We start from the raw sequence: 56,696 nt of genomic DNA, 5'->3' as shown, positions 1-56,696 counted from the left end.
TGGTTCTCATAGAAATTTGGAAAGTTCTTAAAGGCCCATTTTGAGATGCGGTTTCATGGCTGGCATTTTATGGCTGCATGTTTATGGCAGAGACGCACATAAAAATATTGCATGCTGAAAATGTATGTACATGGCATCCAGAGGGGTTTTACTGCTTCAAGGGAACAGCTGTTAATTTATCTTAACCATTAAATCTATAATGAAAATAAAACAGAGTTGGGATGAAGAGAAAAAGACTGGAAGAGGGGTTTCAAGAAGAAAGGAAGGGGTGGTTAAAATAAGAGAGAGGGAACATATTATATTACTAAAATGAATTCTAAGACAGATAATAGCAGAGTGATGGATATGAGTTAAAAGGAATCACCAGCACTTCAAGAGACATTGTGAACTGTAACGGTGGTTACAGAGATCCAAATGAGGCTTCATCTGCTGTGCCTGAGGCCTCGTGATGACAATTGTCCACTAAGTATCCCCCAATTACCAGGTTTTACCCCATTAACACCTCTGCTGTTCCCCCTCTCCCTCTGTCTTTGGAGCTCTCCTTGTTCCCCCTCTCTCTTTATGCAGATGAGCAGTAGTCCAGGTGCAGCACAGAGGAAGTTAGCACCTCCTCAGCACAGCGACACACTCTATTTACATGCAAAACGGTGGGCTTAGTCAGTAAATGTGTGAACACAGGTGTGTGTGAGTGGGATGTGGTGAGGATGTTATCACCGGAGCCACTAATCTACGCAATGTGTTTGTCCTGATATGTGCCGTGTTTGTCCTGATACTGTTGAATTGTGGTGTCGCGTAATTAGATGCTTTATTGAAATGCATTGCAATTTTCTATTGTAGAAGAATTCTAGTGAAAGGCTAAGGATATAAGCAGCTCCCAGCTGAAAATATGCCTTGCACAAACACAAGCCTGTATTTACTTGTGCTGAATTGAGCTTTTTGTGCTCTTTCATTTGTGTGTGTGTATGTGTGTGTAGGTTGAGAGGAAGTTGGTGGTGGCACCCAATGTCATTTGAAGCGGAGCGCCTGGCGCCACAGCATCAGGAACATCACTCCCTGGTGCCAGGCTCATTTTTATAAGAGCTCACTAAATGACACACAGCTGGCTGCATGGAGACAGCTGTCACTGCCGTCACTACGCCCTGATCTCTCTGTCCCTCCCTCTATCCCACTGTGTCTTTCCCTCTCTTTTCCTTCTCTCTCACACTCTGGTGTTCAGCTGGGCTGCCTCCCTTCCTCCTCCCTCCTCCCTCCCTTTAGGGCCCAGACTTCGTGGAGCCGAAGCTGCAAAAAGTCACTTCCTGGAGCTGGCGCTCACTTCCTGTCTTTTTGTGGGACTTCCTGCCCTGCCTCTGTGATCAGGCCGGTCAGAGCCGCCTCTCTGGGAGAGACTTCCTGATGCACAGACAGCTGGGGAGATAATTCTCTCTTTCTGCCTTTGTCAGGGATTTTTTTTTTTTTCTTTCTCTCTTTCTCTGTCTCCCGAGTGTCTTCTTTTCCCTCTGTACTGTTTTTCCATTTACTCTGCTGGGCTGCAGGTTTATTTTGATACAGAGCAAAGCGAATCTGATCCCCCAGAGATGGATCATCTTCTGAGAGAGCAGACCTATGAAGTACAGCATCACAGGAAAATGAGACCAGCAGAAATCATCCTGTCTCATGATATAAAACAGAGGCACAAAGTACAGTTCATATCTGGTGATCTGAGAGGAGAACTCGCAATACTGCGCCGGGCTGTCCCATCCATTAGGACTGATGTTCATCACATCCAGCACCTCACCCTCCCCTCCGGGTGTGAGCGGAGGAATGTAGTGGGTGTGGGTGTGTGGGCCCTGGTAGCGAGCAGAGACTGGCTCTGGTCGGTACGCCAAGCCCAAAGAGCAGGCTCCTGTGATGGGGCAAGCAGGACCAAGCGCAGACAGCCTGCAAGGAGGAGGCCCTCACCCAGTGAGCAAATACAGGCCCAGAGAGAGAGAGAGAGAGAGAGAGAGAGAGAGAGAGAGAGAGAGAGAGAGAGAGAAAGTAGGAGCAAAGGACAGAATGTAGGAGGTATGAGAGAGGAGAAAGTACAGTTCTATTTTAGGCGCCTTTCTGTCTGAGTTCTCCCATCCCATGGATCCCATCCTGCAACACATCACCCATCATCCATAAACGCTATCTTATCCCTGCACATACTGCAGCATTTTCATGTTTACAAGTCCCACATGGTATATTTCGCTGCGGTACGAAATATTCCCCGTTTCCTGGCTTGCCTTTTGCGAAAACATCCACCTCTCTCACACCAGATCCGACCCCGCTGGATTCCCCTCTCCCTACACATGGGTACTAAGCTAAACCTCCAACCAGTGACAGCAGGGTGGCAGGTCCAGGGTCAGGCCAGAGGAGAGAGGGGAGCAGGGGGCAGGAGCCTGGGGTGCTGGCCGGCCCAGCCTGAGGAGAGTTGACGGGCCAAACTGTGAGGCTCTCCTTTGAACCGAAAGGGACATGGCCGGCACATGGGCGTCTTACACATCATGTGTCGGCAGGCTCTACGGCGTCTGCAGTGGGCAAATGGGTTTAGTGTGTTAGCCCTCTGTTTGCATGACTGCTCTTATATGTTTGAGGTTCTTTGAGGGGAACGACCTGGCTGGGGCAATAAATAGTTGGACTGGGTAACTAGTGTTGTTTCACCTGAACACTCAGTCTGTAGTCAAATAAGCCCAAGGGATGTCTATTGAAGTCTACGGCTGCTTAAGGTTTATATTGCCTCAGTTAACATCTACACAGATAGTATCAAGGCGTCTAGAATCTAAACTATGTGAGCGGACAACAGATAGAGAACAGCAAAGGTGCTTTGGAAAGATAGCGCTGTTTGGGAGCAACAGAAACAGCCTGTGGCGGTTTCACTTTCCTTACACAACAAAAGCAACAACAGTGATGATACAATCTCGTTCTCAATCCATCATAATTAGCGGGCTATGTGGTTTTTTGGGACCCATCCCTAAGCTCAAGGTCTGAGGGCGGGAGGGAGGGCCGAGCTGTGGCTCATGCCCGGGACGAGGCCTGTGTTCTGGGCATGTTGTGACGGGATCCCCCAGCTCTGCCCCGGTGCTGGCCCCGGTCCGCCTGGCTGTGGCTGGCTGGCTGTTCCCTAGAGTGCTGAGTGACAGGAGAGCACGGGGGCCTCTCCACACGTCCTCCACTTCCTGAGCTACTGCTGGGCTCGGCAGCCCTCAGGAGCTACACATGGCAGCAGGCTAAGTACACACACAGGAAGAGGTGACATCTGAAACAGCAAATGCCGCAACAGTGTGTTTACCACCTCTTTAAACGGGTGAGTGTAGGCATGCTATCCCAGTGCCATCTCATCACACTGGAATCTGCTGTATCAGCCTTGAGAAACAAAATGTTCTATGACAACAGATGAAACATTTTATCATTTCAAGCACTTGGGTGAAAACCACATTATGTATGTAAATCCAGTAAGGCACCACATAAGAAAATAAATTGCTGTCCGTGACACAGCATGGCAAATTTTGTGAGAGAAAAGAAATGATTACCAGTTGGCCTAACTGTCCAAAAAAAGAAAAGACGAAAGAACCCTAGACATCAATCACATTTTCTACTGGAAAAACATTAGGAGCACAGTCAGCAAAAGTGCACCAACATTTATCATAATTCTCTGCTCTGCAAAACTTTTTTCGCTTTAAATCAAAAAACATTGCTTGAAAATATCACCAAAAAAATAATATAATAATGAATTCCAACACATCCAAGGTATTACCAGCTTAACCCAAAACCTATTTGAGGGTTTTTTTTCGTATAAAAAGAAAATGCTTTAGGAGAGCTGGGGGGATGAATGTGTAATGAGCTCGAAATAACCCTAAGCCTTTTTTCTCTCTCTTTTTCTCTTTTCTGTGTCCTCCCTCCCTCCCTCTCCCCTCCCTGTCTTTTTTTCCTCCTCTTTTGGGAAACATGCCTTTCCCAGCTGCACAGCCCCCACAGCGCGAGGCCAGGCCAGGAGCACAGCTGGCCAGACATGGTGGAGCCAGTCGACAGGCGCATGGAGCGCCGCCCGCCCAGGGCCCGCTTCCTCCGCAAACATGCCCAGGTGTGGGGCCTCCGAGCCGGGCTTCTGATCTCCACCAAACAGCACTGTGTGTGTGTGTGTGTGTGTGTGTGTAGGGAGGGTGGGATGGGGGTGGGGGGTGGGGGAGGAGGGTTGGACATGGAGGGGATGGGGGGGGGGTGTCACTGCTGAAGCTGTGTCAACATTGTGTGTGTATGTGTGTGTGTGTGTGTGTGTGTGTGTGTGAGTATGTGCATGTGTGTGCATGTGTGTGTGTTTGTGTGTCGGGAAGTGAGGGTCACCCCTGGGGGAGACAGTGGGCAACAACAATTACTGCAGCATTGTAGCTAAATTGTGTCTAAATTGTTCATCCCTGCCCACAGCCAGCCAGTGTCAGGGGAGAAAAGCATAGAGTGCGTAATTACTTTGCAATGGCTTTCATTTGAAATATGGAACACTGGTTATTAGCATATAATAGAAAACAAATGGCCACCTGCGATTTGAACACACTCACTCATGCAGAGTTCAGAAGGCTATTTGAATAATGTAATCCATTATAGTTTACTGATTACTTGCAATATATTGTAATCCATTGGACTACATGACTGAGTAATATAATCTGATTACTTTGTTATTTTTGGATTACTTTGCCACCAAAAATTGAGAGAATGTGAAATTAAACTATACAATTTATTCCAATTTACATGCTATAATTTGAATGTTGTTCTGAATCTAAAACCATAATTAGCTGTTGTGCAAGTTGTGCTGGGGTCTACAATCCAATCACAATGACAATACCCGTTTACCTTTATTAATGGTTGAGTTTATTACTTATTGGAGTAATCTATTTCACCTGTAATCTGAGTACTGTGGTTCTTCTAATAACTGTGAGGGATCACAGTCTTTTAACCATTTCACAGCTCAGCTGTAATCTTGTTACATGAAATCTATTACTCCTCAACCCTGCATACACACACACACATACCCACACACACACACTTAAACAAAAACACACTCAGGAACGTATCCAGCTCAGGCCACATAGCTTGCATGAATGACTTTCCCATAAATCACATCATAAATCACTGCAGAAATGTACACTTAAACGATTTCAGATCGCTTCGTAATAATGACATTACCTGTGGTTGATTTGATATGCAAAGCCTTTTTTTTATTGTGCTACAACTGGTGGTGACCTCACATCGGCTGGCTCTCTTCCAATCCAAGCATTTAAGATTGTGTCCAGATTCCACCACGCACACACACACACACACACTCACAGACACATAAGCACACAGGCACTCACAGGCACACGCATATGCATGCACACACACACAATCCACTTACACTCCCCACCACACACACACAGTCACACGGCACCACATGAAACGTAGTGTAACAGGAGGCGTATGAGTTGGGGTCAGATCAGATAAGGCGAGGCCAGACAGCCACAGATAAGCTCTTTGAACGGCTCTATCTGCAGTGTCAGGGAGACGTTCTCCCCTCCAGCCGTTTCACATGATGACTGTCGGCCAGGCGGCTGCTGCTGCTGCTGGCCTGTTTGTGGCCAATCCCTGCTACTAATTAACTGGGAGAGCCCAGGGCCCTCACCCACCGCCTTGTCTCCCGCGTCCCCCCTCTCAGGATTGCTCATGCATGCATACTAACACACACACACAGAGAGAGAGAGAGAGACTCCTATCTGTTGTGGACCCCAGGAGGATCTCAGATGGTGTAGGTGGCCCCCTTGTGGTACAAGAGAGGGGCTGCGAGAGTAATTATGGCATTCTTCTTCTCTGTTGTTGTGCCTCTCTCTCTCTCTCGCTCTGTCCAGGGGCATCAGTTGCTTTAACCCGTAAGTATGGCAACATTCCTGCATCTTGTATTATTTGCCAACAAAACTTCCAAACCCATTTATATAACTTGACTAAAAGTCTGGGGACAAGTTAGAGCAGTGGCTGACACAATATTTTTGGGTCAGTGTGGTAAAGTATTAGATGTAGCGGAGCAAACACACACAGTTTAGTGGGAACTCTAGTGCTGATTGCTCCTTCGATGCGACTGTTTCAGATATGGCATCCAAAGAGAGTTCTGGTGATTTTTGCTTGATCTTTGCTCTGCATTATAATTCTCAAAACTACAAGTTTAGACTCAGGCTCGGATATGATATGCGCCACACCTTGCCATATCCAATTTATGTCTCTCTCCTCCTCCTCTCTCTCTCTGTTTTGCCATGTCATGGGGCAGGTTTGAACTTAACAACCCAAATCCTCAGCAGAGGCCTGACTACCACGCTCAGTTCTCCTATTGTTGTGTCTTGTGCAAGTCATAGGCTAATGTAAGCCTCTGGTGACAGTGCAGTCGGAGGTCTGTATTGTGCTTCAGCAGAGCTCCCCTCCCACAGTGCAGAGGTTAAAGCCCAGTTAACCTCACATGGCCAGGAAGATTCCAGAGGCCGTCAGCTGGTTTTTCTTGGTGCTACCCATGGAGGGACAGGGCCTGGATGCTGGGAAGACTCCTTCTGAGTCCCTGTGGCAAGGAACACAATCAATGTGTTTAAACAACCACAAAGCACACACACACACACATATACACACAGGAGGAGGCTGTGAGCACTGCTACTGAAATCTCAGCATGAGCAAGTCTAGGTATGTTTGGGAGGATCAGCTGGGATCTGTGTGTGTGTATGTATGTATGTATGTATGTGTGTGTGTGTGTGTGTGTTTTTGCATTCAGCTGTGTGTTTCAGTAGCTGTGTTTGTGTGTGTGTGTGTGTGTGTGTGTGTCAACTGGTCGGACTAACATCGGTGGCTTACTCACCTGTTCACACACAGTGGACAAAGGAGGAAGCAGACACTTCTCACAGGGCCACAGTCATGGCTGGATGTACACACAGACAAATACACACATACAGTACACACACCGCAATGGCCTGACCTTCCAGGTTGGTTTTTCCGCTGCACTCACCTGTTTGTCCAGAAGACGTCTGCACCCTGATCAGCTTAAACACTGCTCCAATGTTTCCACGCTACCTGTTTGAACAGCTGAGCGAAGCGTTGACTTTAGCGCCTCGCACAATAGCACAGGATCGGCTTGGTAACACACAGGCCTCCTCGTCCTCCCCTTCTGCTCGTGTGGAGCTGGATGTTCAGGGCTGCCCAGTGACCCACTGAAAGAAGGGCCTTTTTTTCTTTAAAATAGCTCATTCTGGTCTGACTACAATAAGAAAAGCTGGTTTTAAGTGCATGTTTGTGGTCTGCATTGCTTACTATATATGGACCGGGCCTCCCAGTCCAACATCTAATTATGTGTTGAGAGCTGATGGGAAAGGATTACACGCACACACACACACACACACACACATCCACCAGGAATCTGTAATTGTGTGAATCTACTCTGTGGATGCGGAGCAGGCAGCAGTATGGGAAGCGGTGTGCTATTGAAGGAATGCCATGGTGCCAGTGAGACTAGGCAGCAGAGCGGCAGACGAGCTGTGGTGGAGCTAAATGAGGAGAGAGACAGCAGCAATTATCACACTGAGCAGCATTCCACTCTGATCTATAGGCAGCTCTGCCCTGACAACCATCTGCACGCGTACACCAACCTTTTGACACACATGTGCAAGAGCTCACGCTGTCACACACGGAAGGGGCTCACGCGTACATGTACACACAGAAAAAAACACACGCATACACACCTACACACACGCGCACACACACACACGCGCACACGCATACACTAACACACTAGCAGGCAGAAAAGGCATACATGGAAAAGGGTGGTAACTCTTAAAACTTGGAACCCTGTGCATCTCATATAAGCAGGGAGGGAGGCCATATTATTGGCGTAGCGCGGCGCGGCGGGCTCGTCGGCGTCCGTCTGTCGCTGGCCGGCCCGTTTAGGGGGTCCGGGCGGAGGGGGTTTTGTGGCTGCGGTGCTGCCTGAGGCCTGGCCGGGGTGATTTACAGGCGGCGTGGGGACATGTGCTGGGGATACTCCCAGAGCAGCCTGGTGGGGGCTAGAACAGCCACACTGCTGCTGCCTGCACATCTGGAGTCTAGACTGACTGGCTCTGCCGAGCGCCTCCCTCACTCCCTCCCTCCCTCCCTCCCTCCCCGCATCCCATCCATCCCTCCATCCATCCATCCCTCAGCCACTCGCTGCCTCAGCCACTGTCCCCACCCCCGCCCCCCCCCACTGCCCCCCTCCGTCCACTGTTTGTATAGCTGCTGGGGCTCAATTGAAATTTAAGATCAACTCCTCTGCTTCTCTCACTTTTTCCTCTCTCTCTCTCTCTCTCTCTCTCTTCTCCCACTCACTTTCCTTCACCCTTGTCTCTCTCTCTCTCTCTCTCTGTCTCTCTCTCCTGTCTCTTGCTCAACCTCCAACGCATCTGATGAAGGACAAAATAACCAGAAAAAAAAAAATGAGTGCGAGTCATGGAGAGCATGTGGAAGACATCATGGAGGGGATTGTTATTCCTCTCCCTCTGAAAGCCGGAGCCTAAGTGTTCACGGGGGACTCTCCGGTGATCTTTCAAGGAATTGTGGATCAGGCTCTTGAGCCAAAGAGCGGTCATATAAACATATTGGCTCTGACATACATAATAAACAGCAGTGCGATAAACATGATACCTTGTATACTCTGTCCCTCTCTCTCACACACACACACACACTGACCCCCACTGTTTCGGTGGTGGGCTCTAAAAGTGTAGGGTCTTGTTCCTTGCTGTCATGACAAATGCTGCTTGTCCCACTGAAGGCCCTCTAAAGATGAAGAGCGCTGTCCGGTCGGGTTGTTAATCCTGACACTCCTGCTCTTTCCCTCTCTTCATCTTCTCTTCCCTTTTCCTCCTCACTTACCCCCCACCCCCCTTCTCCCTCTCCCCCTCCTCTCTATCTGACACACACACACACACACACACACACACACACACACACACACACACACACAGATAGAGCTTTTAATGCTGACGTTGGTTTATTTTCCAAGGGTTCTCAGATATACATCACATATACGATGGCCTGCCCAGAGAACACATTAGCATTGTATGGGGCCCCATAAGGGCCACTCTGTCTAATTTGTAAACACAGACACATGTGCTCATGGGGGCATCTCTCATTACCCTGATATGATTGATGGGCTCTGTTCTGTAATCACTTGCATGGAAGATATATGGGCTTTTGTATCTCCAATGGTCCTGGGAAGGGATTAGGGTATCCAGTTTCTAGTTGAGACATGAGTTGGTATGCAAATGATGTGTGTGAGTCTATGTGTGTATTGTGCCTGACCGTGCCTGTTTCAAATTTTATAACTGCATCTCCAATATACAGCATGCATCAGGGTTTCCCCTTGGCACACGAGCACAATCACAATAGTGTCTCCCGGCAAATGGCGGAAAATTGTAGAAGAAACAACCTCTGTCAGTGGATCCAGAGAGGCAGGCGTCATGAGCGTCAATGTGATTTACTGCAGACAAACAGGGACCTTTCTTTTTTTCCATGTACCCTGATTTCCTCTCCCAGTAATGAACATGGGTTTTTTACTGCCGCGTTCACCCTATCGCATTCGCACCGTGTCATACACTCCGGGATAAATGGCTGCGTTCAAGTTTCTGGTGTTAAACAGGTCGTAAAAGGCAGCTACGCGATACTCTCCAACAAGGCCTAAACCTGAACGGCTGCTCGCCTGACTGTCGCCTGCCTGCCTCCCCCTCCAGCCCCTCGAATGGAACAAATTATCCAGCTACTTGGGTACCACAAGGTAATATTCGCTTTTGAAAAAGAAAGCGAGAAAGAAGTGAAAAGAAAGAGGGAGAGTCTTTCTGTCACATCTGGATAGCACTGGTTGGTGTTTGCCTTCTCTGGAAGCCATTATAACAAACAGACAAAGTGTTCCTAGCCTGGCTGAATGGCCCTCTCTCACTATGAAATCAATCTCTCGCATTTCACCCTGGTTGAAGCTCTCACATCCTTTCACCACCTGTATCCGCTCCGGTTCCCACCCTTGTTTTCTGTCGCAGAGAAGGAGGGTGAGATATGGAGAGAGAGAGAGAAGGGAGAGGGATACCAGATACAACGGAGGGAGGGAGCTGGTGTGAAAGAGAAAGAGAGAGAGTAAGTACTCCCAAGTGCTAGAGGTGACCTCAGCTCTTCAGATTACAGGTGCGAACCGTCGGCGTGGCTCTCACCTGCGCAGGGGCCGCGGGGCTTGAGTATCACGCATGACAAAGGTCAGGGTGATCGGTTTTCCCCGCTGTGCTCCTCCGCGAGAGCCACGCCGCTCAACAGTTCTCCACGAGCACCTGTTAAAGTGCCAAGCTGACCCGAGCTGACACCGAGAACAAAAGGTGCTCTCCACTGACGTACCAAAATACCTCCTGCTGGTCACTGACTAAAACACTTTATTCAGTGGAGAATCATAAAGGCATTTTGTGACCTTTTCGAACAATGCAACAGTAGTCTTAATGCTGCTGTGTTACCTATTTTTTCCCCTACTGACAGCAACATCAGACCAAATGCCAAGTGATTTACTGTAAACCAGACTGAGAAGCAGCTGAATGGGATTTTGTTTTTTCCACTGTAGGGCAGGAATAAGCGCTGAATCATATTGACCAACTGAGACCCATAAGTTGCACAATGTAATATTGGTGTGTGTGTTTTTGTGCGCACGAGAGAAAGAGAGAGAGAGGGAGAGAGAGAGAGAGAGAGAGAGACAGAGAGAGAGACAGACAGACAGACAGACAGACAGAGCACTACAGATCTTGTTTTCTACACATGTTGCCACAGAGCCAAAGAAAGTCCTTGGTGTTACAAACAGTGTCCTGCCGTTGCACAATAAACTGCTGGATGGCTGGCTGGGTGTGTGCGCTGTTGGTGTGTGTTGGGACCCGCACATTGGCAGAACAGTGTGTGTGACTCATCAGGCCCACTGGGGCAGCACTACTGTCAACACAGGCCTGTCCAACGCCCCACTGGGAGAGGCTCAACAGCAGCGGTGTGCCTAGGCTGGCATTAGCCGTGTTTGTGCTCAGAGAGAGTTAGGCAAACACAGGCTTAACACATTATCCAGCGGTATGAGAACAATTTCTGCTTGGTGATCAACTGAGGTACGAAGAAAAGCAGTCAGACAGACATGATAGGTGAGTATATGAATTAGTGAGTATATGATCTGCCTGGTTTGATAAAGGTAAAACGCTTCATGGGAATGCTGCTTTACACTCTCTCCAAATATCAATCACTCACTCAATAAATAAATCTCTCAAGTGTGATCATGTTAAAAGCACAACCACTCCAGAAAATGGTGCATTTGATCAAAGGTCATCTTAGCATTCACGGTGTGTAACATGAAAATGAGATAGTGCCGTCACCGGTCGGGGCCTGTATTTGTGAGCAGTTCAGTCAAGCAGAACCAGTCCAGAACAGTCCCAATGACAGGTAACAGAAGACATGTTATTGTAGCAGCCACTCAACTGCATCATGTAAAAATAAAGCGTGTGTGCGCATCTGCCAAACCAGTCTGTCACAGTGACTGTGTAAAGTGCTTTACTGTGCGTCAGCTCCAGCTGTAAACTACTCTAGTGTGTTAACCTGGTTTGTAACAAACTCTAGAATGCCTTAAGTGGGGGTTTATACGGCCATGTTATGGCATCCTGAACGTCCTGCTGTCTGCAGGTGGTACTTAACCTTTCATTCATCCTCTCCTTTCTCTCCCTTTTATTCAGGACTTGTAGCATTTGACTTTCAATTCCCTCAATTCAAAATGTTAATTGAAACTGATTTCACATAAAGCATGCATTCTTTGTAATTCCTCAATAGGGTGGATGTGAGAACTGTTAAAGGCAAAGGATGTCCAACTTTCGAAATTTGAATAAAATCCAAACTTCAGAATTGAAACTTCTCTCTCTCTCTCTCTCTCTCTCTCTCTCTCTCTCTCTCTCTCTCTCTCTCTCTCTCTCTCTCTCAATGTATCTATTCACCTACCCACTCACCAAACCATCCATCCATCCATCTATTGTTGGCATCTGTGATCTTACTTTGTCTATGACATTGAATCAAGCCATTGCCAGGAGGTACTTGTCAAGCTTACGATAATACCTGTAATAACAGCTCTATTGGTAATCATAACAACAATTCTCAGGTACATATTTAAACAGATTATGGGTTTCTCTGCTTGGGTGGAGGCTGTTGTTATATCCATGAAGGCTCTATTACTTTAGAAAAACATGACAAAGACTGAATCTGTCACTTGGTTTCCACAGTTACAGCAGTTCTCGGGGGTAAAATCAGCACAGTTTCGGTGGAGTTTGCAGTTTGGATGAGACACTGTTCATGTGTGTAAGGTCATGGGAACCCTCGCTGCCAGGAGCTCTGGGCCATTGGGAAATAATGAAAAACAAACAAAGAGCCTTGATGTTGACTCAGAGTGAAGTGATCCACAGGTTATTACTGCACTGCTCTCTCACTCTTGTTCTCTCATGGCTCCTGGATGAGTTTATGTAATCTGAGGAGATTGTCTCCCCCCAAAACACACTCTCTGGCCTCTGGGGCAATGGATGTCAGATGCTCTTGTCATGTCTCATTTACACCTATGGCTTTGCAGCTACAATGGACAGGAGGAGGCTGTTTCTGCTGTGGGCGCAGATACTAATCTTCTTGAGCTGAGGTTACCTACCAGGGTTGGGGTCAATTCACTTTCAGTCCAATCAAATCAAAATATAAACAGAAGCAACAATTCACTCACTAATGATGCAGCATCCATTCTCAATTATTTATTTATAGGCTGGGTATATCTTACAGCAAAAAAAAAATAATTTGTCTAATTTTTCTAATTTCCACCACCTGATGGACTGAACTGAAAGAGAATTGAAGCCCATTCCTGATTTGCCTCAGCTCTCAAAAGTGGAAACCTGCAGTCCTGTCCTACATCCAGAAAGATTTGGGACCTAAACCCAAGGAAAGTTTTGAATAAAGACTTGCTCTTTCCAGTCCAAAAAGAGAATCCTACATGAGATATTGATATCCGTATCTTCAAATATGACATTTGTAATTAGGACATTCTTAAGCTTTATAGGAGGAGGAGGAAGAGGAGGAAGAGGAGGAGGATGAAAAAGAAGAATTAGAAGAAGACTTCCTGATTTGCTGCAAAGGGATTCAGTTAAAGTGATATAGAGTTTATTTGCATAGGGATTAAGTTACAGTATTTATTTACACATTTCAAATTAGCCCAATTGCTGCCAATTAGACTACTGTAACATTCAAATTGGAGCTGGGAGCTGGTTAGTTAAATTGTGTTCACCCACTCAGTTAAGTACAGTGACTATCCTGAGTCCACAAACAAACTGACATTGATTTTTCACGAGACAGATATTAATAAAGGTATAGGCCTACCTTTACCTTTTACTCCATTCTGCCAGCTGAAGAAGGAAGACCAGAGTCGACTTGTGTGGACTTGTGAAAATCACCCAAACTGGTGGCGCCCTCTTCTGTGCAAAATGGGTTAATGTAAAAAGACAGACTCACTCCATTACAATTTCCGCCAGATCGTTTACGAGCTGAAACAAATATTCCCGTTTGACTTGTTTAATACTGTATGGACAAAGAAGTAGCTATTGTTTCATACAACTTATAGCCATGTTTCGGTCCTCATTTCTGACTGTCTGAAGCTGTAATTTTTTTTGTTGTTGTTGCTAAAAGCACACCTGTGGCCGTGTAACAATGAATTCAAAATATCAATGCGCTGACCGAAAATCACCGGTTATGTGTCCACGTTGTCCAGTGTTCAAGAACTATAAACTTGGTGGGAAACTAACATTTCCTTAACCTCAACAACAGATTAATTCAACGCTTTTCTTTCTTTTTTTTAATACAATGGTTTGTTACCGCTTAATAAAAGTAATACGCCAGGAAGTAAGTAAACATGATTGATAATCGGTAGAGGGCGCCGCGAAACAACGCCATGCTGAAGAGGGGTTCGATGCAAGAGCCTGTAGGTAGGATGGCACTGCTATCTGAATTAGCCTTTTTTTTAAATCCTTATCTCAATTCCCTTGGCGACGAGCAATATCTGATGAGCTTGGTAAATTGCAGAGCACCAGGCGCTTACAGGTTTGTGGGAAAATGTTTCAAAATGTCTTCGAGCATAATTGAAGTAAGCTAGTGTTAAATAGTGGGTAACCCATTAACTCCAGTTGGTGACCATGAGAAGGCAAAACAACCACCATAAACAAAAGGCAGTTCACGCATTGTGTCCTTAAATGACCCTATCCTCATATAACGTTAGTCTAAATTACATTAGTTTGATAGTACTTATTATGGCATGTCTTTAAGATAGCTGTCAGCTACACTGAGTTTAAGTGGTTTTGCTGTTCATTTCATCCTTGAGCATAATAACCTAGCAAACACACTATAATCCAAGTAGCTGTGTTCAGGGTTGAGCCAGAGGAATGTTGTCGTCAGGCAGTAAGCCTATGAATTTGATATTAATAGATTCTGTGAGTGATGTTTGGTGATTCAGTCTATTAAATGAATTATAAATGATACGTCCTGGAAAATACTACTCTAATCTCTGTACAAAACATTAGAAACCTCAAGAGCTGTTTTAACCCGGGCTTCTTCCAGTCTGCCGCGAGACATTCAGCCAAGAAGTGAGAGACAGACTGGAGACTGTCATGAAAGACAGTTTCTGCCTCTCTGTGTGTCTGTGTGTCTGTCTGTCTGTCTGTCTGTGTGTCTGTCTGTCTCTCTCTCTCTCTCTCTCTCTCTCTCTCTCTCTCTGTCAGTGTCTCTCTTGCACATACAGGTCAGCAGTAGGGCTCAGCCAGTTGTTTGGTGTATTTGGGACATCTGTGTCTCAGTGCGGCTGCCATAGTAAGGTCATTCACTAGCTGAATTACAAATACTCCACTATTCTTTTTATAGAAGTCCTGTGACAAACGCTGTAGTGTAGCACCTCTCTGCTTGAGGGAGGTCGCAGCTAGAGAGTAGGCTAACTGAAGTTGAGTTCCTGAAGTTCTCCATGTGCAGGGTAGGAGATGCTACTTTCAAAATGTAATCGACCACAGATGATTACCTGCTTAAAATGATATTCTGTGGCGTTATACACTGAGAAACTAATTTGGTTACTTTCAGGTTATTTCACCTCAAAGATCCCTTGACTATCCAGTTAAATGAATGATTTATTCTACTTTACAGACTCCAATTCGAGAAGTGTTATAATCTGAAACAAGTATTATCATTTGAAGATGTGTGAAACTGTGTAAATAATCTTGCAGTCAAAATTCCTTTTTCTCTTCAAAAATCCTTTCAAAAAGTATCTGTAATCTGATTAGCGCTTTACAAAACTGATGATAGGCAGATATTGTGGCAGATAGTACAATGGTAATATAGGCCTGTTATAATCCCATTGCATGTAATCCATCACTTTCCAGCTCCTTCCTTGTGCAATGGTAGCGTAAATTCACCTCATCTCAGCAGTAGATTTCTCTTGTGCAACACTGAGTGCTGTGTGTTCAACACAAGGTTGTTTCTCCATAGTTGGTGTTCCAAAGTTTCCCTCTCAGTCCCTCCTATCTACCCATCTGTGCTCTTCACTCTGTGACTTTGTCTCTCCTCTGAGTGTGTTTCAGCCATATTGTCGTTGGAGGGTTTCTGCTCCTAATGAGCCAATTGTTCCTGTGTTTGTTTCCCTCGGGGAGTGTTCTGTAGCTAACAACATTCTGCTCACAACCATTTAAAAACATATTCACTTCACCGGGGAGGGATTGAGGCCAGCAAAACAATAATGCCTTGGAGCTTGTACAAAATGAAAAATGTGTTAATGACAGGCATGCTAGCACAGTGACAGCACATTCTTCTCCTGTCAATTAGACCTCGGTTACTCAAAAGCAATTTGCAACTCCCCGCAGAGTAAAATGTGTGCCATCTCCCAGGCCTTAGTGATTGTGTTCGTGATGTATTCATTCCATTTCTGCGTGTGTGTGTCCTAGTTTGAGACAAGCCACAGTATGTTATCCACACAGTGTACTGTCCATGCACACACAAAAGGTAGAACATGTTAGAGGTATGTGGTGTGTGTGCGTATGTGTGTGTGTCTGTGTCTTTGCATGCACAAGGGTGCCCATGAGTGTGTACAAGAGGTATTGATACGGCTGGCATTCTGGGCCCTGATTAATTGCCATGGCATTTGGCTGCTCTCGGTAAATGCCATATCCCATGCTGAGTGCTTGGTTAATGGATGTCTGTCCACGGCAGGCCCAGGCATCAGTCTCTTCCTTCCTTTCGTCTCCCTCCATCCTTCTATTCCTCCCTCCTCCCTTTCCTCTTGTCTCGCTCCATCCTTCCCTCCTCTCTTCTGCCCTCTTCCCCTCCTCTGCCACAGAAAAGGTTAGCTGTGTTTTATCAGCAGGAATAGACAGATGAGTGGACTGATACCGCGCGGCCCGGGGGTCCAGACTGTTGACAGTTTTGGTCAATGTGGGCTGCCGTGACGGGGGGCAAGAGGCTCACCTCGTCAATATTTTTGACAGCACCAGTTCAAAGGTAGCTTAAGGTGACGTTCTCTCCCTCCCCTATAATCTACTGTAAACGAGTTATGATAAGAGCCAGCCAGGAAAGCGCTCTACCTTCAAGTGCACGTATCCCTTAAGACCCAATTTAGCTTGTCTCTATATCTACTAGGGGAAGAAAGATATGAAGAATTAGCTTTCTTCCTCAAGTGAATTAGTTTGCTCTATCTTAATGAGGTTTGCCATGTCGGAAGGAACTGTTCCCAGCCTGCATGCTAAACAGACAGACTGAAATTGGAATGGCGTGTTAGCTCCTTAACTGCAAAATACCTTCTCTCTCTTCAGCTCTAATTCCAACCATGCCACGCAATTACCCTCTCACACAATTTCATCTTGTCTCTTCCAAATGAGAATAGAAGACCAAGCAGAGGAGAAGTCTTCTTGTTTTTTAGGAAAACTAATTCCGAAATCTAATTAACTGTAGAAAAACATGTCACCAGTTTGGCTGGAAACATCTAGCATAGTTATGCAAATGAGCCCAAGGATTGTAGAATATGATTTGACAGAATCTCATTCTGGCTGGTGTGGGACCAGATAGAAAGATTACTCAGCCATATCTGAGTGGAGGCAAGCAGGAGGCGATGAGCCTGGTAATTTATTGTGTTGGTATTTCTCCTGTTTGACTTGAGACAGCTCATTAAGGAGAGAGGTGTCGCCCAGCCGGACAGAAAGACAGACAGGACCATTTCTCTAATGGGCCCTCCTCCGCTCTGTCTGCATCAGCTCTTTTCTGCCTTTTGCGTGGCTGGCTTAATCTCTGACTTTTTTAATATGAGGTGCCAAAGATGATTTTACACAATTCATCATTTTGCTCCTCACGGGAGAGCGGGAGATGCTATTTCATCCTCCCACCTGTCTTTTCTCTGCTTACAGGGCTGTTTCAGGGCACCGACGGAGAGATGGCCAGAAGCTGAGATAAGGAGAGAGGGTCTGGTTTGGATTTTCCAGGATACTATAGAGCTTAGAGTGATTTGACGCTGTTGTCTTGTGACAGTCTGCTTTACAGCTGTTATTCCACTGTAGCCAGTGTACTGTTGGCATACAGTGGTCCACATGCAGGGAGTACTGAGACTCAAGGAGCATTTGTTCTTTTGCGGGTGCATGCATGCTCAAATACTCACACACACACACACACACACACACACATTCACTGCCAGAATCCCCCCCTGTAGTGGTGACCTTTCGCTGCGATGTCAGTTCCTATACCAGGCTCTTCAGGAGCCCTCCTCACACCCTGACAGCTCCTGATTGCATGCCAACGAGTGTTTGTTTGCAGACACAGACAGCCGTACAAAAAAGAAGCGAGGTCCACTTCTGGTACAAACAAGTAATTAATTATTGAGGACACCAAACACGACTGCCTGCTAATCTACATAGCCGTTAAAAGGCCCCGTGATTTATAATTCAGGCCCCTCTCCCTCACTCTGGTGAGAGCGGAGGGCGGCAGTGGAGGGCACTTGGAACTTTACTGGGGCAAGATCTTTGTTAAAGTGAGGTTCCTGTGTGACTCTGTGTGCATGCGTGTGTGCATGTGTGCAGGCATGCATGTGCTGCTGAAAATTAAAACCAAGAATACATTGACAAGTTCAAACCTTCACAAACTAACACCTATACGGCAGTACAAAGTTCACCGGTAATTCAGCGCCTCTGTAATTCTTCCCCCTCCTCCCCCTGATGTTTTAAAGTGATTACAAATGTATTTGTGCTAAAAACACTGGGGTGCCTTGTTAGACAAACCCACAAGCGCTTCTCGCTTAATATGTGTGGCAGATATTACAGTGCGTGCTGTACATTAGGAATGCAAATAAGACAGCGTCAAAGGGGGTTTTAGTTAATTAGCTGGAGATGTGGTGCTGGCTCTGTCCCATAGAGGCTTCTGTTCCTCGGGACCGCAGACCTCAACGGGGGGCCACTCTTTGATCTGTGGATCCCACGGTCTGCTAACGGTTCTCCAACCACTGCAATGCCTACCACACACAGACAGATGGGAGCAAAGATGATGTGTGTTTGTGTGTGTGTGTGTGTTTGTACTGCATGTGTCTGATCCAATCTGTTCTGACCTGTTCTGCTATCTTCCTTTACTGTGACTCTGTGAACAAGAAACCTTTGAAGTGTTGAGCAATTACCAATGGTAATACAAGATCATGCTGCTCATCGATGGAAGATACCAACATTTTTCTTACTTTTTCACAGCATAGAGACAAACATGTCCATCAGTTTGGGATGCAGAGCAGAAGATTTCAATAGGGTCCTCTCCACACATGACTACTCCGCCCCCTGCTGGCTGGTGATAAAACAACATGCACTCGCTAGGTAAGACTTGACCTTTCTCACCTTTTCCTTAGCCTCATCTCTGTCTTTTCTCTCAGTCTTTGTTTCTATCTGTCCTATTCTCATCTCTGTGAGATTCAAGATCATTTGCAGACTTGCAGGATACTCATGAATGAATTATAACATCACCTCAGGGCATGGAACCAATTGCCGGAAAAAGATGGTTGTTCATAACTGACTTATTAACTATTTATATTTACAATGGGAGCTCCTGATGTGCGGGTGACAGGAGGGACCAAATAAATAAGGAAAGAACACATTAGACACGACAGGATGATGTGTGGTGTGCATCATTGCTGGGATGTAATGATGTCTAGGTATTTGGTTAAATCCCTGCCTGGCATTCTGAGGACGACTACGTCACAGGGACTCGAGCAACGGAAATATGGTTCATGAGGGTTGAGCACAACTGCAAAATGTGACTGAATCAGCTATATGCATTTCTAATGAGCCAGGAAAACTGTCCCCTGGACCTACAGTATGTTTAATCCTTTAATGTTAGCGTGTGTGGGTGTGCATGCATGCGTGCGTGCGTGCGCGTGTGTGTCTGTGTGTGTGCACATGAGCAGCATGTTGGGAGTGTATGTTTTCATAGTATATCCGATAGTTGTGCTGATGACTGCTGCTGTGCGTTTGTGTGTGTGTGTGTGTGTGTGTGTGTGTGTGTGTGTGTGTGTCTACACAAGCTGACCAGGAGGGTATGGGAGGTTTAATGTGGCTGTCTGCCTCTGATCTAAAGTCACATACCCAGAGGTTAGATAGCCCTATTACCATTCTACCTGCAATGGCCTGTGTGCTATTTTCAGGAGACTTGTTCCACAGTGCCAGGACTCCTCATCTCAGTGTCTGTCAGTCCTCCGTCATTGAGTCCCCACATTCTCAGCTCCTGCATTCTCTTGCTTTCTTAGACCCCTCTCTCTCTCTCTCTCTCTCTCTCATTCTCTCTCTCTCTCTCTCTCTCTCTCTCTCTCTCTCTCTCTCTCTTTCTCTCTGTGTTTCTCTTCATAACGTAGCCATGGTGATGGAGAGCTGTCTCAATGCAAAGGGCCCACTGATGGATCCACACACCCACATTCAGCCAGGGAATCAGAGGATGGATGGAGGGCAGGGCGGGGAGGGATGGGGGTGGGGGGGGTGGGGGGGGGGGGGGGGGGGGGAGACTCAGCCTTGAACTGACTAGCCTTAACCAAGAGAATAGAAAGAAGAGTGCTTTCAGAGATAGAGAGCTGGTGAGGAGCAGAAGACAGTGAGGGGGTCTGCCTCATTTGCACCGAGTCCTCCCCTCTTCACGCACCCAGCTGACAGGGGATATTTTTATCAGCCCGGCGCACACTGCGCAGAAAAGGAACAAATTCATTTGTAACAGCAGACTCTCAGCCAAGGACAAGGTCTCAGCAGGATAGAACATAGCTGTCTTTCTGCGCTATCAGAGGAGAAATCATTCATTCTTATTTATGCACCGGCCTCGGCAGCATCACGCAAAGGGGGCTCACAAGGCCTCCCCCACTCGGTGTCCACTGAAGCACAAAATAGCAAGGCAAAACAAGTTGCCCAAGGTTAGCCCAGCCTCGACCCTCTCTGGGGTCTCCAGCACAATTGACTCTCATTTATTTGTTGTGTGCACTGTGCAGACATTTGTATTCATTCTCTCTCTAGATCTCCCTGTCTTTCTCTCTGGTTCTTTCTCTCTCTCGCTCTTGCTGTCTCTCCCCTGATCCTCTGTGTACACTTTCCTCAGTTTGGTACATTCAGTGAAGCCAGTGGGGATCGAAGGTATCAACCTGTAATAGTAGTTTCCAGAGGGAGAGCTTACCGCGCTAATATGGTTAGTAAATTGTTAAGTGGCAGTTTGATGGAGGATATACGTATCTGTTTATCTATGCTAAACTCAGTCAGAAGTCAGTGGGATGACACAGCTGAAGGGTGCGTGAGAGAGAGAGAGAGAGAGAAAGAGAGAGAGAGAGTGAGCATGAATAAACCATGTGCTAAAGTGGTGTCACTGGGTTGCTGTGTTGGCATGTCAGCACCGCTCAGGAAAAACATGGCCGTCTCTGGGGCTTTGTTTGTAATCCAGCATGTTAGAGCGGCTAGATGGCTGCTTTATGTAAGCAGTCCCAGAGTCTCAGACATCATCTGATATGCATACGGTGGAGGAAAGGATAATTTTCTAGCTGTATGTTTTGTTATAAGACGATTATGAATAGTATTAGACTTGGCTAATCCAGTTTTACAAAGGACTTATGGTTACACTTGGGTTGAATGACAATGCTTTCTTAGCAGGATTAGTGGTGAATGCACCTGACGTTAGACCAGGAAATACAATGTTCTGTATCCACAAATGTTATGCAATGTCCTCTATCCTGCAGACTTTGTTTTGCATCTGCAAAGGACAGCGGTGGCCAGAGAAATGCAGTTTTCATTCTCTCAAGACAGCGTGATTTCATCTCCTTGCAGCGACACAAATACCGCTGCGTGCCAAGCTGACAGATAGATGATCCATCGCAGGCGTTGTAATTGAAAACACTGAGAGGGGGTGGACAATTAATCTCTCTCCCTCTCTCTGTCTCAGATTTCCATGGAGAAATACCTAGAAATGCAGATAGTAGATAAGAGCGTTATTGATTAGATGGGGTGGGAGGAGAGGCGAGGAGGTGGAGAGGTTCTCCATCAGTAATCTCTCGTGCTGTGACTGCATCTAAATAACCTGCAGAGAGGGATAAACAGGCGCATCCATCATGGGACGGCTGCTACAGACAGTGATGGATGCCTCCGCCCTCCTCCACCACACCTCTCCCTCCTGGGATAGGAAGTGACACCGGCACTCAGGAGAAATACCTGGCTTCAACCAGGCAGGAAAATGCCTACTTTGGTTCCGCTGTGATGGAAGGATTCAGGGCGGATATGTGTGTGTGTGTTTGTGCGTGTGTGTGTGTGTGTGTGTGTGTGTGTGTGTGTATGAGTCTGTGGAATTGTCCTCTGTGCTCTGTCCCCTTGTCTCTTTGAGTTTGCAGGATTATCCTTCTTGATAGATCCTGTTTGTTTTGTCAAGGAGGAAATGGGTTTTGTGGATTTGTGTGTGCGCGCGTGTGTTGTGAGTGTGTGTATGTATGTGTGCATGAGCGTTCCTATTCCAGTGTGTGTACCCACGCATCCATGCATGCCTTTTGCACGTGTGTGCGTACGCATATGCACGCAAATTGATTTGGGTGCACGAGTGTGTTCTTTTTGTGTGCATTTGTTTTCTATCTGCAACATGAGCCAAATCCCCCTTGAAGCTTGGTCCCAATAAGCAGGCTTGCCCACGCCAGCGCGCCTCGGAGGTGCCAGCCTGATAGATATGGTGTGTGTGCCAGGCTGTGCCTTTCCTCCCCGCCCCTCCAGCATTAAGATTGATCCCTTGTTCCCTCCCATTCCTTTCTCTCTCTCTCCTCTCTGCGCCTCTGCCTTTATGAGACTGTGAATAGGTGAAGCTCACAGGCTCCAACAGATGGCCGGAGCTGCCCTGTTTCACTGTCTCGCACGCAGGCATGCACACACAAACACACACACACACACACTCACATACACACACGCGCACACACAAGTGCCCCATGAATGAGAGCCCAGAGAGAGGGGCAGAGAAAGAGAGGAAAAGGCAGAGAGGAAAATGGGAAAATGTGACAAGGAGAGAGAGAGAAGAAACAGGAAACAACATAGTAGAAGAAAAGCAGAAATGAATGGAAACAGAGAGCCGAGGAGGGATAAACAGGGAGGAGGGAGGAAAAAGGAAAAGGAGAGGGAGTGACAGAGTAAAAGCGAGAATACGCTAAAAACAGGGAGAGAGGGCGAGAAAGACAGCGACGCGGCGAAAGGGGGAGTGAGGGCAAAATTGAATTGTAGATTGAGGGAGCCTCTCTCCTCCCCCGTTCCCTCCCTCTTTTATTTATCTCATGTGAAACCACGCCTCCCTCCTTTCACTTGTCAGTGCATCTATAACAGTGAGCTGTCTGCACCGGGCTGCGTGGGGGGTGAGACTAGCTCCTCACTCTGCCAGCACAGGGGACTGGATCGGAAGAGACCGGACAGGACTGGACGGGACTGGACTGACCAAAACAGGTGTGTGTATGTGGGTGTCAGTTAGTGTGTGTGTGTTTGTGTAATAGATGACTGAGGACAGCGTGTGTTTCCCTCGGTGTGTGCGTGATCGGTTGTTCTACCCAGGGACTTGTCTCCAGAGTAGCATATCCAGAAGGTGCAGTGCTGGAGCTTTGCCCTAGTTTACACTTGAATGCTCTGATCCATTCTGTTCGCCTCTGAGATTTATTCATACAGTCGCTAACGGCGCTGCTTATCGGGGTAAGGGAGATGAGACCTCTCATTTATCATATGCACTGGGCTCTTTCTCAGAGTATCTGGCTTTGCATTGGACCGGTGTGGAGTGGAGCTGCTGTTTATCTGTTGAAATAAGTTGGTAGTTTTTGGACTGAACTGTGTGAACATCATGTGTTGTGTCTCCGTTAAGTATTAGTTCAAGTGTCTGTATTTTAAGTGTTGTTCAGGTGTCTGTGTGTCTATTATGCTTTTGTTACACCAGGGGAACTGTGAGATAGGGTTTGTGCACGACGTGCAGAGAATCTGTGAGAATCCACTTTGTTCAGCGTAACGGGTCGGTTGGTCGGCTTCCACAGTTTGTCTGTCTGCCTTGGTGTTGGATCTGATTTGTGTTTGATCTGTCTCTCTGTTTCATGGTCTTTTTTATTTGGAAATCTGGAACATTCATTGTCTCAGCATTGCTTTATCTTTGCTTAGCTCGGATATAATCCCGACCGCTGCTCAATAGTCTGTGGGTTTTAAAATTTGAGATAAAAACAACAACAGTGTAAATACAACTATTTCCAAAGGCAGGACAAGTCCATTTTTGGATTGTTTACCTCGTGGACCTTTTCAGAAAATTAGGAGATATCCACCAGTCAACATTCATCCAGCAGGCGCCATTTCAACAGTTCCAGCCATGCCCCTCCTATAGAAGCCTTTGCCTGTAGTCTGTGTGGTTAGTCCCGGTGAATATACTCACTAGCAGAGTTTTGTCAGTGTCTTTATGGGTCATAAGGCTGTGGCATCACCGTGTAGTGGGGGCTAAGTGCAGCGGGGTGGAGGTGGTCTCAGGCAGTGACCTAGAGGCTGAAATATTTATGGCGGAGACAGCTGAATGCCTCTGCCCCGTGCTGTTTGCAGCTCTACGGGTGGAGGGATGGACGGATGCAGGGATGGAGAGAAGTAGCAGAGCTTCACAGATCTGTTCTTTAAGCATTCATTATTTAGTACGGCGCACTCTGCCATGGAAGCTCTAACCCCCAGATCAACTGGCCTCTTTTCTCACTGAGACGCCAGTGGACTGGAGGAGGACACTCCTGCTTAGTCTACCTGTCAGCTGATCCCCAGGCATGTCACCACTGCTGCCGCATGCTGCACTGTGCACACACACACACACACACACACACACACACACACACACACACACACACACACACACACACACACACACACACACACACACACACACATGCACACACAGATGTTCACAACTTTCTGTTTAGGTGTTTGTTTTTCACAAGTGAACACACACAAACACACTAACTGCTGCTATTAGTATTACTAAATTGTAATTGTTTGGTTACACTCACTGATGTAATGGGAACGTGCGCACAGGAGAATGCATTCACTTGTGCACATGCACTCCAGCGCAAACACACACTATGGTTACACTCACTGATACAATGCCATTTGCTCACACAAGCATCCGCACACAATTGTGCTTTTGCACCCATGCGCATGCGCATGCACAATCTCTTACGGTTATGCCTACTGATATAATGGCACATGCGCATGCAGGCGCATGCATGCACATTCACTTGTGCAAAGGCACGCACGCATGCACACACACACACACACACATATGCACCACACCCTTATTTACATTTATTTTGCTCATATCCTACTACTAGTCCATACCTGGGGATGCGCGCGCCACAACTATGTGCAGACTTCCGGGGATGCGCACGCCACAATGCCCATGTACAGGTTCAGATTGACTGACCAACCTATTGAGGAGCAAAATGGATGCAGACAGAGTTTTCCTCATTTTATAGTAGGATAAAATGAGGAAAACTCTGTCCGTCTGTCTGTCTGTCTGTTTGCATCCATTTTGCTCCTCAATGGGTTGGCCAGTCAATCTGAACCTGCACATGGGCATTGAGCATTGGCATAGGCAGGGACTGACGAAGCTGATTCTTCCATTTTCCCAAATTTACACTGTTTATGCGCATTTTTGGCAAATCTGCACGTAGTTGTGGCGCGCGCATCCCCGGGTATGGACTAGTCTTTCTTATTCTTCTTTTTCTTCTTCAACTCTTCACATGTATTCTTTCTCAAACACATCAACACCACATATACACAAGCACTCATGCACACACACACACGCACGCGCACACACATACAGACAAAATCAGTAGGAGTGACGACCTTGAGACCTGTTGACGCTGTTTGCTGTGGCTGTGGTGTGAATACATAAGAGGACATGTGGGACTCCCGGTGAAAATGGGGCACTTGACATGCTGTTTGTAAAAATGGCTGGAAAATGTGCAGGAGTGCCGGCGATGCAGTTGAAGGGAGACACCGGCATGAATATGTATTGTATGCTAATGCTGCACGCTTAGGCTGTTGACTCAAGCTGTTGATGAAAGCAGAGGACATGTTCCCCATCGCCACACTCAGGAAGAAGTGATATTGACAGACCCATTGTAGACGTGGCCACATCGCCGGCCACAGGGGCCGCCTGGTGACAGGTGGCAGATATCAGTGACAACAGCCAAGGTGACACCGCTCGATAGTCTCTGTGGGCCCGCAGGCGGCCGGGGCGGCTCCGGTGGCTGCTCGTTTTACCGATGCTCTGGACCTTTCTGGTTACACACACAGAGGTTAGATTAAAAGGGTCTTAAACCTCATACTGCTCAGCTCTCCCTCCCGCCTCCTTTAGCCCTCTCCATAACTCACTCTCTCACTCACTCGCACGTACACACACACACGCGCGCGCGCACACACACACACACACACACACGCACACAGGGTTACTTTAAAATACATTAAAAGTAGCCTGACAGTAAGTATTGCTCACGTGGGCTCCCTCTGAGTCTCCCTGTTCATCTGTATGTATGAGCTGCTGTTAACGGGTCCTGTGATGAGGCGGCATCAGGAGATCAGTGTGTAAATCTCAGTGCTGCTGCTCCACTCAGCTCTAATGATAGAGAGGCAGAGGGGCTCTTTGACAAAGCCTCTCAAGCACTCCTGTCTCAACAGTGGGTAGCGAGGGAAGAGCGAGTCTACAGGAGGAAGGAGCAAATGAGGAGAACGAGGAGTGTGTGTGTGTGTGTGTCCTGTCTGTCTGTCTGTCTGTCTGTCTTTGGGAGTGTGTGCATGTCTGCCTTTGCCATATCTGTACACCTTGGTTCTTATGAGTGTCTGTGCAAGGTGTACACGTGCAATTCCAAATGTTCATGTGTGCACACCCACTCTCCCATTGTGTGAGTGCAATCAGATTTCAATCTTTTCCCTCTATATGGCTGAGCTGCTGCAGCGGAGGTGCCCCACGGGGAAATGTAATTATACCCTGCTGGCCACAGAGTACGAGCTTCACTGCCCTATCTATCTCAGGGGAGAGAGCGGCTAGAGGGCCCCTCTCACTGGCAATATCAAACACCGGAGATGCCACTAAGGTCCAGCTAGTTCTCTGAATTTGGATTAAATCCTTGCTCCGCTCTCTTCCTCTGATCAGTTTTTAGATCCCGGGGTTATCGTTGGCCTTTTGCGTCACAGTTGTGAATTATTTATGACGGAATTAGCTGCGGTTGCTAAGAGCAGCGATCAGGAGATTTTGGAACACGGCCCAAATCTGACTCAATCCTCTTGAAAGTCCAAAGGCACTTTTCTTAAATGTTTCCTCCTTTTGATGAACAAATTATCTGCACCCTATCATCGTCATTGTTGTCATAATTATTGCCGTAATCATTTTCATCTGCATTATTTTTGTAATCATTTCCACCGTCTGAATCCCTCACATCTTTATTCCAAGAGTTTTCATTGATTAATCTATATTCCTCTCTGCCAGCCGTTCCTTCATGGCCGTGTCTCCTCCACTGCCTGTTATTGGCTCGGCGCTCAGTGAGGTGTGTGCTGGTATGGTGTCCATTAGTAAGGCAAAACAAATAAACAGACACACCCCACTCTCCTGGATTTAGACACACAATCAATGAGAGCACTCAGATAACAGCAGTGCTAAGTGGCCCATTGATGCTACGATTAAATGAGTACAGGATGCAGTGGTGGTAGAATGGGTCCTGGTTCGGTACACCGAGGACAACAACAGGCTGGAGTTGTAGTTACAAGCACACCAGTCAAGACCAAGACCAAAAGCACTCACAACTATTTTCTATTCAGAAATTCTATTCAAGTATACACAACATAACCCAAATCTCCCACCAACTCCGGCCTATTCAGGCTTTTGAAAGAAGTAAAGATACAAGCAGTAATTGGCAGGAGAGAGACTATGTGTAAAAAAGAATAGAAAAGAAAAGTGGTGTAACAAATTCACAGAATTTGAGATGCTCGCCTGAAACCAAGACAAGATTAACAAATTATGTCTGAGACTGAGGTGAGACAGATGAGATCTGTAGCAGCAGGGAGGATGATGGCAGGAGGAGGACGCTGACTGTAAATACTGACTGGCACGTTGAAAATTAACTCTATGAATCTTACAGCATTGCCCATTTCATTATCTTGTACCTAGTCATGCTGACTTACTTAAAGTGTAGCTGTGTATGGTGTGGCAGAAGACTTCTGTTTTCTTCAATGTCTTCATTTGTCTGATTTGCTACACTCTGACTCTACCTTAATCTCCAGTTCTGCGTGTTCATCATCATCCTCTCCTCTCTCTCTTTCCCTGTGTTAAGTGTGGTCATGCCTTTAACTACCCTCCACCCCTCCCTCACCCTGCTCCCTCGGGGTGTAGCGGCTATTGTGGTGCCTAATAAGGTTTATGGAATTACAGATCTCTGAAATTGGATTTTCTCACTCCACCAAAGCAGCGGGATTACAGGTTTAAGGCTGGGTGCATTAGGGCCCCAGTGACCTGTGACTGAACCGCTTTTTGCGAAGTGCCCCCTCAAGGTGGACAAATCAACAGATTGACAGATCAAGAGTTGTGGGGAAAGACTGGCAAATTCCTAGTACCTGTAAATGTACCAATTAAATTGATTCCGAGTCAGACAGCTTTTGGCTCCGACTCTCAATACGTCTGGATTTCTGTCTTCTCTCATGTCGACCACTCTCACACACGTACACACAAACACACTCTCCCACTCTCTCCTCACAACTTTCAGTGTGTTTGATCTAATTCTAATCTAATGAATCCTTTGATCCTTCTTGCCTGACACCCAGACATATCCCTGACTGTCTGATTTTATACATCCAAAGTAGCTCAATTCGTTCTAATCCTTAGATTCTGGCACCCGGTGAAGCAGTTGATTCCCAGTGATGCACAGAGACTTGGACTTTTCTACCCATGCTTATGTTTAATGAACTGTGGGATCCTTTCGTTAACCTTGATTCCTTACTCCACCCCCACCCCCCTGAAGCCCCATGCTGCTTCATCGCAAATGCAGACAATTCTACTGTTATTGTTCGGCCATAATTGAACAATAACTAAGGCTAAGGTGGAGGAGTAGCGTGGAAAGGGGTAACAAAAGTGAGAAAGACAGCGAGAAAGCGCCAGAGAGTGGGGAGCACAGTGAATAGAACATCGCGATGTTGGCAGGAATGTGGTATTCATTAGGAGCGGTCCATAGTGGCGGCTTAGTGAACTCTTAATTGGAGGAGAGACAGGGCTGGGGATGAAGGATCAATAGGGGCAGAGCTGGGGTTCCAGCCCACTGAAATCAATCAGCCTCCTGCCCGAGAGGGAGAACGCAGCCAATCAAAGAAAACATGGCCTCGGGCTCCCGCTCATTTACCCTCTCGGTCAAACTTCATCAGGATCAGCCTGGAGAGACGGACAGCTCATTCCAGCTCATCACGCTCAGAGGAAGATGGAGTCGCCTGATCGCTTTTATTTGTTAACGCGGGCATTTGATGTAATTGCTGGAACATTTGAAAATGCCGTTACAGTTTTGATTTACGTCTGCCAAGAACAGGAGATTATTGTCTTTAATAAAACATGATTTGATGAACAGAGTAGCGCTTTATGGCAAGGAATATTAATTGAATGCCAGGCGTATTTTTACTCTACCTCTAAAAATAGTCACTTTCTCCTCTTCTTCTTCCTCTCCCTCTTCGTCTGGGTAATAACTGTCTTTTTGCCCTGTCACTTTTTGATGTATCATCCTCTTATCCATATCAAGGACAAGGCCAGGTGTCGCATTTTCTCTCAGTTGCCACGCTTGTCACATTGCCTTGTCACCCGCAGCCTATTCCAATCCCCTCCCTTCCTCCTCCCCCTCTCCGCCTATTTATATTAAATCTGTCACTCCTTTATTTTAGCGAAAGAAAAGGAAAATAAATCATTTTTCCCGTTTGCAGCCTGCGGTGTCTGCTGAATACTGCAAGTTTATGCGGATGTCGTCGTGGGCCAAATAAAATCCTGTGTAAATGGATGATATGTCTCTTGTCTTTGTAGTGTTGTTGCACAAATGAAGGTCCTCCTCCTTGTGCCCTTGGCTTCAAATGTGTATGTGTGTTAAGCTGTCGAGGAAAATGCTCCACAGTGCAAAGCAAGCCTCGACAGAGCTCTTTTTTTTTGTTTGCTCCAGATGGACGGACAGACAGATAGACAGGCACAGGTGCCTGGCCTCGCCTCTCTTTGATGCCCATGAGTGGCTGGCAGAGCTGGCATGGGTGGAGAGCAGCTGGGGTCAGAGACGTGCCTTGGCAGGGAGCTTCATGTGGGCTTATAAGGTTTCCCAGCGTATTCTTAGAATATCAAAGACCTCGCTGCACATACCGAATGAGTGTATGCGTGTGCGTTGTACATACAGTATATGTGTCTGTGTGTGTATGCACTGGTGCATGCATCACCACAATGCAACCTTGCCGAGAGACTTTGTAGTGTACATACTCCCAGATAGTATTTCACCAAAGACTTAAGTATGAAATGTTAGAGGCTCCATCAATAGTGAGATATTGAGGCCAACATTTTACAGACTGGTTATGGAGATGTCGAAGTTGGTTTGGCTTGGCTCAGATGGTTACACGTTGGCCGCTGACACCCGTCCAATCACAACACGGATCAGACAGCTCCAGTCCTGTCAACACGTCTTCACAGGCAGACACAGAACAAGGCCTTGTAGCTTACAAGATCACAACGAGAGGCAGTTTCAGACATGGAGACAGTGTTAGACAGCAGCTTGATGGGAAGAGCTGGGTGAGAACGGCTATTTTCCTGTAGCTCAGATTGTTCTGACACCTAGTTTAAAGCTCTGTGGGGATTTACTTGTCTGCCTGACTGAAAATGAATGGCGCTTACATAGCATAACAAAGAAAAACTGATTATTAATCTTTATGGCTTACAATGTCTCGGGAGGTGAGAGGTAATTACGCTAAAGATAAGACGCTTTTTTGCACTCTATTTCTGACACAGTTCAAATTGAACCACCCTCTGAACTATGCCTTCCTAAAGCATCACAGCACATCAGCCAAATGTTGTGTAACTGCTTCCAGATGGGTGTGATGATAAACCCTGTGGATTGACATGCTGTATGTGGTAGTTTACTCTCCATATCATAATGTTCTTCACAGTGTTTTCGTGGAAAACAGATGTGTCATCATCCTCCGGGCATCTGTGAGGGAGGAATAGTGGCTGGGAGTGGCATCTGCTAAGTAGGACTCAGAATGGCTTATGGCATCTGTCAGGGAGGACAGAGACAATAGAGGCCGGCATCTGGCAGGGATGAGCCAGAATAGACTTAATAAAAAAAAAAGCCAAAACAGAGTAGCTATGGCCAAAGCATGCTTTACCATATCTGTTTTCTGAGCCATTTCCTGGATAGGCTGGCTCAGTTTGATCTCCTATGTGGAGGACGCATATGCTCAGAGTGCTCATCTCCTCTGGACACTGTGTTTGCTTACAGAACTTGGCAGTTAGAGGCTGACTTCTGAGGGAGAGGAGAACATCAGAGAACGCTTCTTTAGAAAGGAAGGTAAGGCTGCTCATCTCTTACACACTATGAAAGGGAGTTCTCTTTCTGCCCTCTTTCCCTCTCTTCCCTCTTCTCTCTCTCTCTCTCTTACACACACACAGTTGGCTTGCACACGTGCATGTTCATGCAGCTGTCGCTATGGCTATAGGTTTGTGTATTTATTTTGGATGTGCGTGTGTGTGGATGTGTGTCAGTATGAGGGTGTGTTTGCGTGTTTCATCTTTAATATGAACACAGCGCCGATCTGTGGGCAGTTCACTCCGTCCAGTGTGATGTTCCACTGGCCTCTCTCTCATCTATCTGTCCATCAGGCAGTCTCTACCTCTCGCAGAGCAGGAGTAAGATAGGCTCTTATTAGTGCTCCTATCACTATGGATTCTGCAACCCCCCGGGGGAGACAAACAACACAGCAGGCTGCTGTCAACGCCAACACTGTATTTACCGCGGGGGATAGATTCATCACCGCCAGAGGCAACTCTCACATCACGCTGCTTCAGTCGGCCTCACAATCACGTCGTCTTATTTCATCTCCCTGCCAGTGATTTGCATCTCTTTTTGGTCAAACAAGAGACTGGTTATTGTCGGGCCAACTGAGATGGAGCGCATGATCAAAGAGAGCTGTGGTGGTTGTTGCGGTCGTGTTTTGGCCGCAGCAGATGCCCCCTTGGTGGTCATCAGTCCATATGGTAATCATGGAGAAAAGAAAAAGAGAGTTGAAAAAAGTATGGAGAGAGAGGGGGAGCCGGTGTGTCAGAGGGGAATAGCCATGAGAATAAATGACCAAGCCGAGCTCAGAATTAATAAATCAATAGCTGAAACATCACGTCGCTCACTGTGGCGTTGGGCTTCACTGCCGTGGATTCATGCTGTAACCTTGCTTTATGCCTTTACTATACAGCCACTGATAACACAGGCCTTGATGTGTGCTATAAATCACTAGTTACTGGCACTGATTTCCAGAAAAATGGAAAAGTCTTTGCAGGAGTTTTGTTTGTTCCAAAGAGGAAATGAAGTCTGCATGAGTTGTACACATGGCTTGAGTAGCCAGCACTGTAGCGCTACTACTGTACTGTTGGCTGCTGACCAGTAAGTAGCCAGCAGGCTTGTGGTGCTGATGTGATCAGATTCATCCTGTGTGAACAGTTGGATGGCAGCAGAAGGAGCAGCATTCAGCAGATGTGGCCATATTAGGTGCACAGCTGCCTGGCTCATAATCACTTGCAAAAAGATCAGCATGTGTATCTGTAATCAGCTCTCCTTTTTGATTAACGAATGGCTCGCTACGAATGCCGTTGAACAAAGCTGTGATAGTTAACTGTTTTGTTTGTGAAAAATGTGGCTGGCTACATAAAAAGTTTCCCTGAGCATCGGAGGAAGTTTAACTTTGATTTGCCTTCTTGTCTGTCTGACACTAGCAAGAGAAGACAGGTGAATGATGTGCCTTTGGTGAGCTATTCTGTTTGAGGACTGATCTCCACTTCAAAACCACTGTGAGGACAGCATTCACCTCTCCCTTTCTTCTCCCTCCTCTCACTGGCAGAAGGGGCCTTTGGCAGTACAGGATAAAAACCAAAACTCTTCAAGAGAAACTCTTCAAAGGCACAGTTCAGCCGCCATGTGAGGACTTCATCAATTTCAATTTTCCTCTCCTCGACCACTGTCCCTTCCTCAGAGCCCTGGTTGTTTCTGAACAGAGATATGTGATGTTTCTCATCCATTTCTTGCAGCTGGTTGCGTAAGGTGCTTTTGATATCTTGTGAGTGATGAAGGGACATTTTTCCTTGCCATTCTGGGAGATTAGCCTGTTGTTAGTGGCGGTTTCTCCCCAGACTGAGTTCTCACATCCTCTCTGGTGTATGCGATACGTGACGTGGGGCTCTGGGAGCGTTTTCCTGACCCTCATTTTCCACATCAGCAAGATGGGAACTGCCGGCCTTCTTCCATGTCCCTGTGCGCCTTCTGCCCACTGATTAAAAGTCAAATATTAAAGTGCTCTGTTGTGAGCTTGGCCTAATTGATTCTTTCCGCCGGGTGCACACAGAATGGGCTGACAGCAGGCGATACCAGGCTTTGTCAACATCGGGCACGCTGCCCGACGCTCAGGACGGCACCCCAATAAAGCCCCCTGTGAGTGTGCCAACCTGCGGCGCCACACACTGAGATGCCGCTCAGCATTCTAGCCAGGCTTTATAGCAACGATACAGAAGCAGTTAATTCCCTCGCTTTGTGTTAGCTCCCATCGGCTAACTGGGAAGCCAGCTCTCTGTTTGTGTAGGAAGGAGCTGGCTGTGTAGCGTGTGTGTGTGAGTGTGTGTGTGTGTGTGCATTCTGTATGGTGTACAGACAAAAAATACCTCTCATCTCTACAACAGAAAAATAACTGTTCTGCCCACTTGCATAACCACTCTCACCATCTGGGGCAATGGTGCTGAAAGGAGGTTTCATCTAAATTCGACAAAAGACTCTCTTCTCCCATCTCCGGCTCTCCTGCTGTTACGATAATTGCTTTAATAGCTTTTAAACACAGGCATGGTTAACAAGGAGCTTAAGAAACACAGGATGACACCGAGCAGTACCTGAAATTCATTTTTCAAAATGGGGGGGAATTCCCCCCCATTCTGAGCCAGTTAGTTAGCCTGAAACTTGTCTTTGGACTGCTGCTTCTTAGTAACGTTACCGTTACCTGTCTGAGGATCCGGAGGATTAACGTTGTTAATGTTGACATCACTGGTACTGCCGTGTGTTTTTTTCTGAGCGGGTTCCCTTTTTTCTCATTCTGAATGAAATCATTCCGAAGGAAGATTGCCACGCAAGTGTTTACATGAGCTCTATATATAACGATCGCATTAAGATGTGCGTTTACATGCTCCACAGTATGTAATCAGAATAAAAGTTTCTGACATGCGCAAAACACCGAATCCAGCACTCTAACATGGGTTTACGTTTTTAACAGATGGACCTGCGTCGGTTATTTCTTTACTGCTGTTCTTTCTGATGAAGCAACAGTTTTATCAAAACATACGACTCCATAAGTGTCAGAAAAAGACATTTTGTTTTGCCCCTGCAATGATTGGGTCCATTTGTAATTTTCACCGCTGTAAACCAAAACTGGCCCGGAGAGGCAGAGTCAGGACTTGATATAAAAATGGGCTGCACCGCCTACATCAAGCCTGAGCGCCCCGGGATTAATAACAAGCACATCCATTCGAATCCTCCCGAAAAAAAGGGGAACGTTATTGACGTTACATGCGTTAAATGCGTGAGCATGTGCAGAAAGAGGCGAGATAAAGAAAGTGATCGGAATGAGCGTTTACATGACGAAATTTTGTCCCTCGACCGGATTATGAAAGGGTTATACCACCCCTCTCAAACGGAATGAAATTTAATTCGGATCAGGCCAGTTTATTCTGATTGAGGTGTTTATATGAGGCATTTTTATTCTGATTGGGCTGCTATTCTGATTAAAAGGCTCCATGTAAACGAAACCTGTCTGTATATGCTAGCGAGAGATGCTGCAACAGCAGAGGGGGCTCGTAGAGAGAGAGAGGGAGAGAGAGCGTGCCAGGTGTGTTGTCAGCGGAACGTTGGCTGAACATTATTAGACCTCGCTGTAAATGTGTGCGGGAATTTCCCGCATTATAAGTGCTAGATTTGCGGGAATCTATGAAATTATGCGCAATACCCGCAATCCTGCACTGAAATTCAGCCCCTGACCAAGTATATCATCACTGCCCACCCTGTGAAAAATTCAACACAGTTGATGGAGATATACCCCCCACATCTTTTGCTTACAGTCTTATATTCTCCCTTAACTACTAAATGTAAAAGAATGCCCCTCTCTCCTCCTCAAACCAAGGCACTGTACCCCTGTCCCTCTGCCTACTTACCCTATGAATTTACAGGCCATTTTATGTGCACCTTGAATTGGCTTCGCTCCCCATTTATTTTTACTGCTTTTCTACTCCACATGTTGGAGAGCGCAACAGCGGTCTTGGCACTATGCGCTGTTCATTAAGGGCGGACATCCATCCGCGACGCTTTCCTCATGAATCTGATTGACCTTTTCGCTCAACGTGATCCACGGTAAAAGGTTATAGGCCTCTATAATTCTCCCCACGGTTGAATAGCTGGGTATATCTCCTGTCCTGTCTGATGCTTTATGGCCTGTCTGAGCTGATAGAATGGTGAGATATTGAGAGGGCCAATAAAGAAGGTTTGTGGGGGTGGGCTGGGGGTCAGAGAGCCGGCCGACAGTGTGATAATTACTCTATTAGTGAAATGGGGCTGCGCTCCACACTCTGACACAGCACTAATTACAACGCAAGGGTGATGAACTTGATCAAGGCTCTGCTAATTCATGTTTAATAGAAGAGCGAAGGAGAAAATTTGAGAGAGAAAGAGAAGGAGACAGAGACGGCGAGCAGGTTGCCGCTGCCTATGTGTGAAGAGCATTTTGAGGAGAACATAATCAGAACGTGTGCCTTCTCCACCCGTGCAAATCGATTATAAAGTGCATTTGACATTTGAATTTTTCCACATCGCGTTTCAGCGTGACGGATTGAGCACCGTGGCGCTCCTCTGATCTGCAGCACGTCTCGAAATGTGCCACCGTGTCCCGGCGTTCAATAGTACAGGCTACTGAAAAGTCATTACAGTGTCCACTCCCCTTCACTCGGGATGATGAGGAGTGAGCAGGGGGTTTCAGTAGCACCTCCATCCCTCCACTTCCCTGCCGTGGATCCCAGGGGGGAGTCTTACAGGCCGAGGTGGGGTCATGATCACAGCCACAGGGGGGCCGACAGCTGGCTGCCTCTCTGACAGTGGCCTAATGGAGGGCTAATAGGAGAGAGCGGGGTCCCAGCCCGCTGCCGCGACCTTGACATGAGCCTGGCTGTGGTTACTGTGGTGGGAGGCAGGTGGGGAGCAGGGGAGGTGGGGGGTGGGGGGGTGGGGGGTGGGGGGGGGGGGGGGCGGGGGGGGCTTGCGGGGTGGTGAGTGCAGGGAGATACCATTAGAGTTTGACAAGTAGCAGGTTGAAATGTCTCTCTTTCTCGCTGTCAACCTCTCTATCTCTCTTTCTTTCTCTCTCTCATTCACTCTCCAACTATCTCTCCATTCGTACTTTGTTTATTTCTATAGTCCAATTAGTGACCCCAAGTTCAACTGCTACACAGAGGAACAGGGGGATTTTATTTTGCATTTCCTGTGTGTGTGGGTGGGTGAGTAGGCGCTTGCAAGCGTCAGGAATTATTTTCATTTTTTTTATTTAACTTTACTTAAGTTATTCATTTCCTTGTCTGGGCTTTTATTTTATTTATTTATTTTTTACAACTTTTCATATTTTGTCTCTGTGTTGTTTATTTTCAGTTGAAGGGTTAGTATTTCAGCAATAGCAATAGCTTATTATTGCTGATTTTTTTTGCTTTCATTTTGTCTGTTTTGTTTATTCAGGTCAGATTTCAGTATAAGCCCCTAGGGTTTGTGTTTTTTTTTATCTCGCTTACACAATTTGTTTCACCTGTTACCTTTTTTTTTATTTTCCCTGTGTTCCATTACACTGCAAATAAACTTGAACTTGAACTTGAACTAGCTCTACTGAGAATAGTGTAAAAAATATGGGATTTGGGGAATGATAGTTGAGATAATACAGAAGCTGGACCTATTTATTACTACAGGAAAGTGTGCACAGTGTACTCTTAATTCTCATTAAAGCAATAGCCAAATGACAAAAACTGAAAATATTTACATTGATTTGGCTTTTTTGGGGGGTAGAAATTTAAGTTGATTTGTTGTTTATTGCGTAGGCCTAGTAATATGTTAGCAGCTTTAGTTTGGTTTTAGTTTGAGTAAACTTTCATAACCCTTGTTTTTTGTAGGGCTTGAAAAATTTGCGTTGGTGTTCTGCAGATTCTTGCCTTCTACTGAGGGGAATCCAAATGTCTTCCCAACATGATTTAGAGGAGTAGTTAAGAGGAGCAGTAATCTGCTTGTCAGGCTGGATGTTTTCTGACATGATGCCACTAGCAAGTGTCATGATCCCTGCCTAGCCTTGTGTTTCCTTTTCCCTGTGTTCCCAGTGCTTTTTTGTCTGTCTCTCTCTTTCTGTCTTGTTGTGTGTGGGCGTGGTCTCCCCTCGTTCTCCTGGCTCCCAGCTCAAGCTCTTCCTGCACACCTGTATGTAATCTGCTCGTCTCCAGTCTGCTCACCTGCTTCCCATCAGCTCATCAGTCCACAGTATATTATCCCCGGCTTGCCATCCCCTCTCTGCCGGATCATACACTCTGTTCATGGAAAGACTCAGCTATCATTCCGCCTGCCAGTCAGACTCCAGCCTCTGTCTCCAGTCCTCCTGCCTCTTCTGCTTCCCTCATTGCATCAGTTCAGCTCCCCACTCTTTGGAACCCGCTCTGCCTGGCTCTCCTCAGCACTTTCCCTGTCCTGCCTTGGCCCAGCTTCGCGCCTCACCTCAGCTCCAGGTTTCCAGCTACCAGCTCAGTAAATAAACTGTCCTTGAACTTTACTCTCTGCCTCCTGTCTCTGTGTCCTGCACTTGGGTTCACTTGCCTAGCCGTAACAGCAAGCTTGTGTGCTAAAAACAAACTAGCAGGCTAGTAGAAGAGATCGCAAGATTGACAGAGAATGAGAGTCTATGGAGCCAAGGCATGAGGAGCAAGGGACGCATTCAGTTCAATGGGCTGTAACGTAAATAAAGTAAAACAAAATACTGTTTTTGACACATTTGACATGCAGGTTGGGACTCAGATGCAATATGATTTTTTTGGACATTGGACTGAAATTTGAATATAAACATTTCTTCTAACAGCCATAGTGTGTTCCCACAGTTTTTTGTTGGTTTATATGTGTGTGTGAGTATTTGTGCATGAGTGCGTATGTGTGCGTGCATATGTAGGTGTGCGTGCAGCATGCATGAGCGTGTGTGTGTCTCGACCTCCCTCCTCAGTCCCTGCTATAGATCAGAAGGCGGCCAGGCCTGCAGGGACGGCCTATAAGCATCATCCAGAGTAAAGGGAGAGCCACTATTGCCTGATCAATCTGAGCTCTCATTAAAAGGCTGCCAAGCCCGATGCAACCCGATACAACGTCAATACTGTAGCGCCACAGAGAGACCTCCAGAGCTGTTAGGCAAGCCGCTGGCAGCTTGACTGTCATTACAGGGTGGGCAGCGTGCCAGAGACCCCCTTCCTGGGCCACTTAGGCTCCCCCCACGGCCCCACACACAGGTCAGGACAGACAGATGGGCTGTCTGGGCATCTGTCCCGAGCAAGGGACAGAGAGAGATGGATACCGACCTGTAGAGGAGGAGACAGCCCGCGCTCACCCAATATGGAGGGCTGTGGACTGTGTGTGTTGGCTCGATGCGGTTACACACCGCCGCGGTTTCACCTGAGGCCTGTTTGTTTGCCGTGGGTATTTCGTTTTGGTCGTTTACCACGGATGATTAAAAGGACCATCACGCATGTTTCTGATTATAGTGAACAAAAGAGAAAGGATTTGGCTGAAAAATACGCTCACTGAACTCTCTAAATGTTGATACAGATTCAAAAAATCTGCCCCGGGCTTTGGCATATAGCCCAAGATTCCTAGTGGGAAAATCACCAGCGTTGAATAGCGCTCTGTGGTAATTTCTGAGTAGAGCAAATGGGGGCATATAAGTGGGCACACATAGAGAGCCTCTGTAATTCAGATCATTGTGTTAAGGTCTCCCCTCTGCGCTCCAGTCTTAACCCCCTGTGTGGTTCCGATGGGGGACAGGGGGGGGATCAGGGTGTGCGTTTCTAAGCCCCCCGTAATCCCCCGACAAAAGGGCTAGGAGAAAGCCGGCAAGCAAAGGAGGGGGGTTAGGACAGAGAATGGGAGGAGTGAAGAAGTACAGAAGTGGTCTTTGCCTCTCCACCCCCCAAGGGCATGCTTTTAACACCAGATAAGACGTCCCCATGGTGCCCACAGTCCCATTAGCAACCCCACTGTTATCCAGCTCTGGGATGCTGAGGAGGCCGAGCGCTTCAACAGGGCCCTATGATGCTGACTACTGTAATCCTGCCCCCAGTGAGAAGTTATGGGAACGACAAGTGCCCTCCCGGGGTAAAACATCCCTCCCGTTGAGTAGGGCCCCTTCGAGTAGTCAAGAGCCATTGTCTTTTAGCTGAGTAAAAGAATCTATAGAATGATAACTTCTGCATTCGCTGCAACAGTAGCTCCCTCCCGGCATATTGATTTATCTGTGCTCGCTGTAATTTATTCAGAGGGCGGGCGGCAGTTGTTTACTGAAAGTTGAAACCGATATTGTCTGTAATCATCATTAAGTCAGAGCCATTAGGAGTAGTCCCCACTGCAGGCGCTAATTTGATGAGGGAGAGAAATGGGATGTAATTAAAACAGAACAAATGACAGTTTAAAACCTATAGGTCCTGTGGACCACGATCTAATTTTACCAACGCAAGTGGAACTTATACACTAGAGACAAACACCATTGTTTAGAGAGCAGATGATTGTATTATCACAAGCAATCTTCAGCTAAATATCACTGTGCATTCCACTAATATTCTTCTCATCAAGCTTTAGCTCATTGAGTATTATGCAGTTTGGAGCCGATCGTATCGTCTGAGTGATGAGTGTTGATCATTAGCTCTCATTGGTGCTGCAGTCACGCAATGTCATGCAGGAGCCACTTGGCTGTACTGAGGTCTCAGTGAGGTAGTTAGGCCAGAGGAACAGTGGGCCCCGGCTGATTTGTCTGTAATCCATTTAGCTGAGATGTGACACACTGTAGGGGGGCTTTGCTTCTGGTCAGTAAGTGCCAATAAGAAACAGCCATCACTCAGCGGGCTGCCCTGTCCACCAGCTTGCTCACTTGTTTCAGCTGTCAACCCCTGTCTCAGAGAAGCCAGCGATTGTACCTCTCTCTTTCGAACGCATCGCAAATGGCTTTCCCATACAAAATTCAATAGCACAGGAAAGGCGAGAACACTCACAGACTGCAAAGCAGGCGGCGTTTCCCTCCGACATCTGAATAAACCCATCCAAAGTGAAAACAGCTAAGTATTTACAAAACACCATTGACAGTTTCTCATTCTCTCAGCCTTAAACCCCTGGAGGTGGGGCCGTGGGGGGGTTGAACTCAAGTCAGCGACAATCGGGGCTCTGTTTGTGTTTTCTCTACCACCTCCATGTTCTTTTTGAGTTCCCTTGGAGCGTACCGCAGGGGTGCAGAGGAGGAGGGGTAGATGCCATGACCCCTCGGGGTCAGCCCACACAGCCGTGGGCCCTGTGTGAAGCCCCCCAAAACTTGCAGACCACCACGCTAGCCCCGCATGCCGGCGCGTTGCTGCTGGAAACAGAGAGCGAAGAGCAGAGTGGTCGGCGGATGAAAATGGAAAAACCCCTAAACCGGAGCCTTAAGGGATGAAGACTGGATTCAGAGCTTGTGTCACATCCTCACTGCAACAGTCTCTGACATTGTTATTGTGGTGCGGCTACAATCCAAGCTCATTATGAGGAATATCTTCACTTTATCTGTTTGTTAAACCTGCAGGAGACAAAAAGGCAGGCAGTAGCCGTGTGATGTCCCTCTAGTGCTGCCGGGGCCAGACAATTTGAGAACAACAAGACACTGTTCATTTCCTCCAGATTCTGAGATAATTAGCCTAGCTGTTGTTCCCTCCTTTTATGTCCTCTTGTTGGAGAGAGAGGTTTGAAGTCTGATACACTGTGTGTGTGTGTGTGTGTGTGTGTGTGTGTGTGCGTGTGTGTCTCTGTCTGTCTGTCTGTCTGTCTGTCTGTCTGTCTGCCTGTGTGTGCGCGCACGGTGTACATTTATAGTCAACAGAGCAGACCCAGAGAGTCTGTCAGAGCTCTTTGTTCTCCAGCGAGAACACATCATGACTGGGCCTTTTGTCTGAACTGACTCCGTCATACACTCTGTTTCTCTTCCTCTTCCCCTCTCTCTCTCTCTCTCTCTCTCTCTCTCTCTCTCTCTCTCTCTCTCTCTCTCTATGTCTCTCTCTCTCTCTCTCTGTGTCTCTCTTCCTCGCCTCATTTTTTCCACCAAACCAATCACCCGGCATCTCATCGCTCTCTGTCGCGTTGAAACCATTTAAAAGATAATGGACCTATGTGGATTATGGTGTCGGGGAGATGGAGATGAGGCTCCCAGCATGCATTTATTAAGAAAATATATTTGAATGGAAATTCAAAGTAGCAACATGCGTGTGTGTGTGTGTGTGTGTGTGGTATGTGTGCGTGCGTGTGCGTGTGTGTGTGTGTTCCAGCCAGATCACGCACACACATCACAGATTCACCCCTTTCCTCAAAAAGCCAGACAAGCAGACTCATTGCAGGATTAATGATGTGTTAAGCACTAAAATTACACTCATTCATATTTCAATGTCTGAGCAGCGCATTCCAGCTGATATTAAAGGTTACGGGAGAGTTTCACTGTGTCACCAAGGAAGGAAACACACACAGAAATACACACACACACGCTGAAGCAAACAGCTGAAGAGTAACTGGGTATAAATATTTCACGCTTGAGCCTTCTCATCGCAGCAGAAATCTCATTTTCCCACTTTTAGAGTCCAACCACTGCTCTTTTGTGTCTGCGTATTCAAACAGAAAATTGCTGTGCAGATTCTGACTGTCAAGTTAAAATGTCTGCCGAGTGCCGAGCTTATCGGAACCTCAGGGAAATCTAAATGAAATCTTCCCGGTGAATGGGATCAGCCTTGGCGCTATCTCTTGTCATTCTCAACTATTAAAGTTAGTTATTAGGAAGCAAAGGCACATTTGTCAAAAGAATGTGCGGGCGCTATTTTTAACCACAGAGCAGTTGGAGAGTTTTTGAATGAGATTTCAGGGTTATCAGCCTGGGGCTGGACAGCTTGGAGGGACCGTGCTGACCTATCAAAGGAGCCATTGTTTTAGAGGTCACCAAACCAGCGCTTAATGATGGAGACGCCGTTAGCTTAGAGGTCATTGGTAGAGCAGGCCATGTGGGACACAGCTGTACGACCTGGATGATGTTTACAACACGTGATGATGCTTTTCCTTTAGAAGTGGGATATAGATTGACAGGCCCACTTGAATAGAGTGATCTTACCGCTATGTTTTCCTGGCTTCTAATGGCGGAGTGGAGATTTGCAAGCAGAGAATGCTAGATGAAGGATAGCAATGGCTGCTACAATCCATAGCTTCACATTATCATGAGAAAGGAATTCTGTACAGTATTTGGCAATAGCCCCCACCCCCACCCACACACCCATACACACACACACACACACACACACACACACACACACACACACGCACACCCCATCCCGACAACATATTGTCGTATCAAACACACACACACAAACCCACGCACACACACACACACACTCTCTCTCTCTCCTCTCAGAGAAGTTACTCTCACATAGAGGCATGCCGTTGCAAAATTTGCATCTGAATGCCAACTTTTGTTGGTAAATTCAAGGGTCCTTGGAGATTTTGCACATTCTGTCCAGAGCTATACAGGCCAATGGGAACAAAGTCACACATTAGCAAAGCTCTGCCAGTCTCAATTATGACCAAAGGGATTGGCTTGATAGTGTTGCAACAGGCCGCATTCAGGACTGGATGTGTCTATTTAAACTTTCTTGGCCATTCCCTTTATTTATTCCAGCACCAATAGACGGTGGATTGAACATTCCTGTGTCGAGAATGCAGAGGAGATTTGGGTTTTCTGCTATTGCATTCCGTTTCATTCCATTCTATTTTATATGGATGCCTTGGTCTGTGAATCTACTTTTCATGTTTGGGAAAAACAGTCTGCAATGGAAGTGCTCAAGCTTTGTTCTCTCCAGATTGTATGCCTAGAGGTTCTTTCCTTTTCTTACACTGTCTCCCCCTCTTTCTCTCTCTCTCTCTCTCCCTCTCTCTCGCTCTCTCTTCGAACATTCGTGATAGAGAATCCAGGAGCTTGGCTTCATGCTTGTGGGCTTTCTCCTCCATATTTCATATGCATTATGAGACAGAGAGCTGATTAAATTGTAAGTGTACGCCATGACTCGTCCTCCTTCAATATGTAATAAATGTCTGTTTTTTTCCTGGTTTTCTCATATTCTTTCTGTGTTTCACGCCTTCTCAGGGGGCTGCAGATAGAATGAATCAGACTTTATGCCCATTTCAAAGCCCAAGGTGTTTTATTTATGGGGAAAAAGTACATTACTGCCTCTGCAAAGCCTTTGGAAGATTTATCAAGTACTCTCTTAGCTTCCTTCCCAACTCACTTGAGCTATGAAAGTTGGAGTACAGCTGTGTGTTGTTGAGCAGTGTAACGTATCTGTCTGTCGATCTGGTGTCTGTGTTTCATCCCTCCACTCTCGCCACCGTCTCACCAACATGCCCATACTGTGACATGGCCAACTCTGTTGTCACGGCATTTATAATTCAGTCTTATCAATAAAAGATGGACGGCATTAACTTTTTATCTGGTGATGCACTGCTGCTGTCTCCTAGAGCCTCTTTACAAGGGAATGACTTAAGAGCAAAACTTTGCTTCTCTGTTCTGAGTTCCAGGCATCACTTGGCATTAGTATAACCTTAGATGATCCTTGCTCTTCAAACATGCTTTTAGAAGCTTATTCCGTATGATCTTATATTCTGCTCTCTCCAGCCCGCTCTCTCTCAAGCCCTTCCTCCCTTCCTTAGACTCCATGCTCTAGCCTTTAATGAGTTTTGCAGAGAGTTATATTTACTCATGTTGTCTTGCGCTTCTGTCTAAATGGCAAAATTCCTCTTTCATTCTGTCTTATCCAGCTGAATCAGCGTTGTCGTTTCGGCGTTCACTTAGAGCAAAGAGCTGATGTGGGCAGCACTCTGTCTGAGTGTCAGGAAAAGGAGCTCTAAATCATCACAGTTTACAGAAACAACATGGCTCGGCTTGCATTATGAATGCATACAAATCATCACATTGGTCGTGTTGTCAGACACCGAGAATAACTTGGCTAAGTTCCGCTTTTTTCTAACGGTTGTCCATGTCTATATTTCCACACATATTCAAGGTATAATGGCTTCTGTCTGTTTGGAAGTTATGGTTCCCACTACTTTATTCCTTGTGTTTTCATGTTGCATCTGCCACCTGGAGAGATAAACAATATGGGTAGATAAAAGAGAGAGAGAGAGAGAGAGAAAGAAAGAGAGAAGTGGGAAATAGGACTGTATGTGTCACTTAGAGCTGATAAAAGCCTGGGAATCCAATTAGTCTTCCCTATCAGGGAAAGAAGGCCTCATGGGAGGAAGATCAGGAAATATCCACCACCGTAGCATGTCAATAACACCACATTTACATACTTGGCTATTGATAGATCAGTGCAGCATGCAAAATGGAGCTGGATGTTTCTTGTGAATTCAGGCCTATATTCGGTACACGTCCCTGACGGGTTTTTGCCCACATCAGCTTTTTGAACAGACAAACAACTATCAAAGGGAAGTACCTTCCACACCACAAACCACTGTGAAAGAGGAACCAGTGGTGGAGGACCGACTTAATTTGAGCACACTGAATCTATTCTTTATTCATCGTAAAACGTCCTGGAAGCCATTTCGGCGAGGGGGTATTTGCTGCTGTTTGGAGACAGAGCTGGTTAAGTGTTTGTCTTTCTTTCACCGGGGTTCTTTCTTTCTTTTTTTTTGTGGCTTTCCTTGTTGTTGGTGTCTTGTTTTCATCCCATGCCAGAAATGAGAGAGGGATGCAGGGAGGGAGAACAGGAGGGGAGAGCAAAAGAGAGAGGAGCAGGGAGAATTTCAAACAGCACACCGCCCCGGGTCAGAGCTCATGTATTCCTCCAGGGAAGAACCGCATGCCCTGGGAGAGAGAGGAGCACGAAACCAGAGCTAACACAGCTGTTTTTGTGTAAATGTGTGTGTGTGTGTGTGCATTAAGGCCAGGCAGGGGGAGGGAGGACATGTGTGGGAGTTTGAGCGATAGGGAGGATCTTAATGAGTGTGATCTGAACTACGGCAGAGACTAGAGACAGACAGGAAGCTCTGTGTCAGACAGAGGAGCTCTCCTACATTCGGACACAGTGTGATAGCTCACGCTCACCTCATCTGCTGTGACGGTGCATACAGATAAAGCTCCACAAGAGGAAAGTTCCTCAGTTATTGGTGAAGGAGGTAATGAGTATCTCTTCTGTAATCATCTCTTCCCTGAAATCAGAATCAGAATCAGAATCAGGTGTTCTTCACGTTTTTGCTTTTGATGACTTGATTTTGCTTATGACGAGTGTGTAGGCGCTGCAGAGATGCATCCAGTCACCTTTGCATGTGTGTGTGTATGTGTTCATGTGTGCGTTTGTTCCCACGTTGAATGGCACACCATTCAGGTTGTTGTTGAGCAGGAGGTGCAGTCCCAGCAGAGGGACGTTGGCATTGTGTTGTTGTTGTTGTCATCTTCAAACAGATAGCACTCTGATGGCTACATGCTCCCTGTGGACACACACACACACACGCACGCACGCACGCACGCACGCACGCACGCACGCACACACACACACACACACACACATACACACCTTTCTATGAGAGTGGAAGCTCTCAGTGGACACATTGATGGCACTGCTCACTAATTGTGTTCGTCATTGTGGTCACTGAGGTCTGTGGCTGGTGTGATTATGTGTTGTGATAAAGCAACAGCATTATGTCAGCACTTCTCCAACTGGCCAACCGATATCCATTGTATGATAGTGGTATGACAAATAATAACAGCTCCATAATAGGTATGTGGAACAACATGAAGGCTTTCATTTATTTATTATCCTATCCATTTATTAAGACAAATTATCGGATGTTCAGTGCACATTATTTCAAAATTACCCCCTCTACAATGTCACAGATTTCCAAAGGCCTTGCTTTAGCTTAAAACTTACCTCAGAGCTCCAAGAATGTGAACATAGTTTAATAGTAGATATCTCATTTTGTGACAAAACTGTTGTTTCTAACTCCTTGTTCATTTTTTGTTAGATTTTGCAATCTGCAAAAAGTCGAGTTTCATCATTCAGATTCTAATAACTGCACATAGTGCTGAAGTCTAGATTGCCATGTGACTGCTGCTCTGTCTGCACAGGAACATAACTAACAGTTGCCATGGTAAACTCAGGGGGATATGCGCTTAATGAGGAGGAGATATATACTTGTATTAGAGAGCTAATAGGAAGGTAGTGTAATTTTAGCAAACTGTGCATAGAGGTTCATTAAGGGAAAGCTCTACTTAAGATGCACTATTGCCATGACATTAATTGTTATGTTAAACTTACACAGGGTGAGCAGAATTGGTAATTTTCTGCACATCTAGATGCAATTTACATTTATGGAACTCATACAGTGTGCTGATATTGATACTGTGATATTGTCACATTATCGTTGCCTGCTGTAATTTTCACAGGCGCTTTGATATTATTCTGCTCCATGGCTCTCTTGACTCGGTTTAATCTGAAGTTTGAGTTTTCCAAAGCTTTGTCTTTTGAACTGGGGTCCTCCACTGTCGCTCCCTGTTCAGTGACCCCTGTCTCCTTTTTCTTCTTCTCATCCCCTCGTCCCCCTGTCTCTCTCCTTCACCTCTGCCCCACTCCCCCTCCCCCTCCATCCCCTCATCTCCACCCTAACCCTCTCAGGGGGAGGTGAAGGGGAGGTGAGGCCAGTGCTGGCCCCCGGCCCAGGCCCATTAGCCCCAGCCTGGCAGCCATGTGCTCATCACCAGAGATCATTACACCCAGCCAATGACACCGCTCTAATGCATCATTAATGATTGATTAACGAGCTGAGCTCAGCTCAAACGGGCGCATTTGTATGGAAGAGCACCCTGTAATGGCTCTGCAAGGCTTGCATCTGCTATTTTTCACCGTGTTTCTGTGTGTGTGTATGTGTGTGTGTGTGTGTGTGTGTGTGTGTGTGTGTGTGTGTAAGAACAAAGCGTCTCAGCTCCAACTCTGTGTACTCCAAAAAGGTCTCTTATCTCCCATAGGTACAAGCCGTGTATGGGTGGCCTCTCATTACTCTCTCTGCGCCTGCCTGTTTGTGCTCTCTGGTTTGTGTGTGTGTGGGTGTGAGTGTGTCTCTGTTTCTGTCCTTTATTAAGCCCTACAGTATACACTGTGTCCTTCCTTATCCATATACAGTATATAATGTATACTTTCTTATCTCTAAGGTACTGTCCTTTCTTACCTCTAACTGTCCTTTCTTACTTCTACACCCTGTGTCCTTTCTTAGCTGTCTCCCTCTGTGTGTTGTCTCCCAGGTTGAGTGAGGGAGCTGCAGACTGCTCTGAGTTGCTGTGTGAGAGAAACACTGAGGAGGTGACTGCAGGGTAGAGTGATGGCAGGGCGGGGGCTGCCTGCCCCTCTCCCTCTCCTTCTTCTTCTCCTTCTTCTGCTGGTGGGAGTCCTTCCCGTGGCCCGGGGCTCCGGCTACCTGTCTGGCCATCGCCTCAGATCTCGGCTGCAGAGGGACCGCCACATCCGCAACGTCCGACCCAACATCATCCTCATCCTCACCGATGATCAAGACATAGAACTGGGTAAGACATAGGTTGTTTTGCTCTTTTCTTGTGTGAGAGAAGGAGGTGTCAGTGCATGTACTTGTGCTTGTGCATGCGTCTTTGTCTGTGTGTTTTGTAGCCATCTCCCATGGGTATGGATGTTCTGACCATGTGTAACAGCATCAGCAAGGGAAGTCCACCTAATGCTGCCTCTTGGCACCATAACAACCGGCCCACTCCAAGTCATGTGCTCCCCTTGCCAACTCCTCCATTGCTGGCATGAAATGAGGGCGGCCTATGGCTTCCATTGTCTGAGTGCCAAACCCTGGCCATCTCCCTACCCGCTTAAGCCCTTTAACGGCGTATTGGACTAGAGTGGCTGCATAATGGCCTCGGTGACATCCTTTGTCCTCCTGTGATCGCCAGTGAGAAGACTCCCATTGAAAAGCAGGAATTTATGGTCAAGCATCTGTTTCCCCAAACAATCGCCATCAGCCTGAAAGGCTTTTAGTACACATGAATTCAAATGGGCTACACTTCACCAAAAAGATTTATTCTTTCACTTGCTTTTCCCCCTCTTCTTTCTTTCTCTCCCTCTCCATTACTGCTTTCTATCTCTCTTACCCCTCATTCCCTATATTTTGGCCCTTCACTCTTTTTACCCTCTCTCTTTTCCACTATCTCTCATTCTCTTCTTTTTTTTACCCTCCCACTGCTTTATATCCCCCATGCCCCTTTTCATTTCAATCCTTGTCCCTCGAATCTCTCGCTCCTTTTTCTTCTCATCCCCGCCCCCTTTCCCCCTTCTCTCTCTTCACACAACTTCCCTCCCTCTCCCACCGCTCTCTCCCAGGCTCGATGCAGGCCATGAACAAGACGCGGCGTATCATGGAGAAGGGGGGCACGCATTTCTCCAATGCCTTCTCCACCACGCCCATGTGCTGCCCGTCGCGCTCCTCCATCCTGACGGGGAAGTACGTTCACAACCACCACACCTACACCAACAACGAGAACTGCTCCTCGCCCTCGTGGCAGGCCCACCACGAGCCGCACACCTTCGCCGTGCACCTCAACAACTCCGGCTACAGGACAGGTGAGCACGGCGACTACACCACCCATAAATGTTAATATCGCTTCAAGCAGCTATTTAAAGTTGATGTATTCCCAGCTATTTAAAGTTGATGTATTCACAGACAAGTTGCAGCTTCAAGCCCAAACACTAACACATGTTTTTCTCCTGTTCCTCCCTCAGCCTTTTTTGGGAAGTATTTGAATGAGTACAACGGCTCCTATGTGCCCCCTGGCTGGAGGGAATGGGTAGCACTGGTGAAGAACTCCCGCTTCTACAACTACACCCTCTGCAGGAACGGAGTCCGAGAGAAGCACGGCAGCGACTACCCCAAGGTCTTAAATACACTGCATCTGAAAAATATCACCCCTACTCTCACAAAATGATTTCTGGCATGAAAGTAAAAAAACACAGAATATTTTGAGGGAAGTAATCACTGTACTTTTGGAAATATTTAGCAATTAGGAGTTTGGGATTTAAAACTAATTCATTTTATAATTTCCAAAGAGCTATTATAATGACTCTCTTTTCCATGTATTAAACTGTAATTAAATCCATCCCAGGTCATTATTTAGTAACTTCTACAAGGCTTTGATGTCTGCTCTTTCATTGCCTCTCTCACTACAAGCCTGATGGACAATGTATGCTTGCTCCACAGGACTACCTGACGGACATCATCACTAATGACAGCATCAACTACTTCCGTATGTCCAAGAGAATGTACCCCCACCGTCCTGTCATGATGGTCCTGAGCCACGCTGCCCCCCACGGTCCAGAGGACTCAGCCCCCCAGTACAGCTCTGCCTTCCCCAACGCCTCGCAGCACATGTAAGGATGAGCAGGTTTCAAAACTACTGAAACAACCTAAACACGGACAGGATTTAGCCAGCTGTATATTTGCAGGTTGTTGCAGGTCTATCTTAAAAATGACTAACCAGGGTAAATAAAGGTTTAATCATATACAGTACTTTGAACTGGACTGGCTCGGCTCGGCTACTTGCCCACTGCATGTGAACTGTGTTAGGAAGGAACATTTGATTGGTTTATCTGGGCCAAGGCTGACAAATGCTAGAATACAATTTACATTTCCACATGCAGAGCTTTTTGCTTGAATATGAGTCATCCACACATTCACGCTCACTTTCATTTGACCCAGAATGACACAAATTCCATAATCTCAACGCTATCATGTTTATCTTCCTCTGCCTGTAATATGATGTAGGCAGCACAGCCTTCTCCTTCAACAGCCACTGTAACGCTCTAGTTTATTTGGCTTATGTATTCACATTAGTTTTACCGCCGTGATGAGCCTTGTTAATTTGTACCATTCTGTCAGGCATGCTTAAAGAGGGGCATGAATGATGCCAGACATAGGTAATGAGTATACACACACACACACTGCATCCCAGCCTTTGTCTACCTGACCCTCCCTGCACCTGACTGGCTGTCTAGCGCTGCTGGCTAATGGCAGCTCTCCTATTGGCCCCTAGAGACAGATCCAAGGCCAGTAATGAGCCAGCGGTTTCTACCACCACCCCAACCCCCACTCCCCACCTCCACCCTCCATCTAATCCCACCAGCATCATTAACCTATGCCACACAGACTTTATAGACAGAATCTTTGGAAAAATTCAGCCCCAGTGTCTGTGTAGTAACTTTTAATTGCTCTTTCCCCATAAATCTGATCTCCCTGGGGTGATTCTTTTTGTTGAGAGGGCCATCTCAGGCTATTTCTCTCACCCTATCTCCCTCACCCCCTTATCAACCACATGGAGAGAGAGGCAGTAAATGTTCCTGCACTCCTCTGGTGATAAACTTTCTTCTCACCTCGGCACCAAGCATCTTCACACCACATTCGAGTTTACTCTGTAGACAAGCCTGCAAGACATTAGCATTTCTTTAAAGTCGAATCAATCCACTTTAAACGTTAAATATGTTTGCCTCTAAGATCTCATTAGATATTTAGCAGTGTTTATTTTGAAATAATTAAGGTTCCATATGGCCTGGAGTTAAATATTGATCAAACCATCTTCACTGCGTACAGGCCTATTGATTGCAGCGCTTTGCATTTTACATGCTTTATATAACCTCCAGTTCAGCATTACATAAACAGTTTTCTGCCTACTTTGGAAAGGAAAGGGTAGGAGACATCTGCAGACACTGGCAGAGGTTATTGCTGTGCATGCACATTGTAATTGCACAATACATCCACACATTGGTACATTTTCTATAATCCAGTTTCCAGTGGAACTACAGCAATGCAATAAGGGAAAAAACAACTGAATGCAAATCTATGGCAGAATACAGTGACATACAATGGAGTGAGTATTCCGCTTTGGTACGGTTTCCTTTCAGATGTAAATGAAGGGACACAGCAATTAAATGTTGCCTACTCCACATCAGATTTCCATGTGGCTTGCATTTGTGTTCACTCTTTTTCTCTATCTACTCCTCTTTCAGAACTCCCAGCTACAACTACGCCCCTAACCTAGACAAGCACTGGATCCTGCGCTACACTGGCCCTATGAAGCCCGTCCACATGCAGTTCACTAACATGCTGCAGCGCAGGAGGATGCAGACGCTGCTGTCTGTGGATGACAGTGTGGAGAAGGTAGGTGGACAGACAGATAGACATACGCACACACACACACACACACACACGCTTAAACACAGACATACACACACTTGCGCACACACACAAACACAAACACACACTCCATCTGAAAAGTCCCGAGTCCTGAGAGATCTGTGCTCGTTCTTGGCTGTGATTGTTTAATGTATTCACTGACACACTTGGTAAATGGTTCACCCCTATTCTTTAAAACTGGCATGGGAGACTTACTTAAATTATCAAGCATGAAGCACAACTTTTTACATCACTGTGCAATGTTTTAAAAGGTAACTGCTGTCCTTTTTAGGTGTATAACATGCTGGTGGAGACAGGCGAACTGGACAACACCTACCTCATCTACACCTCAGACCACGGCTACCATATCGGCCAGTTTGGTCTGGTCAAGGGCAAATCAATGCCTTACGAGTTTGATATCCGTGTGCCCTTCTACATACGAGGACCCAGCGTGGAGCCAGGAGCCACGTGAGTGACTCAGACACTTATTTTGACATGGCTATGAAACAGTCAATACTCTGGACACTGTGCTCCAATATCAAATTTATGAGACTCATTCTCATTCAATTCATTGATTTTATGATCATGTTGCTACCCAATCCTATTGAAAATAACACTTTGCTCTTGTTCCACTGCAGTAATCCTCATGTAGTGTTGAACATTGACTTGGCACCTACTCTGCTGGACATGGCCGGTGCTGACATCCCCTCAGATATGGATGGCAAGTCCATCCTCAAGCTGCTGGATACAGACAGGCCAGTCAACAGGTGAACACCCGCATCTAATACTTTGCACAGATGATATTTGAAACCAAATACTGAAACTGAATTAGATAATATTATATATTGACATTCAACAAGCAATTAGTTTAGACTTAGACAAAGTTTTATTAAATCTCTCCATTCTTAGTAATGAATAGAATAGCATAGTGGAAACCCTAATCCAAATGCAAATATGTTGCACCACTTTCTTTTCAGCACAGTACAAGGATGACATTTGAAAATGCGCCGCATGTTTGTTCAGTCCAAATATCACAGCCAGATCTGACAGGACTTTTTTTCTTTATGCTCATTTTCAGGTTCCAGTTAAACAGAAAGGGAAAAACATGGAGGGATTCTTTCCTGGTGGAGAGAGGGTATGGTTTATTGATTGACCTTTCGCAGAATACGTTTCATTGTCACCTGGTGACATCAGGCTCCTTGTAGTTGATTGGTTGAATGAACTTTCACGTGAGTCCTTTCCTGTTCACACAGGAAGCCTCTGCACAAGAGAGCTGATGGGAAGGAAGTGGCGCAGGAGGAGAACTTCCTGCCTAAATACCAACGGGTCAAGGACCTGTGTCAGAAAGCCGAGTACCAGACCTCCTGCCAGCAGCCAGGACAGGTACCTGTCTCAGAGAAGAAGCAGAGGATATTAAAGTCTCAGGAGTATGGCATGGAGTGTAACACTGCACCGTGAAAATGTTCAATCTGGTTGACATTTTCAGTGGGTATAATGTGCAGTCATTGTGCTCCCAGGGTTGCCTTTGACATCAAAGTCCCTTTTCTACTCCCTCAAAGTGAAGTGTGTCGAGTATGACACACACACACACACACACACACACACACAACCACAATGACTCAGGGAACCCTCTGATTTGTTAAAATAGAAAATGGAAAATGAGAACAAAAGACCTAGTGTGAATCCTAAAACGTTCTTTTAATATTGTTAATCTGGAACAAATCATGCATTCTTAAAGGGTTCTTTGGAGCACCATATACCAAACCATCTTGTGGCGGTTTATAGAACCCTCCATCATCTATCCCTCTATCTTCTTATAGAAGTGGCAGTGTGTGGAGGACCCGACTGGCAAGCTGAGGCTGTATAAGTGTAAGGGCATGGCCAGCCTCTATGCCCCACGTATGCAGGCTCTGATGGCCAGCGGTGGCTCCCAGCTCTACAGCAGCGACTCCAACTCTGACAGCTGCGACTGTGGCCCTCTGGGCTTCAGAAGCACAGCGCTGAAGAGGAAGAGACTGCTCACCAAGAAGAGTAAGCTCCTGTGTCAGTCATATGAACCAGTGTTGCAGTAGTTATTAATAGAGGCTGATTTTGTTCAGAAAGACACTTGTGCTTTACTTTGAAATGTCCTTGCAGTACAAAGCCTTCCCAAACAGGGCCATTAATCTCAGGCTAAAATAACCAGCTTTTGAAGTATTCATGAGATGAGGAGGATGTGTCTGTGCTGCCACCAAGTGGTAGACTTTAGAATACACACTTCAATCATAAGGTTTTGGCAACAGCAAATATGAAAACGTGGTAAGAATTTATGGGATATGATACCAATCACATGATATGTAGATTCTAAGTCCCAAGGATTCACAATATCAATAATTTTCTGTTATGTGCTGGTCCTCTCTGGCTTACATCAACATAGACCCTGATCCACAGAATCACAAACTGATCCGTCTCTTTTGTCCTATTCAGAGATGAAGTCTGCTAAGACCGTGGCGAGGAACCGCTGGGCCCGCTCGGTACCGTTTGAGCTGGATGGAGACCTGTATGCCGTGGACCTGGAAGAGGGCTACCGGCCCGTGGGCTCCAGGAACAGCAGCTGGGCCAGCGACGGGAGGAGAGGAGCAGGGAACGGGGAGGAGGAGGATGAAGAGTTCAGTGGCATGGGAGTCACAGCCACACCTACCACCAGCAGCAGACTCACACCACCTGCCTCCCTTAAAGTCACTTACAGGTAGATGTGTGTGTGTGTGTGTGTGTGTGTGTATGCATCTATTTGTAATGTTCAAAGAAGTGAGAGAGGAATGTAAGAAATGTGTAGGTGATTTACAGTTGATGTCTTGGTGCTGATATGTTCTATGTTCCCTGCAGGTGCTCCATTCTTATGAATGACACAGTAAAGTGTGACGGAGGCCTCTACAAATCCCTTCAAGCATGGAAAGACCACAAACTGCACATTGAGCATGAGGTACTGCTGCAGTCTCTTCCTTGATAAAACTTATTCTGGTTAATCCTCTAGTTCACCTAAACACCCATTTCATGGGTTGTCAATAGCTTGTGGTGTTTAACTCAACCTTGTATGGCTGTGTGATTGTGATTAGATTGAAACCCTGCAGACCAAAATCAAGAACCTGCGTGAGGTCAAAGGTCACCTGAAGAAGGTGCGGCCTGAGGAGTGCCAGTGTAACCCTCCAAGGTGAGAATGAATTAATACTGCACTGTCAGCAGCGTAGTGATCTAATTATCACTTACGCACACTGTCTGCTGTCTTTTCAGTTATCTCCTCAAAAACAAAGAGGCTTTCAGGCTCAATGCAGGACGCATCCACTCACTCAGGTAAAAGTTAAGCAGGACCAGCAGACCATCTTGTTTGATTGTGAAAGGAATAATTATGTTTTCCCCTTTCAATCTCACTCCTTCTCTCCATTGATTCGTTCTCATCAGAATGCCATCCAAGCAGAAGAAGCAGTGGCTGCTGAAGGAGCAGAAGCGCAGGAAGAAACTACGTAAACTCCTGAAGAGGCTCCGGAACAACGACACCTGCAGCATGCCCGGCCTCACCTGCTTCACCCACGACAACCAGCACTGGCAGACCGCCCCCTTCTGGACAAGTGAGAAATTACGCACTGTTGTGGAAAGGGAATCAAAGAAACCTGTGGTGGAGTGTTTTTTCCGTCAGAACAGATATGATGAAAATGTTATTTTGGAACACTATTGTAATTGTCCTTGTTTTCTTCTCTTTCCCCTCCCTTTCCTTTCTCGCCCAATCTCTCCCCCGCCCTCAGTGGGGCCGTTCTGTGCATGCACCAGTGCCAACAACAACACCTACTGGTGCCTGAGGACCATCAATGACACACACAATTTCCTGTTTTGTGAATTTGCTACTGGTTTCCTGGAGTATTTTGACCTCAACACTGACCCGTACCAGGTATATAGCGTTTGTACAGACATACTGACACACACCTAATGCCAGATTTTCCAAGAACGTTATGAAATGATCCCACAACATGATTCATATGACATTCCTGTAATCTCCGCCACACGGGGTACAGCCAGCCTTTCCTGTTGAGTTTCCAAAGTAAATCCGCTTTACTGTCATTTTTGGCAAAACCCTTGCTAACATTTTGTCCTCACTGTGCCTGCAGCTGATAAATGCTGTCAGCACACTGGACCGCAACGCTCTGAATTCAATGCATCAACAACTCATGGAGTTAAGGAGCTGCAAGGGACACAAGCAGTGCAACCCAGAGAAGGGTGAGTCAGAAAACTCAAAGACAAACATGATTGATTATAGAGTCTCTGGTAATTTCAGACTGAAACTAATATTGCTTCTCCTTCCTGTCAGGAGGAAAAGAGCGAAACTACTTCAGTGAATACAGGTATTCTCATCTCCCTCTTGTCCCTCTCTCCTCCCTCTCTGATTACTTTTACAAATGCCACAGATGGAATTCATGTTACAGTGTGAACTCAGAGGTTGCAGCCTCCCTAGTGTGTCTTTGGTTATGTTTCTGCTTACTGTGAGTCATCTGGGGAGTCAAGGAAATAAAATACAGTGATGTTGTGGTGAAATTGAACCTCTTCAAAGTTTGTACAAAGTGCCATGGTTCCTTATTGTCGTGATCAAAGCCTGTTAAGCATGCAGAAGCCAATGGGGGCCAAAATGCAAGCCTGCTTTCAGCTTCTGCTGTTCCCTTTCTGTAATGAAGCCTAATTGCTTGTCTCTGCTGTGTGTGCGGTGTGTGTGCACACCTGTGTGTGTCTCTGTGTGTGTGTGTGTGTGTGTGTGCGCGCGCATGCGTGCATACATGTATGTGTGTGCACGTGTGTGTGTGTGTGTGTGTGCGTGTTTGTGTGTATATAACTGTGTGTGTGTGTGTCTCCATGCACGTGCATTTGCCCTGCACGTGTATACGTGCTGTGCATGCTTCAGGCCAGTTCATCGTCGAAAGAGGCCAAAAGTGAAGAAGCCCTCCTCCAAATCGCTGTGAGTTTGTCATAACCCATCTGTTCCTTTGTATTCAGCCAAGCTCCCCCATCTCCATCCAGATTTTTCTGCTTGGTCAGATGACCCAGCAGCATGCTCCCTATAGCCCCCCTCTTTCTTATTTAGTTCTGTCTCCTCCACTTAACTCTCATTTACCTGCATTGCAATGCTCCACCCTTCCTTTTTTCATTCACCTACACAAGTCAAAATCAATGATGCAATGCAGATGAGATGTTGTCTCATTATGTTATGTTCTCAGTCCTGTTATTGTCATCTCTTACTTTTCTCGCTAGGAACAGGCCACAACTGGAGCCACAGTTTCCAGTG

The 56,696-nt window shown here is 46.5% G+C and overlaps 1 protein-coding gene across 1 annotated transcript; it reads left to right on the top strand.

Moving 5' to 3' along the window:
- Nucleotides 1-22,983: 22,983 nt before the first annotated feature.
- Nucleotides 22,984-56,373, top strand: sulf2a (sulfatase 2a). The gene is made up of 21 exons (XM_071521232.1): nucleotides 22,984-23,036; nucleotides 31,097-31,165; nucleotides 47,457-47,735; nucleotides 48,550-48,789; nucleotides 48,949-49,100; nucleotides 49,424-49,593; nucleotides 51,226-51,376; nucleotides 51,684-51,859; nucleotides 52,030-52,158; nucleotides 52,470-52,526; nucleotides 52,645-52,774; nucleotides 53,212-53,422; nucleotides 53,858-54,119; nucleotides 54,257-54,353; nucleotides 54,487-54,581; nucleotides 54,662-54,721; nucleotides 54,830-54,996; nucleotides 55,171-55,313; nucleotides 55,531-55,639; nucleotides 55,731-55,764; nucleotides 56,316-56,373. The coding sequence occupies exons 3-21, from the start codon at nucleotides 47,534-47,536 to the stop codon at nucleotides 56,371-56,373; spliced, it is 2,643 nt and encodes an 880-aa protein (XP_071377333.1). The 5' UTR covers nucleotides 22,984-23,036; nucleotides 31,097-31,165; nucleotides 47,457-47,533.
- The last annotated feature ends 323 nt before the right edge of the window (nucleotides 56,374-56,696 follow it).

The sequence above is a fragment of the Centroberyx affinis genome, unplaced genomic scaffold, assembly GCF_046629955.1.
Source record: "Centroberyx affinis isolate AG114_WGS23_722 - 3 ecotype Tasmania unplaced genomic scaffold, CSIRO-AGI_Caff_v1 ptg000877l_1, whole genome shotgun sequence".
NCBI classification, from domain to species: Eukaryota; Metazoa; Chordata; class Actinopteri; order Beryciformes; family Berycidae; genus Centroberyx; species Centroberyx affinis.
This window is presented reverse-complemented; position numbering and strand designations above follow the sequence as displayed.

What these genes read in the sequence shown, in the direction of transcription:
- sulf2a (XM_071521232.1), top strand. Translation starts at nt 47,534, where the DNA reads ATGGCAGGGCGGGGGCTGCCTGCCCCTCTCCCTCTCCTTCTTCTTCTC. An exon ending in TGCCAGTGTAACCCTCCAAG is followed by an intron (nt 54,582 to 54,661) that starts GTGAGAATGAAT and finishes CTGTCTTTTCAG; the next exon opens with TTATCTCCTCAAAAACAAAG. An exon ending in TCAACACTGACCCGTACCAG is followed by an intron (nt 55,314 to 55,530) that starts GTATATAGCGTT and finishes CTGTGCCTGCAG; the next exon opens with CTGATAAATGCTGTCAGCAC.